The following is a 70,351-nucleotide window of genomic DNA, read 5'->3' on the forward strand; positions in this document are numbered from 1 at the left end:
AGTCTTTCTTCAAGCAGTTTTCTGATGAGTAACCAAGTCACATCAGTGGCTGAGTCATAAGAAGCAAACCTTTGTGCAGTGAGAGCAAGCTATGGAAACTCCCTGTCACATCAGCTTTGTGACTGCCGTCTTCAGATATTTCCAAAAAGGCAGCTTCTCTGTACCACAGTTAACTCAAAAGCTGTCAGTGGCAGGGGATAAATGTTTTGAAAATGTTAGCAAATGATTAAATGCTACCTTAATTGCAAAGAACAAAAGCAGAACTGCACAGAGGGAGGCAGGCTGGTTTGCCTTGTCCCGTGGTACGTAATCCCGTGGGGACAGAGGTCTGAGTGCTCTTGCAGACCCTGTTGCCATCGTCCTCTGTCACCTTGGAAGAGTCAGTGTCAAGGTCTAGCACCAATCTGAAGGTCAGTCTTTAAAAGAAGTCTGACGCTTGGTTACTGAGCTCTTTACAGCTCAGGGGGAAAAGGCAAGAACACTTACGGGGGGACCACGTATGCCCCACGTGTGGTATGGGACCATAATCCTGCCTTTGACAGCAGTGAACACTTAGGCAATAAGGACATGGCATGCTAATCCTAATACTTTTCTAATCCATGTGCAGTTTATGGGCTTTCTGGTCCACAGTTTGTGTTGGATCTTTATGATTAATAGCCTGAATGGACCTTTCTGCCCTGAATTTCTCTAACCACTTTTTAAAGCCCTTTATTCTTCAGCATCTACACCAGAACAGTGAGATCTACATTTTAATGTCAGGCTGTGTAAAGCAGGACTTTCTTTTCTTTGCTTAAAAACTGCAACACTGAAAAAAAAATGAGTCCATTTTATGAGCCCAGGTTCTCATTTTGCAGAAAAAAGTGAATAATTTTGTTCTCCATTCACCTTCATTGCACTTAACGACATTGCAGCCTCAACCACAGACCCTTTCAATCACCCCTCTTCCTTGTCAGCAAAAAGTCTTCTCATGAGAAGTGGTTCTACTCCCTTTACCATTCCCATTGCCCTTCTCCACATCCTTTCTGCTTCAGCTTGTTTTTATTTCTTTCAGCAAGGAAGTTAAGAACTGCATGCACTGCTCTGGGTGTGCAGCATCCTAGCCGTGAGTGCAAAACATTTCTAGAGTAGCTTATTATGTTTTCTCTTTTGTGCTCTTTTCCTGTTTGAACAATACCTAACAACTGATTTGCTGTTTTCTTTCTGCTGAGCATTGAGTTGACATTTTCATAGGGTTATACATGATGAGTCTAAGCTCTTCTTTCCGAGTGGCAATAGCTAATTTTAGACCTCACCACTGCGCGTGGTTAGGGTTGGTTTGTTTTCCTTAAGTACATGAATTGCATCTGCTGTTCTACCATTCAGCCAATAACCATTATGAGATCCTTCTGTTAATCTTTACTGTCAGTTTTCTCAGTAAACTCTGTATCATCAGGAACTGCTGTCAATTTCTTATTCACTTCTCTTCCAGATCACTTCTGAATACACAGAAAAGCAACCCAAGATAAATCACTGTAGCGGTCTATTAGTCCCTTCCTTCCCAGCTGTGAAAACTTTTTCCTTCATACGTTTTAACCAGCCATCAGCCCATGGAAATGGCTTCCTTTTATAGGTTGATTGATTGTTCCTTTTATATTTACCCCTTTGACCACTGATTTAATCCTCTGTTATTTTTTTCCACCAATTTTCCAAGGACAGCCTGAAGTTTCCCGTATATTTTTTGTAGACTTTTCTAGATCCCCATCCTAAGGGACTTTGCTGTTGAGCTCTTCAGAAAATCTGCCCGTTCATCGCCATGTGTCTTCACAATGTTTGAGGAATGTAAAGAGTAAATACTAAAACCAAAAAAGTAAATTTACAGGAATGTCACAAAGCCTCAGAGTAAATGCTGATGGTAGTCAAATGTTTATGTATTTAGAGGCAAAGCCATGTATTGAGTCATACACGTCACCAGCTCCTTTGCTGGAACAGATCTCTGTGCTCTCGGACTGAACACTGAAACGTACACAAAGATTTTGATGTTAATAGAAAATGTTTATGTGTTATTATGCCATGTGACATGGTGCCATAGGAGACAAGTCATTCATGCCAAGCTCTGACAACTGCCACTGCAAAAACTCTTGCCTAATGCTAATCAATGAACTGAAGGTGATCAAAATGCCCAAATAAAAATTGCTTCACCCAATAAAACAAATGATGATTTAGCAAGAGTCTCACTCTGGTTGCTTTGCTCTCCAGGTACAGTCAATTATGCTAACAAAGGTTGAAAAGTTTGCGTTGTACACACACACTGCATCTTAAGCAGATGATCTCCAGTACAGCAACCCAAACATTCTTTGCATTATGAGCATAACACAAAATGAACTGCACAAACATGTTACATCCCCACAGAACTTTGGGGGCAACTTACAAAAACTATCGCTAATCTGCATACTACCACTGCTTTACATGCTTGAGCAAGTGCCGTTATTCTATTGTTGGAGTATCTCGGGCATCTAAGGATAGGCTTTAGAAGTTGTACCTTCCTCCTTTCTACACAAGGAACAGAAGTGCAGGGAGTTAGTCTGTATAATTACCATAGCATGGGCCTCAAGCTACCTGTAAGGCCCAAGTTCTTCTTGGGCTGCTTGTTTGTTGGCCCTGACTTCAGCCAAGAAAAGGTATTTAAGAGAAACAGAGCTTACAGGGATAGGAGAGAGAAGCGATGAACCAGTTTGGCATCAATAAAGCATTTTTCTCTAAAATGGTGGCAAAAATGTTTTCTGGCTTTGTTACTGGGCTTGAAATTGAGACCCTTTGGCCTCATAGCAAGATGTACTTAGCTTGGCCAGGAGAAGACAGAGACACAAAATAAGCATTTCCTTACAACCAGAACGGTAATGGGAAACAGGCTGACTATTTCCTCACAGTGGATCCAACCATGGCCCTATTATTTGCGGTCAAGCATGATGTATGCATGTACAACCGCCAAATTATCAAATATTCCAAGCTATTGTTGAGCAGAGATTATGGGGTCAGCCTTTGTTCTGCTGCATGCCCCAGCTGTGAAAGAGAGCCTTTGTAAAGGCAAATGGCCTGCTGTTTGTGTCACTTTCCCTCCCCAAAATGAATTCTGCATTTCTCCCAAAGACACACACTAGGTCTAAGTCTTGCTCTCACAAAGGGACTCTGTCTGGGTGCCTTTGCTCAGAACACAGGTTTTGTTTATCAAAACTGCTCATGAAATTTGGTGCCATGTTGATAATTAACATGCAGAACATGCTGCCTCTCAGCAAGCTAGGACAGTGGAAATGGTGATCCTAAAGGAGAAGGAACCATGCCTTTCCCCACCATGGTACTTCCATCCTCCCACCAGCTCAGGCAACCTGGCTAGGTCAGTGCTGGTTTAGCACCAAGCTGTCTTTAGAAACAAAACCCCCCATGCTTTGCTCAAAACAAAGACCTTCTGGGGAAGCAGTGAGACAGCCTTTTGCAGATATCATACCTTTTTAATCAGTCTTTTGATAAGTCGCTTAGCTAGGACTGTTGCAGACATGGTTTCAAAGAATGGATAGTGAACCAGGCTTTGCAGATGTGAAGGGCTACCTCCACCTATGAGGAGCAGGCTGGAAAAAAGCTCAAAAACATAAGACCAGCTGTATGGGGCCACACCAGTCTCCATCCAGCTAGCCTTCAAAGCACTTACATTCAATCTCTGTAAGTGGTCGAACCAGATGCCTCGCAGTTGCTAGTGCAAAGAAGAGCAGATAACGATACCCACCCCTAACACATCCTCAGCCTCTAGCATTTTGCAGCTTAGGGACTTCCAGAGACAGAAGTGTCATCTTAATAGCCCTCAGTCTATTTTTCTTCCATGATTTGGTCTTCAATGATTTTTAATAGCCACAAAATCCTGCAGCAGGGAGTTTCACAACTTATGTCACGTTATGTGAGGAATCATCTCTTGTTATATGCCTTGAACATTTCTTCTACTAGTTTTTTTCTGAGGTTCTAATTCTTTTGCTGGAGAAGACACTAAATAGCTGGACTGTGTTTGCTGGATCCAGCCACAGTGCCCTACAACTTGTAGGGCCCAAGCTTTTGCAAAAATCCTTTCCCAGAGATGTAACATTATTTTTGCTGTATCTGCATCTCTAGTATTCTGGTGAGGGCAAAGAGATAGGAGTTGTGTCATCAATGTAGTAAATTGGCTACACTTAGTCCCTGTAACACACATCTTAAGCTGGTTGGTCCTTCTTCTTGTGGCTGTGGATTGGTCATCCGAAGGGTGATGGAGGGATTTTCCATTACAAGAGACAGACAAACCTACATAGCCTGTGAACTTTCACCTCCTATCTCAAAGTGTATGAAACACATCAGGCATACAGGATGCAGGGGAGAAAGGAAGCCACCAGTGAACCAAAATCAATGCGTGAGATGTAGGCTGAGCCTAAGGTATCTGAGGAACAAGGAGGGAACCAAAGGAGGGGTGACCTATCCAAAAGCACCCCACCCCACATTGTGAGAGCAGCTGTCCTTGGTCACCACCCAAAATGGGAGGGCATAACTATATTTCACAGCCTTTCTTTACTCCTTCAGGCCACAGAAAGATGTTTGAATAAAAGGAAATGAGAATTTAGGACCAAACCCCTTTGTGGTCACTGAAACTGGTGTCTGCTGTTGCAGGCAAACCCCTATTCAATCACTTTTCATGAAGCAATGAAGCTCCCTTTTAACTTAGCCTAGGATTCTTGGCCTTTTATCTCCTGACAGAGATATCATTTTTCTGACCATTAAAAAACCTGTTCTCTTCTCCAGTGTAAATGTGTTCATTTCTCATTAACACCCATTTGTACTTGGGCCAGTACAGTTCACAGGCTTGAATACCTGGGGGGATCTTGCTCCTGCATAGCACTGACATCATTCCTGAAATACTCAGAGATGATCACATCCCCTCTCAACCCTCATTTTGTTATGCTATATCAGCCAAAGTGTTTTAATCTCATGCTGTAAACCACCACTAGCATTCCTTTTCTCAGCATCTGTTCCCCTTTAAATTCACCATTCTGGGAATTATCGAGAATTACACACAGCATTTCAAAGGATGCTCCTGGTTGAATTATTGGCAATGGGGACCTGAACTCCAGCAAGATGGACTTAAAAGCGGGCAGCTTTCCCACCAGAGCTAGAAACATTTCCAAGCTCTGGCAGACATAGAAATCTCTACCCCATCTGGATAAGAGACAGAGGCAGGGAGCCACGCATTACCTGCACCCCCAGTTTGGCTGAGAGACGTATATCCCACCACCAAATGGGACACCTGGATGAATATTCTCTTGAGTTCATAGCTGGTTCCCTCATTCATGGCAAGTGACAACAAGCATGGCTTTGCCGTGTACCTGGAAGAGTACCAGGCAGGCTGAGGAACAGAGATTTACAGCAAAGCCAGAGCACTGAATCAGTACAAAATTATGTCCCGTTAGTCCATGCTTTGAATGTGCCTGAATAATCAGCGCCAGAACTACAGTGCTTTAAAAATCCATTACACAGGAAACACAGCCATTAATCCTAAACTGCAATTAGGAAGAAATCTGGGGGTGAGAGGAAGGAGACTTTAGCCTCTTCTTTAACTGCAATGGATGCTTGTTCTGGAAGCTTTTAACTTCTTTGAAATCATGTTTGCGATGCAATTGCTGTTGCTGGGGAAATAAACGTGATGGCACAGGAACAAAAAAATGCTCTCAAGTGGGGAGTAGGCAAGAGGAGCAGATGAGTCCTTATGAAACAAAGGACTCCCTTGCTCTCCAAGTGTTGTCTCTAACAAAACAAAATATGAGGCAGAGTGACTGAAAACATCTTAGAAAAAATGACTGTGCTTAGCTACATTATATAATAGGACATCAGTGAGTCTTTATCTAAACTACACAATCTGAGGCATTTCACCCATTCTATGTGTCTAGGCTTCATAAATGTTGGTTGGGTTTTTTTTATTTTCCTCCCGTTGCAACTACTGAAAATGTGTGTCTAAATCCTCATGTATGTATGCACCATCATTGCCTTACAAATACTAGATTGCTTCCCAGTGTTCTTAATCTTCTGTGGTGCAGGGAACACTAAAACACAAAGATTATTATGTTCTTGGTATTACAGATAATATCTTCGTCTTTGAGGCTCTTATCTCTCCCGGGGGGGCCCCTCCCTCAGGAAAATTCAACCACCGCCACTGCTTTGCAACTCAAAACCAAAAGCATTTTTCTTCTGTGTTCTGACCTTTGCTGTAAGCATTGCAAAGGGCTGAAGTGAAGAAACAAAAGACCAGGAATACTTCTGTGCAGTACATGCTCTTAAACCTCTAGCACTGCTGGAAATGAGTCCCACTTTAATCTGAGCAGGGACAAACACAAAACCAGCTCTCGTCATCAGACCTTGGGACAACAATTCCTGCAGCTGTGCAGTAATGACATTCTCAGCTTGGCAGATCTCTTATCTAAAACTCAGCTGCTTGGTAGGAAGAGGAATCTCTGCACAAACGTTCACGTCTCTCAGACATTCACAAGCTCTGCTGCAGCCCTGCTCTCATGTCATAAGCCCCAAGTAAAGGTTCCAGTCCACCTGAGAGGCAGGGCACAACTGTAGGTAAAAGTCTCAGAAACCTCATGTGGATCCCAGAACAGCAAGAAAAAAGAGACCAGAATTAAAAAACTTTGATCCAAATATTTGGCATTTAAACTAGATGATCGTTGTAGGTCCCTTTCAACTGAATTATTCTATGCTATGCTATGCTGTGCTATGCTACTCTGTATTAGTGTAGGCAATGAGAAGCATACAAGCTAGGAGTGGTTTGGCAGTAGCTTGTTCCACTGAAAAAATTGCTTTTTAAGAGCTCAATTCAGCCAGGGCAACAATCTCCCCAAGCTTCAAGGCTGCATCTTCTAGCTGCAGTAGTGTTTCTTTCCACCCCTTTTACTGTGGGACCAAGCAACCAAGGACCAGCATCAGCGTGCTGTTGAACAAAGAGGCTTGCCATCAGATCTTTTGCCTGAACCAAGGCAAAAAAAAGTGGCTAGCTGTGGATTAGAAGAGAAAAAGTGGCTCATGATGTAACCAAAGAAGAATTTGGTCCATGGGGTGGATTTCTATTTACACATTTCTGATCTAATTGGTAGTGATAGCACCAAACAGAAATGGCAATTCAGGCAGACACTGAACAGCACCTCCAGTGATCACAGCCACTCCAGGCAGGCAGATGAAGAGCCCAGGGAGGGTTCAGCCTGCTTTTTGAGGATGCAAGGTTTCAAGGTGCAAAGCACACTGCAGATACAGGTCCAGGGAAGCAAATCAGCTCCTGTATCCCCTCGGCCACATCACATGCACATCCAGCTCTGGACACACATGCACAATGTGGCTTTATCCCAACAAAGGAGCATTTGTGTGTTCACTGTTCGCCCCCGCACTCATATCTGCTTCAGTCAAAAGGGATTTGGGTGAAAATGAGGGGTATTTACATAGAATTTCATTTTCTTTCCTTGCCTTGTCTTTGTTGAGCTTTGTTCCTCATTCCTACATGTTGATGAGAGCCTTTATAGCCCAGCAGTTATAATTTATCTTCCATAAGCAATTTTTAGGGCCATATGTACTGTCACCCTCATGTCCAGGTCAGAAAGCATGACTGACAAGTGTCAAGCATTGGGGTAAGGATGAGTAAAGCAGTGACACGCAGAAGGGGAAGAACTCCCTTGCTGTCTTTTATCGGCCCCAAGTACAAGGTCACAGTGAGCTGCAGGTCTCCTGCATGTAACACAGCTCCCGAGCCTCCCTGCTACCCCACAGTCCTATGGGTATGGCTGATAAAGGGATTTAAGGGTCCACTGGCCAGCTGCCCCAGCACACACAGCCACCACGGGGAAGAGGCCACAAACCTGATACTGAAAATGCCTGAAATGGGTTTATACGTGAGGCAGCATGAGGGGAAGCCTCAGGGGTTGCATCACGGCCAGAAGCAAGGTGTCCTGCCTGCCTTCTGCACGGCCAGCCCTGCTCACATGCCAGGGCTGCCCCAGCGTGGAAGGGGAACAGACCAAGGCAAAGAAGAAGAAAAATGCACTCGGGTAGGAAAGATTGGGGTTCCCTGTTCCCCATCACACACCCAAGTAAGAAAAACTTCCAGAGGAGGGGAAAAAGGCTAAAGCAAAAACAGCAGCAAAAAACAATTACTATCTCCTAAATAACAAATAGCCCTTTCAAGATCAGGCTTATATTCTCAGAGAAAGATTCCAGGGGACACATCCATTTTTCCTGCTATGTAGATTTGTAAAGCAAATTATGTACCCACCTAAGCACTGCACAAGATGCCACTTAGAAACATTTATTTTGGATAAAAGAACTGAGCCACGGTGGTTAACTGCCATCCCTGAGAGATGCAGTCCTCTTCCATTTCTCTCCTCTTCCACTAAAAACAGAGGAGCGTTTTATGAGCAAACGGTAAAACCTCAGGTCTCATTTTCCAATTTGAAGTCTCGGAGATGATCCGCACCATGTTCTTACCCTATAACTATCCTCCTGTCTCCCGCAATCACACTCAGTGGTCTAAGCTCGGCTCTTCCCGGCTTGCAGCAGCCCTTTGCAAAACACTTTATCGTGATTCTGAGGTCAGCTGTCCCCCTCTCCCCTACCCATGGTTTTCCCTGTCGGGTTTTCTCGCTGGATGAGGAAGCCGAGTGGCTCTGCCTGAAAGCAGAGACGCCTGTTGGAGACAGCACTCCTGACCCACAAAGGGAAAGAAACTTTCCCACCAAAGTCTCCCCGCTTGGCCGACAGCATTTAGCTTCACTCCAGTTTCACCGCGCACCCGTGGAGCCGAGGCTCCGTGCTCGGGGGGGAGGCGCCCCCCGCTCTTTCCCCAGCCGCTGAAGGCGAAGCGCGGCAGTGGCGGAGGCCGGGGCGCAGCGTCCCTGGGCTCTCTGCCCGCCCGGCCAGCCTGTCCCCAAGCTGTCGCGGTTCCCCGCTCGCCCCCAGCCCCCAACTGCAGCCCCAACTGCAGCCGGGGCGGGGGGCGGCGGGAGGCAGGGGGACCCGGGGGGGGGGACCCGGGCGGGGGACCCGGGGGGGGCGACGAGGGGGGCGCAGCCCGCTGGGAGGGCTGGAGGCCGGGAGGGCAGCACGCCCGGGAGGGCCCTTGCTCCGGGGAGGCTCTGCCCGGACCGCTGCCCCGGCGAGCCCGGGGGAGGCACCGGAGCTGCCGCCCGGGATATCCCGGCAGGGCCCTGGCGGGGGCGGCGCGGCGGGACCCCTCACCGGGGGGGGAGAAACTTCGCCGGAGGGGCCGGTCTGGACCCCCCGCCCCGCCGCACCGCCCGCGCTCCGCCCCGAAACCGGGCGCGGCTCCGCGGTCGGGCAGAGCCCGGCGGCTGCGGGCTCCGGCGGAGGGTCCCTGCCCGCCGCACCGCGCCGCGCCGCCCCCCCCGCCCGTCCGCCCGCCCGCAGGAGGCCGCCGCGGTAAGGCCGAGCGCCGCGGGGACGGGGGCGGGAGCGGGGTCCTGGCGGCCGGGAGAAGTTGGGCTGAATCGCCCCCCCTCCCGGGGGGCAGCCCGGCGGGGCATCCCCCCCCCCGGCCCTGCCCCGCTCCCAGCCGGGCTCAGGGAGGAAGGACCCCCGCCGGAGCCCGGGCGAGCGGCTCGGGGGCGCTGCTGGGCGCCGGCTGGACGGCGGGGGGCCGCAGGTCCCCGGCGGGGAGGGATGGTGGTGGTTGGGGACCCGGTCTGGGCTGCAGGTGTGACGGTAGATCGCACGGCTGGGACGTGGTCCCGGCGCCGGTTTGGCGGCACATGGACCGGTGGGGGTCGGTCCGGGCTGCAGATGCAACAGCGCAGCACGTAGGTGGGACGAGGTCCGGATCGCAGGCGCGGCGATGGAAGGTACAGGTGGGAGCTGGGCTGGGCTGCAGTTGCAAGGATGCCGTGTGCGGGCTGGATGTGGTTTGGATCGCAGGTGCAATACACAATGTATAGGTGCGACATGGTCCCCACGGCCAGCGCAGCGGTGCGACGTGTAGGTCCAGCGTGGTCCAGATTGCAGGTGTGACAGCGGGATGTGCGGGCGGCATATGGTCCTGCGGTGCCTGCGTGTGCCAGTGCACCCACTAACACATAGCGTAGGCTGCTGGGTCTGCTGCTAGCGCTGGGCCGCTTGCAGGCTTTTATTTTGAAAAATTCTGTTATCCAGTGGTTTTCAGACAAGGTTTCCCAAGTCCTGCCAGGGTTTACTTGCATACTTCTCTCGTGCCTCATCCTCCCTTTTGCTCAATAGCTCAGCAATGATGAAGTGGCCTCTTGCAACATCAGCACCCAGAGCTGAATTCCAGAGCTTGGGGGTGGGTAAGGAGTGCTCCGATACACTGATCTTAGGAAATAATACCCCAAAACAGTGTTCACGATCCTCTCTCCCCATACCAGATCGGCATTGTGAACTGTACATCGTTTTTCTCTGATTCCTAAGACTGAGGAATTTCACTGAGTAAACATGCTGCAGGCTGTGAAACATGTTAAGCTCCCTGGTACACTGCGAGGACTTCTGGCCTAAGTCAGTTAAAAAGAAAACTTGGGAGTCAGCAGAGTAACAGTAAGGTTGCAATTGTCCTACTGAACTTGCTCAGAATTTGGGCTGTCTGGCCACTAATCTCATTTCTCTTCAAACCACTTAAGCTTGTCTTTCTACTACACAGAGGAGCAGTGGCTGCCAAAACTGGAGGGCAAGGGGGGATTGCAGGAACCTAAGAGGATATGTGATTTTTTTTTGGTCCTGTTATAAGTTAATAATCCCATTCTAGGCTGTCATCCAAGAATTTTGCTTCAAAAATGCGAGCAGTGTACAAGACCCATTGTGTAAAAGATAATCTAAATGTAGGACAGGAAGGGACCTGGCAGGTCAGCAGATCTAAGCACTGAATGATAGTATGCATGCGTTATTGCACACCGCTGTAGTTCATTTGTTCCCAGGCTCCCAGGAAGGGGACGTTTCAGAACTTTATTGAACTGATACTATAATTCCCACCCACCCCACCCTCACAATATATGGCTTTATCTTAATTTTTATTTGCACTATGATTGCTTAGTTCTCCCAGTCTGATGCTTTTCTCTCTTATCAGTCCAGAAATGAGAGTTACATGCTTTTCTGTTTGCTGTGCAATGCCAAACAAGCTAGAACTTGCTGTCTGCTTTCATGAAGCGGGCTCCAGCTTCTGCTGATCCCTGGCAGTCGTGCACTGGGCTTCTCGCTCTCTGACTTCCCCGTGGATGAGCGGGGCTGCAAGGTCCAGCTGGTGCCTCTTGTGCTTTGACACCCCACCCAAAAATAAATACCTCACCTGGTAGGTACTGCAATTAACCTCCTCCTCAGGCTCCTCCTGTCCTGTGATGGGGGTGGGAAACTGGGATTTTCATCTCCAGATGTCTGTCCGACTTTTGTGTTCTGCTGTCAGCTCTGATCTTATTCCAGCCTTCTTATTAATCCCATTTTTATTGTGTATCCCCATGTTCTGTGCTGGTGCGGTATTCTCCCAGTTTTCTCCCACTTGCTGTGTCATGAAAGGAGATGTTAAGTAGGATGGGGTCGCCTTCACTATCCGTAGTGACCCCTGCCAACCTCAGACTGACCCTTTCCACGGGACTGGCTGTCCAATCCTTTCAGGTCTGTACCCTATTTATTACAAATAATCATTTTTTCTGTCTTAACTCCTGGTTTCACTGAGCTGCGTAGCAAGTGGCTGTGCTTCAAATGTGTTGGAAGCTGAACTCTACCCCTTTTTTGCGTGCCAGGTATGCCGGATAGGTTTCCCAGAGCAAATGACTAGAAAATTATTCTTATCAAAGCAAACAAAGTTGCATTTTGTCCTTCTTTCTCCCTCACCATTTTCTTCCATGTCTTCAATTATTTTTTTCCTGCAACAATTATTCTGTTGATGAGGGATTTTTAATCTCTCCATTGTACTGTAACCAGCCGTGAGTAGAAGATGGGCATAATTCAGCAGTGGGTAGCAATAGAATGCCATAGATTAGGCAGCAAACAATAATCACAGAGCTGGAATAGTTGCAGGAACTTCAGACATACTCAATGTTCATATCTGAGCTCAGATTTAACTCCCAGTTGAATATCCTTGCTCTTAATATTTGCAATAAGGTCTATCAATAATGATTCAGAGGAAATACCACCTACAGATTCAACAAAGTCAACTCATAGGATCACACTGTGGCACTGAACAAACCCATCTCTGTTCAATGCAAAGTACTACAGTTTGTAGGTACAAACACATCACAAGAAGATATCCCTGTTCCAACAATTAACATTGTACATTGCTTTTTACCTAACTAGGTGAAAAACGGCTAAATATTTTGCAGAGCCTAGGCACAGCCCTGCTGCGTGATACCCCTGGTGTTCGGTGCAGGAGGGAGGCTCGAGAATAACTATGTGCTACTGGCCTAATATATTATAATCCCTTTGGTATTATCCACCGAACTCCAATTTATTCTGGTGTTTCTCAGCATTGCATGGGCAGCAGTTTACCATACAGTGCTTGTAAGCGTTGTGCTGCAGAGGCTGCCTTCATCTCCCAGTAGCCAGAAAAAGCACTGAGAGAGCACCAAGCAAACCATCTGTATCTTAATTATACAGAGAGCTCTTGTGTCCCGTGCTGTCAACCAAGATGCTAAGACCAAATTGGGAAAGGAAAAAAGTGACATCGAATTCTGAGCCTTGGCTTTCACCTTCTAATGGAGGGCAGTATCTTGGTAGGTCTGCTGTGAGGTTGTCACAGTATTCCAGTTGTTCCAGTTCTGCGGATGTGCTCTATGAACTGGAGCGAAACGCAAAACGGGTGCGCTTCAAAAAAGGATTCTCAACATTTGTGTGGCTTCTCAGGGCCACTCAGGTTCCTCATTAAGGGCAAGTATCATCTGGTTCCTTTTTCCTAGGAAAAAAGTAAGTAGTGAGCAACAGCCAGGCCTTATGATTGCTACCAGATATTGTTAGTGGTAGCTGAGGAGCCAATTTTATGGAACTGAATGTGGAAACAAATAGGAGGAGGGTGTGTGGGGTTCACGAGCCCCTGAGTCATAGCTTGGCATCTACAAGAGTGGCTGCAATTAAAAGTAAGTGGTTGTACGATGTGGCAGGTGAACATTTGTTGCCGTTTTGTCAACCTAGCCTTTCATATCTGTGGAAAACATCAGGAGAGAATCTAACAGCCTGATGTTTTTCTATTTGATGTGATGAACAGGTATCGTTCACAGATTCAGCTGTTTCTTCTAGACTGATACCCGAGCTGACATTTCAAAGTGCTGGGAATACTGAAGTCACAGATCAATGAAAATCTTAAGCAAGCAGTAGTGTTTGCAAAAGGCTTTGTAGCATTTGATGATGTATTTCAAGGTGCTCTGAGAAATCTACTGAGCTGATAAAGGAGACCCAGCAAAGCCAGAAGGAGGGCTGAGAGCCAGTCGATGAAGTCCTCATCCCTGCATCGGAGTCACTCAGCTGATTTCCAAATGTTTAAATATCCTAAAAGTAGTGGCTCACTTCAGAAGGGATATTGCTGCGGCACTATATCCAGTAAAAAAAAGTAAAGGCGAAGGAAGAGCTGCCAAATTTTAAACTTGGTGGGGCACAATGTTGAACTTGGCACAGCTATAGCAGGTATCACCAGGTGGTGCTACTTTGCATGGAGTTCCTGTGTGTGTCTCTTACCAGGACCATTATTTTGCCTCAGCTGAGGTGTATATGGTATTAATTTGGGGGAATGTTTAAGGGCAGAGGAGGAATTTCCTCTTTGTATTGCTGCTCCATCAGAGCCAGTTGGGCAGGTGTCCTCGATCGATCCATCCTTGGTGCTGGGAGGACTTTCCCAAAAGGGACATGAGTGGAACTCCGGTTGATAGCTTGTGTAGCTGCTCACAGAGCACCCACAGGTTCAGTAACACAGAATCTCCCCAGATCCAACTTGCAAAGCCTGCTGTTGCTTCTGCTCCTCCCAAGCTGATGGTTAATGCTGACGCAGGACAGCACTAATGGCAGCAGGCCACCTCGGCACTGTGTGGGTCTCCACTTTTCCAGCTGGAAAAGCTGAGTCACGTTTTAACAAGCGAGGACAGCAGAGGAATTTGGAGATCATTCCAGGAAAGTGTGGGAAAGGAGGCACACTGCAACTATAAAACCTCTAAATGTAGTTGTAGTTTAAAATGGAAAATGTTGGTGATACTGCCCAGGTGGAGGTCAGATGAAGTTGGAGACCCGCAGGTCTGCTCCACTTTCCACCTGCCCTGCAGCAAGCCTGGCCACAGGGAGTCATGGCTGCCTGCCCCTCCTCGTGTTCCCCCCCCAGGTGCCAGCCCTGTCCCTGTCCCAGGGGGTGCACAGTGAGCTCATCCCTTGCTGGAGACACAGCCCTCCCCAGCCTGCCCGGGTGGGTGGTGAGGATGAGGGGAGAGCCCCTTTCCTCTCTCCAAATCAATGAATGAGGATGGCGGGATCATTTCTATTTATTTATTTATAAATGGGGTGAGCAGCTATGTTTGTGTCAGTGTAGCTAAGGAATAACTTTGTTACCCTCCACTCTGTCAGTTAAATTGTATTATTTTTAATAAGGCAGCTATCTCCGTGCTGCTTCTGTTGTGCTGGTTTCCCCTATCTGGGAACTGTCTACTCCTCATCTGTCCTGCTTTTCTGTTAAGTCATTGCACAGCCTTTGCTGAAAGCAGTGAGCTAAGCCTTAGCATTGTTTTCCGACAGAGACCCCAGGTGGAAATAGAAGTTCCCATAGTACAAGGTAGCAGCTTTTTGTGAGCAAGGGTTTTCTTCCCACAGCCTCCCAAGCATCCACACCGTGGCACATCAGCTCTTTCCATTGCCTGGCCCAGATCAAGGTACTTCACCTAAATAAAAGGATGGTCCCTGCTGCCAAAGAGTTTACTCTGAGGAGCGGCTGCAGCCCCTCACGGGCTGGATGTGCAGCCCAGGGGGGGTGGGGAGGAGAGGTGAAGCTGCACAGCCCTCCCATACCATCGGTTCTGCACTGGCCCTCCTGCAGCTGCACTGCAGTGCTGCTGCCCAACACCAAGCGCGTTCCCAGCCCTGCAGCGGGTCCCTCGGGCACGTGGGGTGGCATCGGGGGATTGCGGGGTCTAGCTTTGCAGTCTTGCCCCCTTTGCTGTCCACAGCTGTGGACCTTGGGGGGCTGCCTCCTCTGTGTTAGTTGTGTGAGTAAGCCTCCTCCTGCCCCAGAAGCAGCCACAATCTCCTTTGTGTGTTTCTAGCTCAGAAAAGGCTGATTCATTCTCTGAAGCAGATTAATTACTGCTGCTATTTAAAAAAAAAGAAAAAAAGAAATCCTTTATAGAGTTGGTCAGCTTAACTTTCAGCTGTGTGTACAATGCAGGAAAGCAAATGTGCTCTGAGCAAAAAAGTTTGCAAGGAAAAAGAAACTGTAGCTTGAGATATTTACCTGGCGCTTCAGCAGCGGGCTCTGCAGTTCAGGAAGTATTCATGACTGTGTCTTCTTGACTTATATGACAAGTGGTGCAAATTTGAGCCCACCATGAAGGTGAACTGGGGAACAAATATTTTTATTGCATTATATGTTTTATAACTTGTTTCCCTTCTGGTTTTCATCATGCTGATGTGGCACCTGGCTCCCCAAGTAGCTTGCATCCAAAGCCTGGCTGAGCTGCTCCACTTCTTCCTTGGAAGGCTGCTTTCCAGCCTGCTTGGCTCTGCTTACTTGTTTATGCACTGATGGGCTGTAGTTCCAGATTTCAGAACAAGCTGTCCAATATTCATGAGTTATTCTGTATTTACCCAGTCCTGAGGCTTCTTTTATAAGCCCGGGGATAAATTCCGGGGTTTGTTATTTCCATTTCTGGAAATGGACTGAACCTCCACAACCATTGTCAAGCCCTAAATATGGCCTCTATCTAGAAGAAAGGTAAGAGAAAGGACAACCACAAAACTAAATTGATTTACAAACCTGTAATTCACAAACCTCTGTTCTGATAACAGTTGTAAGCAAGTGTTGGAGCAAGCCATATATGTAGAGATTAATCAGTTATAAAACTATATCCTAATACCAGTTGTAAACTTATTTATCAGATAAATAGAGTGATTTTCCTCTTAAAGATTGCTGACAGCCACATGCTCAGCTGGCGTAAAGCACTGCAGCTCTTTGGACTATGCAAACATGAGGGTATGGCTGAACAAGTGATTTCTTTGTAAATTAAAACCCAATATCAACTACTTGTTTCTAAAGAGATTTTAATTATTATGTAGGAAAAACTAAAAGAAATCAAGGTGTTGGTAAAATATCCTGCGTGTAAGTTAGACTTACGCATATGTAGGGTCATTTTGCCCCAGCATGAGAATTTCCCACCATAAACCTCTGGCAGGTTGTGACATATTAAAATTCGTGCACATTAATTCCAAGACTGAGTTAGAACTGGAAGGATAGTATCTGGGAAGACAACTTCAGGTCACCTTGAAACAACTGGACTAAGTACTGTAGCAAGGTGAAGGTTAAGCCAGTCAAACGTTCTAGGATTACTGTGTTAGAAAATAGGGATTTCAAACTTTTTCATTCAGCAGTAGAGAAAATAGTCTGAAGGCATGTTTGGAGTGGATTAGTTTTGAAATCATGCTAAGCCACTCTTCCACAAGAATTTATTTTAAACGGCTCAAATGCTTAATTTCTTGAGTCAGCAGCTGAGCATGTTCTCTGGTTACTCTCAGTAACGTTCGTATTAATACAAGCTTGCAGGAGAGTACCTGGCAGTATCTGAGTCTGTCCTTCTTAAGGTGTGCAATCTGTACTTTGCCTGTGCCATTAGGAATCCTGCTATAGTCACCCTTATCTGAACAAAAACATTTGGGACGTTTGCTTTCCGGGCTGTTCCACGAGGTGAGATACCAGCCACCATGATTCATCATCAGTGGTTGAATGGAAAAGCTGATCTGGATAGGAAGGAGTCATGTTTGCAGCCTGTTTGGAGAACAGCTGGAGGAAAACTGCTTCCTAATCTACCATTCTGGTGCCCTGGTAGCTTTTTTCAGCAGGGACATCTGTAAATGTTAATACGGATCCAGGGAGCTCTTTTTAGTGGTGCCTAGAACCCTTTCCCCTGTGGGCATCCTACATCAGACTGGTTTTTAGGGAAGAGCTATTCCCTGCCTGAAGATCTTCATCCTTGTGCAAGTGAGGAGGGTTTGTGTCTGTGACGGAGAAGCAAAAGGCTAAAACCTGCACAGGATCTGCTGCCTCTCTCCCTCTGGGAAAGGGCTCAAAAGGTCTTCTTTCTGTAATTACATCTCACTGCTGCAGCACCAGCGTGTGTGCAAGGGAGCAGAGTTCAGCCACCTCGACAGGCTTCATCCTGGCAATTCCCAAGCGGTTCCCCTGCAGCCTTAGCACGGGTGTAATGTAGTTATGCAGGATAAATAAACTGGATAAATATCAGGCTCCTTACTCAGCCTGTGCTTAAGAGCACATGCATCCTTTAGAAATCCATGCATGGGTCTGTGCCCTTTGCTCTGGGTAGAACTGCTGGTGCAGTTTGGAGGTTTGGCAGAAAAAAGCATCGTTGTCTGTCCAAAGAAGGCACCAAGTTCCCCACGGTTAATGGTTTAATCTCCCCAGCTGGAAGCACCCTCCCCAAAACAGGATGTTTGTTTTGTTGCAGAAGCTTCCTACCAAAAGAGCTGTGGAGCGAATGTTTTGGATGTTTCCAGATCGACCCCAGGGAGGGAGCAAACCGGCTGCTTTCACAGTGCTCTCCCAGTGCCTGGGAAAGTCATCACTGGCCCACCCCACCTGCTCCTCAGCTCTTCTGGCATCTCCTGCTGTCCCCGTGGCAAAGGGTGATGCTTGCAAAGGCCAGGCACCTTCCCTTCCTTGTGGGCAGGGCGGGGATTGGGCTCTGCCTCTAAATTTGTATGTCTTCACCTGGCCAAACCTCGTTTCAGTGCCCCTTCGGTACTTTGACACTGGTCCTTCTGGTTGTTTAACGCAGAGTTCAGTTCTCATATGAACGAAGGAGTGTTGTTGAATTGTCTAGACTTCTTCCCAGTACCCTAATTTTTCCCTTATATACACGTGGTTGTCTTCACTGGCTCCATGGGAGCCATAGTACCCAACAAACTGGTCACAGAGATGCAGAGGCAAATATTACACCTCTAATTCTTGAATAATGGCTGTGCTGATGTTTAGTAATTTAGTAGCGGATGCTACTAGGCATTTTAGGCAGTATCACCTAAAAAGAGCCATCGCAGCAGACCTCTGGCTGGCATCTCTCCCTGGGAGCCAGAAATGAGCTGAGTGTCTCCTTTCCAAAATCCTTGACACAACTTCCAAGAGAAGCCACTGGCACAGGAGCTGATTTGTCATGTAAATGTAGAGCAGTGAGAAGACACTGATGGCTGTAATTAGGAATAATCTAATTCCTAAGGGCAAACAGGGTGTATTTATTTATCTTTAATTGGATTCCTGCATTTTGTGGACCCACCATGTGGACAGGGGAGCCGCCACGCTGTGATCTGGAGACAGCAGAGCAATACTGGAGCTGTAGACTGTAGATGGTCTCGGCTCTTTACATAATGTGGGACTGAACGACTAGTTCTTGAATTAATCTGCCTGATTTTGATGTAATTCCTATCCAGAGTACCACCAAATCATCTGCCAGAAAATCGGGGTAAAAATGGGCTGATTTGCTGGGGGGGAACCACTAGCCCTCTCTGAGCAACCTGAAAGCTGCTGGGACAGAAGCTCAGACAGGAGGGGATGGATCCATAAAAGGATTTATGCCTTTAACACGCTACATCCCTGTGGTTGGGGGGCAAAGTTTTGCTCCCCAGGACATCACTCAGCTCTCCTGGAAGGCAAACGTTCAGACCCCACCCCCACACCCCTCTCCAGGCATGTGGGGCTGCTGCTGCTTCCTCCAGAGGAAGAGGAGGCGAGGGGTGCTGAGCATCCCCCACTCCCCAGGCAGTGCCCAAAGCGTTCGGTCAGAGACGCAGCCCCATGGTGGACTCTTCCTGGTGGTGCCATCAGAAGCAAACACCCTTGCTGGGGCTGAGCTGGGACCACCAGGCCGGTGGCGGTGGCAGGGTGCTGAGCGCGGCGGGGGGCAGAAGCATCAGTACATGCATCAGCTGCTCCCGCAGCGGCTGGCTCACTGCGGTGGGGTGTGGGCAGCTGCCTGCAGCAGCGGGCAGGGCTCTCAACACAGCGATGGGGGAGCTGGGATCCAACCCCCCTCATTTTTCTCAGCTGCTGCCCATTGCTGCTGCTGTTCATGTGCCGTGGGGCTTGCAGGAGGGGGGCTGCAGCCCTAGAACCGTTTTTTCTGCTTTTTAGCCCATTTTCTCTGCTGCTTCTGCTTATTCTTCATGTGTACATCGCTTAGGTGATGCAGCCTCTCTAAGAACGTATTTCTGGCCTATCTCACAGGTCCAGACTACAGATGAGACCTGATGGTCGCTGATAGCCCTTTAAATTTCTTCCGTGGTTGCAAGGACAGGAATTTGCCATGTCAACAATCCTTTCTCTGCAGGATTTTTTTTTTCTCTTAACTTTTTATTTTTTCCTAAAACCCGCTGTGAGCCCATCCTGCTCCCAAGAACCAGATTAGCAACTAAACTTTACAGGACTCAGGGATTACACTTCAGGAGTGCATGTAATGTAAAGTGACATTCATTTGCTGTTGTAAAACCCGTTATGAATTAAAGTTTGTCTTGGATTGTATAAACACTCCCTCAGAGTGCTTCCTACAGCAGGATGGGGAGATGTGCAGAGTCATTTCCTTGGATATTGAATTGTTATGGTGAAATTGCCTTAATTAGAAAACACATGGGCAAGTTCATCGCTTTAAAGGCGAGCTGAATTTGGACCGAAGGGCAGACAGATCAGTGCATTTCTAACATCGGTGGAGCTGTGTTCGTGTCCACGAGGGTTGAGTTTCCCCACTAAGGCAGGAAAACTTGCTGTGGGCTCCAGCTTTTCATCTAGGAGGTTCAGTTCAGGGTAGAGACCTCACAGAGTAAGAAAAAACCAGCATTTAAAGGCTGACCACCACTCTGAGCCAGTCAGGAGGTATCTGCTAAAATGGGCCGTGTTGAAATATTCATAATTTAATAATAACTAGCTTGCAGTTAACACCTCCCAAAAGGCTGAATGGATGCGTTTTACAGCTGTGGCTTGCAAACTAGTTTCCACGTGACATCTCGACCAGAGAGGCATAGAGGTTTTCTGTTGAAAAGAGCTTTTCAAGTCTTCGAAGCCTGCTTAGCTCATAAAAGCTGGGCTGGACTGAAGCTCAGCAGGACCTTAGGGTGCCCCAGTGAGAGCAGGATTCCCATCATCGAGCCCCTGCCCAGAGGAACACTGCCTGAGCCTCCAACCTTTGCTGTGCCACCCCTCTCCTAGCTGCCAGTCCAGGGCTCGGCAGCCTTGGGTTGGACATCCTTATTATTTAAGCTGTCCTGGCTCTTGCAGCATTTCAAAGATCTCTGAGATCTTGCAGTGTTTAAAGCCCCAGTGCCACAAAGCCAGGAGACAATCAACAAATGGTTACAGGACTGGTGCCACAGCCAGGAGTTTGGCTGCTTAGACCATGGGACTCGTGGAGAAACCTGGTCTACTGGGGGCTGATGGGGTCCATCTGTCAGAGAAGGGGAAGAGCATCTTCAGTTGTAGGCTTGCCAAGCTGGTGAGGAGCACTTTAAAGTTGCGGTGGGAGGGGAACCTCAATCCATCCCACTCCTACCAGTTTGATGCTGGTGCCAGCAATAGATGCCCAGAGCCTGGAGAGGGATCGCAGGTCAGCAGGAGAGCACCTGAAGAACAGCACAGAGGAATTACAGCTGCTCTGGCTAGTAAGTCAGCTTCCTCGGGGGCCCAACTTAAATGCAGGTGCACACAACGTAGGGAATGAACCAGAGGAGTTAGAGACGTGCGCACCCCTGCAGGGCTACAATCTTATTGGCACCACAGAGATGTGGTGGGATGGCTCCCATGGCTGGAGTGTTGGCATGGGAGGATACAGGCTCGTTAGGAAGGAGAGGCAGGGGACTTCAGGAGAGCAGACTTTGGCCTCTTCAGGAATCTGCTTGGTAGAGTAGCCTGGGACAAAGCCCTGGAGGGAAGAGGGGCCCAAGAAAGCTGGTTAATATTCAAGGATCACCTCCAAGCTCAGGAGCGATGCATCCCAACAAAGAGGGAGTCAGGCAAAACCACCAGGAAGCCTCCATAGCTGAACAAGTCACTCCTGGGCAAACTCAAACACCAAAAGGAAGCCTACAGAGGGTGGAAGCAAGGACAGGCAGCCTGGGAGGAATACAGAGAAATTGTCCGAGCAGCCAGGGATCAGGTTAGAAAAGCTGAAGCCCTGATAGAATTAAATCTGGCCAGGGACGTCAAGGGCAACAAGAAAATCTTCTATAGGTACATCAGTGATAAAAGGAGGACTAAGGACCCTCTCTGTGGGCCCCTAGTGGGGCCAGTGGACCCTCTCCAGAAGTAAACGAGAGACCTGGTTACCGGGGATGTGGAGAAGGCTAAAGTAATTAATTACTTTTTTGCCTCAGTGTTCATTGGCAAGTTCTCCAGCCGCACCGCCCCGGTCACAGAAGGCAAAGGCAGGGACATGGGAGAAATAAGAACTGCCCACTGTAGGAGAAGATCAGGTTCAAAACCATCTAAGGAACCTGGAGGTGCACAACTCCACGGGACCTGATGAGATGCATCCACAGGTCCTGAGGGAACTGGCAGATGAAATGGCTAAGCCTCTGTCCATCATATATGAGAAGCTGTGGCAGTCTGGTGAAGTTCTCACTGACTGGATATTGGGAAACATAACCCCCATTTTTAACAAGGAAAAAAAAGGAAGACCTGGGGAACTACAGACCAGTCAGCCTCACCTCTGTGCCTGGCAAGATCATGGGGCAGACCTTCCTGGAAACTATGCTAAGGCACATGGAAAATAGGGAGGCGATTGGTGACAGCCAGGGTGGGTTCACTAAGGGCAAATCATGCCTGACAAATTCAGTGGCCTTCTACGATGGCATTCTACACAGCAGTGGTGGATAAGGGAAGAGTGACTGACATCATCTACCTGGACTTGTGCAAAGCATTTGACACTGTCCCACATAACATCCTTGTCTCTAAACTGGTGAGACATGGATTTGATGGATGGACCACTTGGTGGATAAGGCATTGGCTGGATGGTCACACTCAAAGAGTTGTGGTCAACAGCTCAATGTCCAAGTGGAGACCAGTGACAAGTGGCGTTCCTCAGGGATTGTGCTGGTATTGGAACCAGCACAGTTTAATGTCAGCCACATGGACAGTGGGATCGAGTGCATCCTCAGTGAGTTTGCTGGCAACAGCAAGCTGTGTGGTGTGATCAACACACTGGAGGGAAGGGATGCCATCCAGAGGGACCTTAGCAGGCTTGAGAGGTGGGCCTGTGCAAACCTCATGAAGTTCAACAAGACCAAGTTCAAGGTCCTGCACATGAGTCAGGGCAATGCCAAGCTGGGCCGAGAATGGATTTAGAGCAGCCCTGAGGAGAAAGACTTGGGGGTGTTCGTTGACAAGAAACTCAACGTGACTCTGCAATGTGCGCTTGCAGCCCAGAAAGCCAACCACATCCTGGGCTGCATCAAGTGTGACCAGCAGCTCAAGGGAGCTGATGCTCCCCCTCTACTCCACCCTCCACCCCAGACCCTACCTGGAGCACCACGTTCAGCTCTGGGGCCCACAACGTAAGAAGGACATGGACCTGTTGGAATGAGTCCAGAGGAGGGTTGTGAAGATGATCAGAGGGCTGGAGCACCTCTCCTATGAAGATGGGCTGAGAGAGTTGGAGTTGTTCAGGCTGCAGAAGAGAAGGCTCCATGAAGACCTCACAGCAGCCTGCCAGTACCTAAAGGTGCCGACAAGAAAGCTGGAGGGGGACTTCTTACAAGGGCCTGTAGGGATAGGACAAGGGATAATGGTTTTAAACTTGAAAAGGGTAGATTTAGAGTGGATATTAGGAAGAAATTCTTTACTGTGAAGGTGGTGAGGCACAGGCTGCCCAGAGAAGCTGTGGGTGCCCCCTCCCTGGAAGTGCTCAGGGCCAGGTTGGATGGGGCTTGGAGCAACCTGGTCAAGTGGAAGGTGTCCCTGCCCATGGCAGAGGGGTTGGAACTAGATGATCTTTAAGGTCCCTTCCAACCCAAACGTTCTGTGATTCTATGAAAACCCTGCACAGCTGATGTAAGGTACAAGGGACTGTCCCCACCACCTGCCACCCCCACGCTCTCTATCCCACCCACCCCAGCCATCCTTCTTCCTCTTTTTTTTTTTTTTTTTTTTTTCCCCTCCCCACCCCCCTTTTCTTTGCCAGATCATTTCCCTGCTTTGATCATTTCCCTGCTCTGCGTCACCCCAGGCCAGGACCACTTTCATGTGATGGCGCACAGATGTGCGGTGCGGTGCAAGCCTTCCTCCTTCCCAGCCCATGGGGAAGTGTTACCCTCCCAGCGGCCAGGGAATGAATGGGGTGACAAATGACATGCAAATACCTTCTCTGGAAGCTATATAAAAGTCACTTCCTTGCCTTTCTGAAGATTGACATTTACGTACTATTAGACGCTGATATCCTGTTGAACTTTCTTACAGCATGCGATTTGCAGAAACGCTCCTATGGGGATTTAGGCTTTATTGACTGAAGGTTCCTTGGCAGAGAAGGAGAAAATGAACTGGCTGGAGAAGTGAAGGCTCACACAGCCAGCTGAGAAGGATCCTTCTGTGCAAAAGAGACAAGGGAATAATTTGGCTTCATCTCCGAGGTAGGAATTTTTCCCTCTGCCTGTTTTTTCTGTCCTTTTGGCATCCTGTGGAGGTGTTGAAAAACAAAAGAAAAAAAAAGCAATAAAAGGTTTTTGGCTCTCATAATAAGTTGGTGTGACAGCTTCCCGCTGAGCAGGAGCCGGGAGAATCTTAGAAAGTTACCACTGCACTGCTCATGTTGCTGGGTAACAGTTTCTGTTTCTCACGTGACCCCCAAATCATAATAATAAATCGCATCCCAAAATGCCGAATGATGCTGGAATTGCTGGTAGGTGGAGGTGCTGCCTCGGCCAGCACGCGAGCACTGTAGCAGGGGCAGGGGGGGTCTCCAGACCCACCTTACACCCCATCGTGCTTTTCTTGGGATCAGTATTCCTTCCTGGCTGGGGTCAGGATGCCCCGCTGGCTCCTGTGGCTCTACTAAGGACAGCAGGGAGGAAGCCCCGGTGAGCCCAGGGTGCAGCGGGTGCAGCCCCATTTGCTGCAGCGAAGCTGAGAGCCAGCGTTGCTCTGCAGGGGGCAAGTGCTGGCTACCACTTGGCATCCCTCTGGCATCTGCCGTGCCCCCAGAGGCCTGTGGTGGCATGTGAGGATGCCGCAGGGCTCGTATCTACGGTGGAAAGCTTTTTAAATTGGTTTGGGTGACTTGGCACTCAGATAGGGAAGGCTGGCACCTTGCTTCTAGCCGCCGCGGTGGCAGTGGCCATTTCCAAAGCTAAGGTCTGACAGCTGCACCAGTCTGATTCAAACCTGACTTACTGGGATAAGGTAAACTGCTTGTTGAGTGTCTTCAGACAGTGTTATTAAACCCATTTGAAGGTAAATTAGTGCAATCTGTAAATATAAATAAGGGTTTAGATGCCACTGAAGATCCTAACATCAACATCCTTCAGCTTCCCAGTTCAGCTTGATTTGTATGTGGTACCTGTAGCAGCCTGATGATTTATTTACTTGTTTATTTACTGGTGGGGAAGAAGTCACCGGTGATTATTTTTATTGGTACAGTTAATCCTGGTGTAATCTCACCACTACCAATACATATTGAATGGACACATTTACCCCATGTGCAAGACATCACGCCACATCATAGCTTACAGTTGCCCAGGAGAGAGAAGCTGTGCCGGCACACAGTATCCTAATAGCGGTGGATGGGACTGAATCAGGACAATCTGTTTTTCCTTTCTTTGTGAAAGAATAAGCTATAATGGAAAAATGTGTGTACATTTATACTGCTATGGCCGTGGTCCTTTATGTCTATGCACTGAAGTCCTTTTCTGGGGGTTTGCTGCCAGTCCCAGCCAGCAAATGGATGGCACAACTCCCGCCCACCGGCTGCAGCAGGCTGTGTCCATGCTCCCTCATCTGCTAAAGGCAAAACGCTCCCTGCCATGGTGCGGTGCCTCTGAGGACACTGCCAGCCTGAGATGCTCCATGAAAGCTCTGATTTGAGCTGTACTGAAGTGAAGCATAGTGCATCAGAGACTTCTTGAACTTCTTCAGTAACGCAGAGCAAGACTGGGCACTCATTCCAAGACCTTTTAATTTTTAAAGCAGAAATCACTCATTCTGGCCTCTGATACAGGTGAGGATCAAGAATGCGTAGATCGCAAGTCTACTGAGGCTACTGGTTATGGCAGGAAAAGGATGGAGCAGCAGCTGCTTTAGGTGCTGAGGCAGGATCTGTTGAGCAAACCATGCCTTTTGTTTGCACACCTCGATTTCCCACTGTACCCTCACCATCAGCTCCCCTGGGAGCCTGAGTGCACTGCCAGTTCCTACCGATGCTAATGGGCCCACACCAAGGGGTCAGATTTGTTTCTACAATAGAGATTTGTGGTGTCCCCCACACTTCTTTTGGTGTGTGGGAGGATGATTTCATTAGCCTGTACGTACACAAGCTGTTCAGAAGCTGCACAGGAAAACACAATAGTACAAATGAAAGCAAAAGGAGAGCAGGAAGAAGCTATCACGCTTCTGGAAGTGGCTTCGGAAAGCACAAAGCCAGGATATTGTTTCTTTTTAGTGACTGAGTAGTCTGACATGTTGCAAAATACAAAAGCTTGGCGTATTCCCAGCAGCAGAGTGAAAATTGGAACTGCCCAGAAGCAAAACCTACCATTAGCAGCCAGCCAGGCAGAACGGGCTCCTGAGTGCCAGGAAATGGCACAGAACAGAGGAGGGGCTGAGCAGCAAGAAAGCTTTTCTTCAGGGGCAGCGCTGTGCCCCAGCAGCCTTGGGGAGGGAAGTAGAGGGCTGCGAGGGTCAGGATGTGGGGTCACATGCTCTCAGACTTCTTCAAATTTGTGTGTGTGGGGTCAGGATGCTCTCAGACTTCTTCAAAGGGCCACAAGGAGCTGCCATTCCCCCCATGCCCCCCCCCCCCCACCCCATCTTGCAGCATGGGCAGCAGGTCTGCTCCCAAAAAATCAGAACGGTTTTGACTAATTTTTCTCCCTGTTGTTTTCCCTCAATTATACTTAGCTGCCCTGAGAAAACTCTTTTTAGATGTCCTCCCAGGTCCTTGCTGTGATCCATGTCATCCTGGAGGCATGTAATAATTTAGACTGAAAGCTGTGCTGTGCAGCTCTGTTCTCCACAGCTTCAAATGATAGAGAAAGTATTGATGTACCCTGATTTATCTCCCACAGATGTCATCTCCCTAGGAGCTGACTTGAAGGACAGAGGGGCACAGAAAACTGAATTTGGGAAGCACCTGACTCAAAAAGAAAAAAGGACGAAATTTTATGAACTGTGTTGGATGCATGCTGGGAACATCACAGCTTTGCAAACCCAATGATCCAAAAAGCTAGCACCATGAACCACAATGTTGCTCTGGCTGGGAGCAAGAGGAGAAGTCTTTATGGTGCCTTTATGTTTCCCGAAGGAATCTCTTCAAACGAAGAGTATTTTTACATTGATGCTTTTTTAGCCGTCATTCCCCATCAGGCTTAACCAAGCTCGGAGGGTGAGAAGCAAGATGAGGAGAGGGTTGCATTTATCATGGTGAATGCTGTGAGCCGTGTCCCCATGGCAGCAAGCACAGATGCACCATCAGGATGTGTGCAGGGAGCAGCACCCAGCACCGGTGCCTCCTTCCGCTGGGGAGGGCAGACCATGGGTGCTGCAGGCATGGTTGAGTGAAGAGGCTGGGGACGTTGTTTCCACCATCACATCCTCCTCTATAGCCTAGGCAGCAAAAAGCAAAGCTCCCCATGTCTGTCTACTGGCAGGAGGAGAGATGTTTTCAGTCTAGCGTCTTGCCTCTGCTGGCCAGGGGACTTTCCATCCCTCAGCCAGCTCAGTCTGAATGGCCCCTGTGAGACAGCCAGATAGATGCATTCCATTTTAAGCCCTTATCTGTCTCACTCTGCTGAGATCATTTACTTGCTAATAAGCTCCTGTGGTCAGAGATAAAAGGCTTTTTTACCAGCCCTGTGAGGATGTACCTGAGTGGCTTTGCAACACTGTGGTTCATGGAAAATATGGAAAGATGTTGCATTCATAATATATCACTCATATCTGTGTTTGTAAACAGATTTATCACACCATCTGCAGAATCATACTGCAGTCTCCTCCATATTTATTTCATTTCAATTTATATATACAGCTCCTGTTTATTTTATTCCCTTTTTATGATTAGAGACATTAGCTGCTTTTTTTTTCCTTCCCTACAAAAAGAGTGCACTCTCTGTGGGAAAGAATATGTAATCAATCCAATTTGTTCATCTTAGTGCATAAAACCAGAAGCTGGTACTGTTTGGAGAGGTACCTGCCTGGACTTGTGTCTCATCACTTCACATCTGTGTGGAGCAGGTGGGGAGGAAAGGATAATTCTGAACAAATCTGTGGGTAAACAGGATGTTCTGTCAGTGTTTCCCGTCTCCTGTTGCACTGGGTGGGCTTCATTTCCAGAAACCAGCTAAGCCTGAAGTCAATAATACCACTATGCCTCCGATTTTCTGTAGCTTCTTCATATATAACGAAGTATTTGTACAACTGTTGAGCAAAAAAGCCAGCCAGCTTTGTAATCTGGTTTGGTAAGACGCATTTAGTCAGATGCAAATTTTAGAAAGTGGTTTTCTGAAGTATAAAAAGAGAGAGAGGGGAAGCTTGCGGTCAGCAGCCACTTCTGCAGCCCCTTGGCTGAACAGCACGAGCCCTGGCACAGCTCCAGGCAGAGCAGAGCCAGGAGGACCATCCTCCTCCAGTGGTTGCTCCTGCAGGCTTCCTCACCCGGCGGGAGCACGAGGCTCTTCTGTGCACACCCAGGGACCAAATCCAGGTTCTCTGCTCGCTGCACGCTTTCACTTTGGGGAGAGGAAAGAGCCTGGGCACCAGCAGAGGCAAGAGGAGGGATGGGTCCTACCCAGTGAGCTAGGCCATGGCCCCCGCTGCCAGCACTTCAGTTTGTGCCCATCCCCTGTGCAGAAGTTAAAAACCCAGGACAGTCAGTTCCTCCTCCCAGGCAGGAGGCTGAGGGATGTCAGGTCCTTGCGGAAGCCACCAAAGAATGGGGCTGGGTGGAACGAGCTGTGCTGCACCCTGGTCCGATGGTCCTCGGCACTGCCCCACACTGGAGGCCTGGCCTGGACCCCAGGCACTGGAAGAGTACTCGATGTGCAGCACAGGGCAGGATTTGTCCACAGCTCCTTGGGAATGCCTCTCCAGTCCAAGACTAAATTCGCCGTGGTGAGAGGGGTACGGTGCTGCCTCATCAGCAGGGCTGTGACTCGGGCAGGACATTTTCGCTTCTCGCCCTCCAGGAAGGGAGGATTTCACTTCTTTGCATCGAGCCTAACCCAGATTCCTGGGCTTGGGAACAGAGGAACGATTCAGGGTGACTAACTCCAACAAGAATTTTACCGAGAGTGAGCAAGGGCTCCGGGCTGCAGACAGTGATGACAAATCTTAGAAACTCAAGCCTGTACTTTGGCAGGAGGGTTTATTGTTTGGGTTTGTTTTTTTTTATATGATCCTTTTTATTACTTGTCAGCTGTACAGTGTGTTCTCAGATGGTATATTCACAACTTCATGTTTTTTGATCATGACCATCATTTTTTCAGATAACAGAACAGTGAACAACTGGGCGCTTGGCCAGGTCTTTCCCCATTGAAGCAAAGTGAAACTCGGTGAGAGGGTTTCTCCGGAGCTCTCTAAAAGGATTTTCTGTGACTGTATCCCACAACCTCCACCACCTCTCTGGCCCTTACCGAACACAGCTTTTGATGCTGTGAGCTGAATGCCCCTGCCAATCTCCCATCATCACCTTTTCCCAGGGGAATTGTTCAGGCTTTCTCAAATATCCCATCCTATCACACTTCACATCTTTCCAGGAGGCACGTTTAGGCCTACCAAAAATTAGTGAGCAAACTTTCTGGCAGCGCATTTGCCGAGGGGTAACTGCCAAGATGAGATTTAGGGTGAACCAGCCGCCGTGTGGCTCTGCCGTGGAGAAGCCGCCAGGACCTCTCTCAGCAGTGCAGTCCCCAGGAAAAATCACAAGGCAGGCTTTAAAGTAACGGGATTATTTCCAACCGTTGTAAATGGTCTGTGCTTCATCTTGGTTTTCTGGCAAATAAAACCTTTGAAAGATTTCTCGAGTTAGATTTTCCAAGCCTTTTCCCTATGTGCTGCAGGGCTAGAAACCCTTGTGCTGGAGCTGGTAAGGGAAAGTGAGAGTCTCCTAGAATCCCTTCAATCCCACAGGTGCTGGGCTTTGGGGGCCAGGTGGTCCCCAGGTTATTTTGAGCCCTGTGGGGCTCACCAGGCCAGGGAAGCAGAGGTCTCAGTGCTGTGGCAGGGAGCATCAGTGGCTGGCTTTGGGTCCAGCAGGTTTATCTCCCTTTTGTGGGACAAACTGTCCTGTCTGAGAGCAATTCAGCTTTCAAACATTTGCATTCAGGTTTGAAAAGGACTTGCACTGTGTAGCTTAATCACTGTGGGTCTGAAAATTAACAGTTCTGCCTAAAACCATAAAATTTGGCCCCAAGAGTTAACTAGACTTGGCTTTGCTATTTCTCTGTGCTGAATCAGCTCCTCACGCTGCTAACAGCGTGGCTGAGACTGGCCCGTCCTCCAGGCAGATGGGCCTCGAAGAGATGCTCCCTGTCTCTGAAAAGACATGCTGCTGTTTTCATAGCCTCCCACCGCCGCCCCTTCGCTTGCAAGCTGGTGGGCTCTCACCTAATCATGTGCAGGCACCACGTTTTGCAAACGTATTTGCTATTACAGCAGGCGAGAAGAGATTTAAGTGAGTGCTGTAAAACTAACCTCCACATCAGTCAAAAGAAACAAAAGCAAAAAATAACAAGGATCTGCTCAAAATTACTTCTCCATCCCATTACAAATGCTTAGAAACTGCGTAGCCTCTCCAGCACAGTGCGATTTTAAAGCGGTTTAATGGGCGTTAAGTTGTTTAGAGCTGATAATGCCGCTTCCAACTTCATCCTTTTCCTGCATGGAAATAGGTAGTGGCTATCGACTGGTGTAAATCGGCTACTTTAAAGCCGTATGTGCTGGCTTAGATGTGCTAAGAGTCTCTCTACAGAGTTTTCAAGGCCTGAATAGAATGTGTGTGGTTAGGAAAGGGATATATTGAGTTTCTTCAGCAGAGGACTGGTTCCAGCGTGTGTGCCCTATGTGCTGGAGAGCTGGGGACCTGCTGTAGTTGAGCTTTACATCGTGATCGCTACGAGAAAAACCCGGGCTGCCAGAGGGCTGTTTGCCAGTCCAGACAAACTTCTCACTTTCTCTTTTCTTTTTCTTTCAGGACAAACTGTTCATAATGTCAGTCAAAAAGGAAGGTGCCCACAAGAAGTGGGCTGCCCTGAAGGAGAAACTCGGACCCCAGGAGACTGACCAGTCGGAGGCTAACCTGGAGAATGCTGAGCCAGAGCTGTGCATCCGTCTCCTGCAAATGCCGTCAGTGGTGAACTACTCCGGGCTGAAGAAGCGGCTGGAGAACAGCGATGACACCTGGATGGTTCAGTTCCTGGAGCTGTGTGGGCTGGACCTCCTCCTGGAGGCCCTAGACAGGCTGTCTGGGCGAGGAGTGGCCAGGATTTCTGATGCCTTGCTCCAGCTCACTTGCATTAACTGTGTGCGAGCAGTCATGAACTCCCACAAAGGCATCGAATACATTGTGAACAATGAGGGCTACGTCAGAAAGCTCTTCCAAGGTGAGAAGACATCTTCCTGCTTCATCCATCGCATGCAGCATAGGGAGGGACTTTTCTGTTGCTTATCCTCCTGCCCTGCACCAGGCTTCTTGCAAATTGTTGGTTGCAAGTGATTAATGAGATTGTTTTCTTCTTTAAGATAATGCTGCTTTGAAATCACATGGGCTTCCTTTGCCACCCAATGCTATTTCCACACAGATATCTTCATAGTTTGCTGAGAAGCCATGGATAAACCCAGCCTTAGCTGTATGCAGGCTTGAGAAGTCTTCAGCCCTTTGGTTGTCAGCAGACATTTGCTTTTTAGTCTCTGTGAGCCCCAAGGGAAGAGTGAGAGGAATTAAAAGGGCTTGGAGACTTGTTCTCTGTAAAGAGGAGGGAAGGTGGCATGGTTTAGACTCCAGACAGCCTGTTCTCTGCACTGCTCGGTCCATTCCTTTTAGAAGATGGTAGGTAATACCACTTGCTTTCCTTTACCATTCACTTGGCTTGTCGTTAGGTATGAAACTCATCAGGGCATCTCCTAGAACTTACTGTACAGCAATTAATGACGGTGGTGCTGGGAAAATAACTTCTGTGCTGCTCCACAGAGCTGAGATCACAGCTGTGCCCAGAAAACCTTATTAACAGCTCTTTAAAATGCATTTAGTCTGAAAGCTAGCTTGCTCCCCTCTTCGGTTTTGAAGTCCTCTTCCTTCCTCTCCTCCCTGTGTTTTCTTAACCAGTGTGAAATATAAAACTGGCATTTTTCTGCTGCGAAAACAGGGGGGCACCCTGGGCTTTTCAGCAGTTGAGCTTCTTTGTGCGCTAAAAAATGAAAAATCAGATGGTCAAATCCACTTCCTCCCAGCTGCCGGGGTTCACAGAGAAAGAGTAGTGGAAAAAAGGGAAAACATGGGGACTGGTTAGAACAATTGGCCTACTTGATATGCATATTGGGTATTTCTGCACTAAAAATAAGACTCATTAATGGAGGAAGATGGTTCATCTGCTGTTCTAGAAAGGACCCATATGTGAAAATGGGAAAAAAAATGCGTGACTGAGTGCTGAGGCCTTGGCTGCTGTTGCAGCATGCCGCTGGTAGGTGGAAGAGATGAACAGCTACAAGCAGCAACAAAATCCCAATAGGATACCTGTAGCATTTACTGTTTCCACTAAAAGTTATTTACACGTCACGTAATGCTATTGGGATGGGATGTCTATACATTGAGAGATTTGTATTCCTATCTTCCATGCAGTGGCTCCACTCCGTCTTTTTTCTACCACTGATCATAACCCATGTAGCAGAAGACACTGAGATTCAGAACATTAATGTAATTGTAAAATCTTTTCTGTTTTGTTTTGTTCTTTCTCCAGCACTTGATACAACTAATGTCATGGTCAAAAAGCAAATATTTGAACTCTTGGCTGCATTGTGCATTTACTCATCAGATGGCCACGCTTTGGCTTTGGATGCCTTGGACCATTACAAGGCAAGTGTTGGGCTGCAGCAGGAGGTATGGCTCTGCTCTGATCCATGCAGGTAGATCCATGTACCACAGAAAAGGTCTGGGAACTAAGGTCATTTTGCATCGTTTTTGGTAAGAGAGGCAGGGATTTATAAGGTAAAAACTGTAGGAATTTGGCCTGGTCAGCATAAGTCCATGGTGCTGCTCTGTGACTTGTCTGGACAGATGACTGCCAACCACAAAGTCCTTTCTGGCAGGAAAAGCATTACCAGATTAGCAAAATAGATGGTGCCACATCCACGGGTTTCACTGGCCACAAGCTGAGGTAGGTGCATCAGTTATCAGAAAGCATAAAAGCATCCAAGAGGAGTTTCACTGCCTTTCTGTGCCAAGCAGACCCTGTTTCGTAATGGAGGAGTGCTGCTCTTACCTGTATTTCCCCATCTTGTGCACAGTGGGATAAACTGAGAGATCTTAAGATCCTAATTCCAGCTGAGAGCCTGCACCAAAGCGGTAGACATTTCTGAACAGAAATATCACGTGTGTTATTAACAGAGTGTGAAGAACCAGCAGTATCGATTCAGCGTCATAATGAACGAGCTCTCCAACACAGACAACGTGCCATACATGGTGACACTGCTGAGTGCTATCAATGCCATCATACTGGGGAAAGAAGAGCTAAGAACAAGGACACAAATCAGAAACGAGTTCATAGGTAAGGATGTTTGTTGAGTCTAACTTTCTCTGGAGGAAATCACTCGCCAAGCAGTTTTATTTTCAGATGTATCCATAAGGTGACTAAAGAGGGCTGGGAAGCAAAACTGCAAATATTAAAGGCAGACTTTTTTTAAATTATTTTTTGGTTCTCTTCAACAACCTTTCTGTAACCACTTTTTTTTTAACTGTGCTGCTTTCCCGTAGCTTTGATCTTTTCTGGAATCCCAGTAGTGCTGGATCACTTGAGCTTCTTCAATAAATTTCTATAACCAACCATCCTATGTAGCCGTATTTCTGTATATTGCAACTCCTATTAACAGTAAATCAGGTTTCTCCACCCTGTGTCTGCTCAGCTGAGCCACAGAAACTGCCCTGTGATTCAGAAATACTTTCCAGCTGCTTGAATACCAGGATCCTAGGTACCATTGTTAGGACCTGCCTCGCATAATACACACATCTGAGCTGGTAAGCCTGGGAACCGTTTCTCTCTGGAGTTCATCTGACTGATTTTAGATGTCTGCTTTGTGACTCATGCCCCAGAAGTGCCTGTGTCCCTCAGTCACTCCAGGGGGATGCTCCAGTGGTTCACGCAGCTGCAGGCATGTGTCCATGGGCCTCTTCATTTGCCAGATGACCCTACCCACTTTGACAGATCCATCTGAAGACATTTTCACTTTTTCTCTCTGCAAAAAGTGTTCATGAGCATAACATTATATAAAAATCATAATAGATCAGAACCAAGTAGGTCATAATGCCAATATATCTAATTTTTTTCTCTCCCAGGGCTTCAGCTGTTGGATATTTTAGACAAGCTAAGGTAAGGATCACTGTTTAAATTTTCTTTTATAAATAAGATTCACAGTAATGTAGCTGTGGAAATGTAATACTTATCAGCCTTTGGTTTTGTGAAGTGTACCTGAGTAGGGTGGGCCATGCCTGTGTGTACCCATTATATGGGAACCAGAGGCATTAGGCCGGTGTTAAGATGCTTTTGCCAAACACAGTGTCACGGGACAAGCTGTTGGTGCAGATGGCATTGACAGAGGCTCTGGGCACAGATGGAGCAAGGCTTAACAACGTCCTCATTGAGGCTGCATTTCACACTGAACCTGAAGAGGTGCTGTGGGCTCGCTGAGCAGCTTGCTGTATCCGACACACCTTCACTGCTAGTGTTGGTCCCAGAAGCATCCAGCTAAAACAATTTGCTAATTCATATCTGGACAGATCTGTCTTCACAGGTTCTTAATTTAAAAATTATATTCTGTCAGAATTCCCATGATAAATCCTAGGATGCATTCTAGCATGAGTTGCAGTTATTCATGTAACCGGAATGGCTCCATCCAATCCCATAAAAATTAGGGAAAAGAAGATCTTTCAATAGTGCCAACCAGCAAGGGTAGTGTTCCTGCACTGAGTGGTCTCAAAAGTGCTGAGAAAGTTGACTTTAGAGTATTTGGGAATTTTTTAATCCAATTTTGAGTAACAGAAAAGGAAGGTTTTCAAACAGAAATATGACTGGAATATTTTCAATTTGTCTTGACTTTAAGAAGAAGGTGGCCCGGTTTCAAAAAGGTGGAAATGCCACTCATTACAGCTCCAAGGAGAAACCCATACAAAGCACACACTGGGCCATGTCTATGGGTGAAAAGTCCCATTCATGTCTATGTGCTGGCTGTAGAAAGAGGTACATTCTGTTCAAGAAAGGGTGCACGCACTGATGGCATCTGATCCTTTATAAATAAGGTAGTTGGGCACTTTCAACACCAGCTAGCTGAGTCTGAGAGGCAAAGAGATAAAAGCCATTTAAATAAAAGCAATCATCTGAAAATCAGTGGAGGGCTCTCCAGTGAACATGAATGCTGTAATATTGTAGAGACATAGAGGAAGACGATCTGCTTATCCAGTGTGATACCTTTGAGGAGTTCAAGATAGAAGATGATGAGGAATTATTAAAGATATGTGACGGGATAAACATGAATGATCATCATGAGGTCTTTTCATCTCTCTTCAATAAAGTAAGTAGACCCCCATGTGGGGCGCAAGGTCATGCAATGGCAAAGTTAACACACTTTGCCTGGAACCAACCTTGCTATGATGGAAAGTTGCCGTGTCTTCCAGGTGAGCCGCTCTCCGGTCTCCATCCAACTGCTGTCCATTCTCCAGAGCCTGCTGCACTTGGAACCATCTCACCACTCCAGCCTCCTGCTGTGGGAGTCCTTGGACGCAGTAGTGAACAGAGCCCTTTTGCTCGCAAATGACAGTAAGAATGACATATCCAGCCTTGCACTATCCTCTTATTTTCCCGTGTCCCACCCACTGCCCACAAAAGACCTTCCAAAATGTGCAGTAAATAATCCATGGGACTTGCTAAAAGCTGAACAGAAGCTGTGACAAAGCTACACCTCCCGCACAGGGTCAAGTCTTGATGTGAAGCCCCAGCCATGCGGATGCTCATGAGAGCTTTAGGCCACGTTCAGCGGTGGGCTCGGGGTTCATGGCCATGCTTTGACGGTTAAGCCCTGAGCTTTGGGTTGTGGGAGTCAATGGGAATCTGTCCTTGTTGGCATCCTGCCACTGGTGCTGGCTAGTCTTGCTGACAGGCGTGTTCAAAACAGGGTTTGTGGGCCAGGACCATGGGAAGGAAATTGCCTGGAAGCTAAAAGTGCAGTTGTGCAAAGTGGCACCAGGGAGTGGGCCCTGTGGCTTTAGAACTGCTGCTTGGTGAGGGCTGGACAGCATGAGCCAGTGCTTGGGGCTCATCTCCTGCTCTGACCCCGACTTGTTCTCTAGTTCAAGGGAACACAGTTGAAGAAGTCATCGAGAGGCTGCTATCTATCAAGAAACATTCAAACAAGCAAAAGCGAGCTGAAAACCGGCTGTGTGGGGGTGCAAATGAAGGCATCCAGGCTGAGCTAGAGCCATGTGCACATGCAGCGCAGAGCCCAGCGGGATCATCAAACCCCTCCAAGGCACCAGCAACTCCCCCAGGGCCACCCACCAACGAAAAGATCTCGTCCTGCCAGCTCACAGCCTGCTGTGCTTCACCAGAGACTTCTAACCCCCCACCCAATACTGCTCCCACCCTGTCACCTCCACCTCCACCTCCACCCCCACCACCTCCACCCCCACCCCCCGGCATGGCAGCTGTGACCCCCACATCCCTCACGACGAATGCACCTCCAGCCCCTCCACTCCCTGGCGCCCCTCCACCCCCACCCCCGTTGCCCTCCATGGGTGGCATCCCTCCACCCCCACCCCCACCCCCATTGCCTGGCATGGGTGGCATCCCTCCACCCCCACCCCCACCCCCATTGCCTGGCATGGGTGGCATCCCTCCACCCCCACCCCCACCCCCATTGCCTGGCATGGGTGGCATCCCTCCACCCCCACCCCCATTGCCTGGCATGGGTGGCATCCCTCCACCCCCACCCCCATTGCCCTCCATGGGTGGCATCCCTCCCCCTCCCCCACTCCTGCCCGGCATGGCAGGAGATCATATAGAAGCCGTGGTGGCTTCCCAGTTCAGCTGCCCTCTTGGCTTGGGCAGGCCTCCCCACAAGACGATGAAGACACCAACGCTGAGAATGAAGAAACTGAACTGGCAGAAGCTGCCCTCCAACGTGGTGAGAGGTGGGTGCTTCTGGCATAGAGTCACTGCTGCTTCAGGGGTGACCCAGTGGGAGAGACACTGTCTTTGAACCTGACAAGTGGGGTTGAGTCATTTAGACACAGAACTCACCTGATTTCCATTACATCTGACCTGCAGGGTTTCAATAAATAAAAGTAACATGAAACGACTAATATAATATAATAACCATTCCAACTAAATCAGTAGTTTGGAATAGCTTGTTTATAACTGAAATACTTTGAAATTAAAAGAAGGGGGAGGGATGGGAATATTTCCCTAATCCACCATGACATGGCTTAGGCTTGAGTTCTCAACAGGCTCAGATCTGGGTGCCCCAGACTTTTGTTCCCCTGTTCATCTATACTTGTAGCTGAGTATATCAAATTAATGAGTAAGAGTGCAGGTAAGGGTCATAACACAGTTCAAGAAGGACACTGAAAGAATTGGAGAGCCGTGAGAATCATTGACTTGCCTCTTGATTTTGGGGTTACATTTCCCTCTCCTGGTGGTTCCAAAGAGGAGCATGAAATGTGAGAAGCCAGGACACATTGTCAGCTTTGACCTAGACAAGCAAGGCAGGGAATTTGGCATAGGTGAAGCTTAAATAAGGCATGTTTTCAATCACAAGAGCAGTTCATGGTTGGGATTATTTCAGTAGAGACTTCTAGAGGCACATGTAGGTGACTTTTTTTTTTTTAAAAAAAAAGATGTTTAAGGAAGTGCAGTGGGAATTAATTCAAGCAGTCCTATAGCCAGCATTATACAATGAGGCTCGATTATAAAATGAAAAATGGAGAAAAGCCACAGTCAGAAAATGTCTAGGTTGTGGCCAATCCTTCAGCTAGCATGTGAGGAAGCAAAAATAACACCAGCCAGGGGACTAGAAAAGAAATGTCTGAGGTCCTTCTCGTGCTGACCCAGTTTGCCTACCATGGAGAAAGCAGTTGTATGGGGGGAGGTGGGGCTGTATGGCCTCTGTGTGCCCAGCACTGCATCCCCTTACCAGCACATCTTGGGGTAAAGCACCAGGTTTAATTACCTTCAGGCCCTTTGGACCCTGCCTGTGGAACTTGCCCTCCTCAAAAATTAGCATTTGTCCAGGACCGATGTCTCTTATTTCATTTGTCTTCTGAGAAGTATCCCTTCTAGCAACTTTGCCCAAAAGCCAGGAATTTGCAGCTGTCCCTCTAGCCAGTCTGAACACCTTGTCTTTTTTGCAGAAAGTCATTCAATGTGGGCTTCAGTGAGCAGCAGCAGTGAGGAAACTATAGAGCCCAATTACGCAAGCATAGAGCAGCTCTTTTGCTTTCCACAAGCAACCCCGAAGGAGAAAACAGCAGCACCAGTGAAGGCAGAACCAAAGGAGGTGAGGAGGTCCCTCTCGTTCTTTCGAAAAAAGATCACTGCAGACAGCTCATCTAATACGAGATATCTTCTTTTTCTTTAATGAAGATCACATTTTTGGACTCCAAGAAAAGTCTCAATTTGAACATATTTTTGAAGCAATTTAAATGGTAAGACATGACCAATTTTCATGACAGTTGACAAAACTTTGAGCAGGTTTTGCATAGTATTTGGAAGGTCCTCATGAAACCTATTCTAGCCAATGCACTTTGGTGGTCTGTGTTACTGAAACATCTGAACATTTCCCAGTTTATCCTACACTGTCTTAAAATACTGAATTCAAGGGTTAATATGTTTCTACATACAAAATTCCCATATGTTGGCAAAGGCGTTACATCTCCATGTTACAGATAAGGTTATGGCACAGACTCTTTGGGTGACTCAGGCTGTGAAAAATCTCTGGAGATCAAATCCCTCCTCAAAACAGGGCCAATGCAAAAGTTAAGAATTAAGTTTTCTTTTAAGGTAATCAAATGCCCAGAGACAGAGATCTGGGTTGCAGGATTCATCTCTGGCCTCAAGTCATTTGACCAGGGCAAGAAACAAAATTTGGGGCATAGCAGGTATCCACGTCCCATTTCAAAGTTGATCATGGAGACATGTCTTTCCTTTTGGATGATTGTGGCTCTCACTAGGGAAAGCATGGAGCACTTGCACAGATGCACGTCTCGGTAGCATGTTATTGTGGAAGAGGGGTCTTTGGGTGATGGCTGACTCTGCCTCTCCTCCCTGCAGCTCCAACGAAGAGGTGGCTGCCATGGTCCAGAATGGGGACCGGACGAAGTTTGATGTTGAGGTTCTGAAGCAGTTACTGAAGCTGCTGCCTGAAAAGCATGAGGTCAGGAGAAAAAATGCTACCCTTAGTTTACAGACCTGAACATGCAGTGCAGTCCTGCAGTCTTGACTCTTTATTTCCCATTAGATAGAAAACCTGAAGGCCTTCAAAGAAGAGAAATCAAAACTAGCAAACGCAGATCAGTTTTATCTTCTCCTCCTTCAGATTGCCAGGTAAGGATGTTGGTCATGAACTTCAGCCCAATCTTTTTCTTGGTTTACCTCTGGGAAGTTTAAGTTTCTTTCTAGAAGCCTCACAGACCAACACTGGGTTATAGCTGGTGGAGCCCCCCTTCCAGCTTAGAACTATCCCTTTCCCTGTTACACTTAGAGGAAAGGCTGTTGCTGCTCCAGCACCTCCTCTCCCTCTGAAGTAGCAGAAGGTGGCCCAGACCCAGGGTCAGACCTGCCCGGGGAGGTCCCATATCTTACTGAAAGGTGGTGCAAAATGCAATGCCAAGACGAGGGAATCCATATCTCACACGGTGGTCAGTCTTCTCTTTGCTGATCGCAGTGCATCAGCAGAAACTACATGCCCACTGGTCCCTAAGGCAAGCAGCAGCCCTTCACCTCCCTCCACAAGCCACAGACACTGGTTCAATGTGGATGTGGTTGACAGCGTTGTTGTGGGATGGCCAGACTTACCTGTGATGTGGGAAGAGGACCGCCGTGCCAGCCAAGATCACAGTGCCTTTAAGGCTTGAATCGATCTCTGTCCTTAGCTACCAGCTGCGCATCGAATGCATGCTGATCTGTGAAGAGACCACTGTTGTGCTGGACATGATTCAGCCAAAAGCTGAAGCCATCCGGAGAGCCTGTGAAGGTAAATGACTTGATTTTATTTCTAGATGTTATTTATGACAGGAAACTTTAAACGCCCCAAAACTCCCCTGAAGCTTTGCAGGGATACTACCCAGCCCCTCCGAAACTCCCCCATGGTCTATTCACTGGTTCACTGCAGAATACAGGAGGCAGCTATAGGTACCTCCACTGATGGTCAAAGCACTTAATAAGACCAGAGATCGTTTTCCCTCACCCTCAGCCCTCTTAATCTGCAGCAGATGTGTTCCCCTGAAACACTTTCAATGGTGAAGCATGGGGAGCTTGTCAGCCCTTTCAAAGGAGCTGAATTTAGACAGCAGAGCTAGCCTTTTTACAGCTAATTCATTTGGCGTTTTTTGCCCCATGAAGACCTTCACACAGCAATTTTCTCTGCTGCCAGAAAAGCACATCGCAAACTTCCCCCAGAAAGTAGTGATGCTTCAGTTTTTTCCTTGCCTACAAATGGAAACAGAAGAAAAATTTTGTTATTTTGGCCTGTAAGTGGCTGATGCTCCAGTTTTGTGTGTGGAGAGATTGTTCAATAGGTTTTGGCCTCCTGTGGCAGAAACCTCAGGTCCCACTCCACTAAGAGCAGGGTGCTTTCCTTGGCACTATCAAGTGCCGCCTGTCCTACAGAGCCAGTTCACCCAACTCCTGCTGGGGGTTTCTCCAGCTGGCCTTACAGCTGCCTGCTGGGATAAATTGAAGCTTCCCCCTAAAAGTGTCTTCCCAGCAGCCCAGTTGTCCTTTTTGGAGCTGTTCCTGGCTCAAAGCTGAGCGCTTCAGAAAGTACACCACTGCAGCACCCCGTCATAAAAGCAAGGACAGGGACTGTACCCTTCATGCCCTGATAATCATCTCCACCATGCAAGACCAAGAACAGGGTGACCGTGTCTGGTTTTAGCAGCTGGCAGATAATCACAAGGCTGTCAGAACTGGCCTCACTGCACAGCTGAATGGAGTCTGCAAGATTAAAATTGCAGCCCAGTTACCCTCACCCACACCAGGGTAAACTGGAGTACTTGCAGGGAAGGCAGCAAGTTGATGGCTGTTAGTGAGGAGGGTCCAACTCCAGGTTATTTTCAATTGGGAATGAAAGACCAGATGGAAAGAAAGAAAGAAACATAAATCAACAAAACCTTATACAACTCCTGGAATTGCATTTATGTAGAATCAGTTTCTCTGCAGGTTGGGCCTTTGGGCCACAAAGCTGAAATACCAGATTTGGTTTGGTTGGAATTCAGAATCCCAAGTTCAGTGCAGTTTAGGAAACATTCTGGTGTAACAGAAGCTTTTGTTTAAAATTCCTTTATGTTTTTCAGATCTTCTGAACAGTCATCGCCTCCCACTCTTTTGTCAACTGATTCTCAAAGTTGGAAACTTTCTGAACTACGTAAGGACTTCCCTTGTCATGTCCTCTCCCCATTAAAGTATGTGGATGATCTCCTTTAAGGTTGTAAATTGGATGGGCACGGGAGTTACATCTGCTTTCTTTCTCTTTTGCAGGGAAGTCACACAGGTGATGCCGATGGGTTTAAAATCAGCACTTTACTCAAACTAACAGAAACCAAAGCAAACCAAACCCGCATTACGCTGCTCCACCATATTCTGGAGGTACCACTATCAAGTCTTGGGTGACAGGGAAGGGGGAGGATTTTATCACAGATGAACCATTTCTCCTACACTACTTTCAGTTAATGCCACAAGCTCATGTTTGTATCCTCCCTGGCTAGCTGCAGTGTCACAAGTTGGGAGTGTTCAGATCACTTAGGCTGGTGGAGGCTGCTCATGGCCACTACTCAGGAAGCTCCTTATTTTAAGACTTGCTGCTTGTGGGCGCTACTCAGGAACCTCCTTACTGTAAGACTTGTTCTGCTTTCCTCCAGCATCATTCCCCACAATGGCTGGAACTTCCTTTTTCATGTTTGTGCAATCTGCATATCATCAACTGCAAACCGCAGAGCACATGGCTGCCAAAGCTGTCCCGTCTGGTCTGTACCTGTTTAGCCCTTCTGCCTTTCCATGACCTCTTCCTTTTCCAGCAGGCTATGCTCGAGCTTTTCATGCTCCTCTCCAAGCCTCCCTGGATTTCTTATTCCCTGTTTTTTCCTTTTTTATCCATGCTCTGTTCTGCTGCCTTCATTCATCAAGGTCCCTCCATTCCAGTTATGCAAATTCAAGCCCTGCTTTAGCTGGCAGTAGCTTCAGCAAGCACAGCCATGAAAATAAATAATGTAAATAAGATTCAAGCCCTTTTGATACCCCCCTGGGACCTAAGGAGGTGTCAGACTGCATCAAACCACAGTCCTACCTCTTTCACGGTCAAGAGTAGGTGTCTCAGAAGAGAGCAGAAGAACAGTTCAGGAGCAGGTCAGGTTTGCTTTGAATTACTATTTCTCAACATTCAACCCTCTTATGTGTGTCTATAGTCCAGGAGCAATGCCTTTCCTCTCCGAACATGCCATTCCATGTTGGATGTGGCTCAGCTCTGCTAGGCAATCAAACTGCAGAGGGGGGCAGCGGCAGGACGTGGCACAGCCATCCATCCTTCCCAGGCACTTCTGCCCATGTCTCTTCCCCCCCAGCTTCCTCTCTCAGCTCCTGCCACACAGCAAATAACAATTCTTTCTCTGTTTTGCTTCAGGAAGTAGAAAACAGCCACACGGACCTACTGGAACTGCCAAAGGATCTTGAATATGTTTCAAAAGCAGCAGGGTAAAATTGTGTGTCACTTCCTTTGAATTAAAAGCAAAAATAAATCTCATACACATCAACAATGTACCAGAAATTAGGACATACGCAGCTGGAATAGCACATTAACAAGATGGCATCTTAGTTTTAACCAAAAGATTTGCCTGATGAATGTTGAAACCCCTTTAATATATAATAGTTCTGGGCTGAAATTTGCAGAGTATTCAGTTAATGCTGCCTCCTGGGCCCTTTCAAAACCTGCATTGCCTTTGTGGTAGCAGGAGCTTGTGGAGGCTGGCTACCCAGAAGCATTTATGCCTTCAACCAGGGAAAGTGAGCTAATGCCAAGCCCTGCGTGTGGAGAACAGCCCTTTGAATGGGTGGACTTTTTTTGGCATTCATCATCTCAGTACACAAAGTTGTAGGTAGACCTGGCAGCCTTTTCATAAGTGCTGCAGAGAGAAGCTGTTTTCTGTGAGTTTGGACTGTGCAGAGAGCTCAGAGCTCAGGTTTCAGTTCAGTGAAGTGGTGGGAAGCAGAAGGACAATCAACCCCCCAGCTCAGACTTGTCCATTCTTTGGTCCTCGCAAGATGCTGGAGTGTCAACTAATGGGGGGTATCTGTGTGATTTCAGAATTAATCTTGATATTATACGCACGGAGTCTAGTACCAATTTAAAGAAGTTGCTGGAGCTTCAGCGAAAGGTCCTATCTTCAAACGACGATGTGAAACAACAGTATGAGAAACCTATCCAGGTCAGAAGTGGAGCTCCCTTATATCTCCCGTTACACACACAGAGGCAGCATGCAGTACATAGGCAGCTGAGGAGGCTAATGAGAGGGTGGAAAATATTGGTGCAAGACATGCTGTCAGATGTGGAAGTAGGCTGTGATGCCACACAACCCATTGGTGTCTGCCAGCTCCACCCCAAACCTGGATACATTGGTGAGGCCGTTTCTTAAGGCCTCTGCCCCAACTGCTCTCTCCATTCTGTTCTATGACTCCTCACTTTGAGTGAAGATGTCCACCCTCTCCCTCTGTGTGGATCACTTCTCCTGGGATCAAGCTTGACATTGAGATTTCCATGTCTTGCTCAAGCCACCCCTGTAAACTAGCACAGCACAGCCAAGAGCAAAGATCATCTGCAAATCTTCGTTTCTTCCCACCTTATAAGCTCTGATGCAGTTACAAGCCAGGGCTCAGAGTCCTGCTCCAAGCTCTTAGGTTGACATCTTTTTTCTCTTTACGTGCACTTCACTCATTGTCTTCTGGATAGTATTTTACTGTGTATATTAAATTCATTTCAGGATAGCATTGATGCCTCCAGAAAGCTCGAAGAAGAATTTGAAACCATTGAAAGGAAGAGAGAAGAACTTGCAAATTATCTCTGTGAAGACCCAAGCAAGTTGTCTTTAGAGGACATATTTAGCACCATGAAGACCTTCAGAGATCTCTTCATCCGAGCCCTGAAGGTTGGTGTCTGCACACGTGATGCTGAGCATCCCTAGCACTGGGGCATGCCTCTGTGCTGACAGACGGGGTGGGATGGGCACCTGAGTCTGGGCAGGGGAAGATGCTGGTTATAGCCTCCTCCTTTGGGCGCTTGGCATGACATCACCCGGTGAAGAGGTGCCTGATCCCTACTCCACTGTAGAGTCATGCCGTGCTGGTGCTCCTGGCCTGGCACAGACCCTGGTGGTTTGCAATTTTGGTGCAACTTTAGCTTCAGAGGTACAAAGATGCTTTGGAGTCAAGTATGTAAATTTTAGAGGACAGGGCTTATAAAACTTAACTCTTTGCTGCAACCTGAGCAACCAGACTCAGAAAGAGTATGTGTAGTAAAAAACCCACCAGTTTGGGGGAAATTGTGGCTTCAGTACCTTCCACTTTTGCCTCAGCTAAAGGTCAGGCAGAAGAGCTCCACACTGGTAGGTAGCTGTGTCACCACTGCCACCTCCTCCAGGGATGTGGCAGCTCTGGCCAAGCCAGCGGTCTCCCTCCCACCCTCTTGGCAGGACAGGCTTTATTTCCCATGCCCATTTTATTTGTTGTACAGGTTAAGGCCAGAATTTCTCTTCTTCCTTTGCAACCATCTGTAGATCTTTCTCTTCGTCGGCTTTTCTAGCAGACATTTAGCCAAACTTCTCATGCCCCTGTTACATTACCGCAGGAAAACAAGGACAGAAAGGAGCAAGCTGCCAAGGCAGAGAAGAGGAAGAAACAGCTGGAAGAGGAAGAGGGCAAGAGACAGAAGGGAGAAAATGGAAAAGTCAGTGAGTACCTGAAAAGGCTTCAAAAAAAGAGAGATGAGGCCAGTAGGAGCTCTTTGCTGGTCCTGCTTTAATGGACCAGTAGTGGTAATTTATTTTGTGGATTTCCAGGTGCTGGCTGACTAAAGGCTTTTTTAGGTGTCTTACAGCCGTAACTAAGGATTGACTTTTCGCAGCTGCAGCTGGGCAGAGAAGTTAATTTTAGGTTTGCTGACTGAACAGCAGAGAAAAAAAAATACCAAATCGAAACATTTCAGTTAACTTTTCCAGTTTCTAAACATATCTTTTGAATCCCAAATCTAACAAGAAACATTTGACTTCTCCCCTCTCTAAAATCCCCATATACACTTGAATGGTCTCTCTTTACCAACTACTGACATCCCAAAAACCTTGCAGATTTTAACTTAAATCTGCATTTCTCCAGATGGAAATGAAAGGCACAGCTGGAAAGTACAATTGGAAGTAGCTGAGAGGAAAGAAAAATCAAGATGCTTTTCCCTCCAAAACAAAAGGCCCCTACCGACACGGGGAGAAAACAGGAGGTGTTTCAAGGTCATGGTACAACCAGGCACAGGTCCGGGCAGAGCAGGTGCCACCGGTGCCAGCCTGTAGCACCCAGACTTTGGGGGAAACCCTTTGATTTCAGCCAGGACACGCTGCTGTGGGGGCATGGAGCATGGGTTTCTCCCAGGCCTGGGGCATCAGTGCCTTGCTTCTACCCAGTGGTTGCTCGTACCGGAACAGCAGTACCCACCCCAAGCAAGAGCATCGCTGCAAAGTCTCCTTCTGCCCCATCTGACAGATGCAGTTTTAACACCTCTCTCTCTCTCTCTCTCTTTATCCCAGTTAAGAAGGGGCTGGTGAAGCAGGAGGAGGTGTGCGTCATCGACGCGCTGCTAGCCGACATAAGGAAAGGTTTCACGCTGAGAAAGACAAAGAACAGACAGGAGTCGGATGCAATTCCTAAAACCTTGCCTGCAGAGAGCTCAGAGGAGACCCAGCCTGGTAAGGACACAGACCCGACTGTACCTGCAGCTATTCATTCCCATCTGCCTCTGAGCCTGAGCCAAGGACACAAGCAAGAAACCTTCACATTTGCATTTGGGGCATTTTACTTAAGGAGGCTTTGCAGCCATTGCTGCAGAGAAGAGGAGCAGAGAGCCCTGAGCTGTTGCCAGCCGGGTCTGTCCCAGAATTAGCAGCAATTTAGAGCAGCGTGGCCTTGTACCTGTGCTGATAAACCCTCCGAGAGGCACAGCCCATGGGTCAGCCACAGAGCCATGCTGGTGGGGCACACGAGTGCCTTCCATGCTATCAAGTCTCAGTAGCACAGCTTGTCACTGCCTTGGGGACTGCTGCACCCTGTCTTAGTCTACATTTGGGAGTCTAAAAAAAGTCCTTAAAAAAGATGAGAAAACTCTATTTGCAGAAGGACCAAAATCCTTTAGATGCTTGTTAGGAGGCAGCCCATGGGTTTAGCTTTTATTTGATGGCTTGGCTTTGGTGTCAGTCATGTTAGAGAAGTCCAAGGACATTGGCCTACCACAGAGCCTGACTTGTGCCCTGTGGTTCTCCTTAACCTGCTCTGCAAGGGCAGTATTAGGCTGGATGATGAGCAGTTTTGAAGTCCTCATGCAGCCAAGCCAGCAGTCCCACCTAGTTTAGAACCTCACAGGTGGGTTCCCTCTTCCTGCTGTAGGCTTTCAGGTGCCCTTGCAAGTCTGGGGGCTTCCACGGAAATCAGCTGGTTGGCAGCAAAGACACAAAAACAGCTGCTGAAAACAGAGGAGGGGCTTTGCTGAGCTGGAACCTTGGAGTCCAACATGGTGTATAAGGAGGGGAGGTGCAGGGAAGATAAAATATTGCTGCTTCTGCGTAGCTGCTTTAGGGTCAGCGCACCCTCCATAGGCAGCTGGCTAGCTTCTAACATCTCCCAGTGGCAGAAACACCTTGGTTGATCCTAGATACAACTCTGCAGCTGTGGCTGATGGCATGTTTTTGTTTAAAGGAAAGAGCATTAAGGATCCGCAAGCAGCAGGAAAGCAGATCAATGATAAGACCAAGCAAAACAATGATGACGATCGTCCCTCAGAAAGCACTCGGCCCTCAACCACTGCCCTGATGGAGATGAGTGGTGATGTTACAAATGCCTCAGATTCAAACCAGGCATCATCTAAAAACAATGCTGGAGGAGGTTTGCCACCAGAGTCCCGGACTCAAAGGCCCTCAGTAAGCTTGGTGGAAGTTGATGGGACCAGTCAGCCCATGCCAGACACCATGATGGAGCAGGCAGGCAGCTGGGCAAGCCTCCAGCAGAGCACAAAGAGCGGCTCCATTGCCTTCTCTGCTGCTAACGTGGGCACGGGGATAAGGTTTGCAAGCAGCAGTTCGGGCACTGCTCTGAGAGACCAACTCAGATGGACCAATGGGTCCATCTCAGAGAGCCAGGACAAGGAACACCCAGCTGATGGCTCCAAGAGCTACAGTCTGGTGCAGGAACCAGAAACTCAGTTGGGCAAGACCGGGGTCGACCCTGGCAGCACTCAGCCTGCTCCCTGTGATGAGGCTGAGTCAAAAGAGATGGCAAAGGAAAATGAAGACCCTGGTACAGACTCACTGTTGGATACCTCTCAAGAGAAGTCCTTCTCGGAGGAGCCAGCCACCGACTCCTCCTGTTCAGCAACACTCCCCCCAGGGCAAACTCACACCGACAGGGAAAAGCAGAGGCCATCTGGGAAACGAAGGAAGAAGAAGAGGCACAGCAAAAGCTACTCAGGTAGTGTATTTCATGTGTAGCCCTCGGGGATTGAGTTTTAACTGGGGAGGCTTCCTGATGTGTTTATATATAGATATGTTCCTCCCCACTTTGAGGTCCAGTGCCCCCTGCCCCTAGAGCTACACTGTTCCATGGAGCTGTTACGGTTTTTAAATCTGAATGAGATTTAAAAAGAAAAACATAAACACAGTTCATTCTTTTGACATTTCTAAGTAGTTTATAAAGAGGTGATGATGAATCAATAATTAAAAAGCCCATTAGACATACACAGTAAAGATGGCAATAAGCACATCTGTCAAGTGTGCTGAAGACAGCTACAAGGCACAGTTATGTGCAAACAAGAGCCCCATTAGACTCCAGAGCAGTGATTCAGAGCAGTTAATACTGGGTACTTAATCAGTGATCACCCCCTCTCATCTACGTATAAACACAAAGGCAGCAACATCAGTGCTGCTGTGAGGTTGCAAAAGCAGTTTGTCAGCAGTGACCTGACAACCTGCCCCAGGGGAACTTTAGGTGGCTCCTGAACATCAGGCCCTCAAGCCATCACTGCAGGGTGAGGGGCAAAAAGTCAACAATTCAAACCCAGCATCTTGCTGATGCTTCTGTGAAGGACAGTGTTTGGCCAGCTGAGTCCATCCCTGGTGCTGGGCTGCCCTGCCACTGCTGGGAGAGAGCTCAGCGCAGGAGGCATGGAGCCACCCAGGCCTCCGCCTCACAGCAAATACCCACAGCTGGTCCCAAACCTGGGAAGTTCGTCCAAGTCCCTCAGACTCTACCGAGCTGAAGCTGCCCTTGGGTGGGTACTTTAATCCCACATTAGAAGTGCTTTATAGGGAAGACACATGGGTCTGTCAGCCTTTAGAAAGGTACAGTATACTGTCCAAAGCCTGTTTTCTGCAAGATCCTGGGGTCAAACAAATAGGCAGAAAAGTGGTGGAAATATCTATTTATTAATGTTTAATGTTTTCCCTTCCAAGGAAAGGAAAGGAGGGTTTGAATACCTGCTGCTGAGAAAGACAGCATGGAATGAGCATCTAGCACAGAGGGACTCACCCTTATACTGCCAGCATGCCCCGGGGCTGCAGTTATTTATGTTTCTAAACACGCCACTTTTCCCTAGTGAAAAACAAGCCACAAACCAGAAGTGGTTTCCCAGAGCAGTGGTTCCTAAACTTGCTTCCCAGAAGGCAGCAGGAGGAGCTGCAGCAATGGGAGCACACCAGGCTCCCAGCCCTGGTGATGTTTCCCCGACATCTGAAATCAGTATTTCTGGCTTAAGGAACTGAGCTTTGCAAAAGCCGTGGGGCTCCCTGGGCATCCAGGGATAGCGTGTTAGGAACCTCTCTGCTACTAGACAATATTTTCATCATGGAAAATCTCCTGTTGTTACATTTGCCTTGCCATGATCAGATATATTTAGTGTCTCTCTTTTGTTTAAAAGCAGAGATTGAGACTGATACTGGAGATAATAAAACAAAAAAAGGTTGTGTGGTACAATGAGGTATGTAAACTTGCAAAGGTGTTTTTGTGTGAACTAACCACAGCATTGGGACTTTACAGACCTAATCAGTATTCAGTGTATTAGCTAAGCTTTTTGTCTTTGTGTCTAATCACAAATACATGTAAAATAAATTTGTTACTCTGATTTTTACCCTCCAGTGTGTTGATCTTGCGTTGAGTGGAGTCAGTGCTGATATCCCCTCAACACAGGGTCACACCCCACGTCTGTCCTCTTTGTCAGCTGCAGCCAAACTGCCTTTCCCTGCAGATAATTAAAAATCATTACTCTAACCAAGTGAATCCAGCTTCCCGTGATAAACAAAGTCCTTGCTTTGATCCCATTATTTTATCAAGAAAATGCAAAAATGCAATTTCAGTACCTACCTCCTGCAAAGAACAATGTTTGGTTTGCTTGTGGGTAGCCACTTCCTATACCACTGTTTAAATGCAGGTATCTAGAAAAGGGAATAATAAACAGGACCCAGGGAGAAGTATTAGTTGGGGCAAAATACCAGCTCCATCTCAAAGCCAAATTCAATTCCAGGGTGCACACAGACTAGTCCATTGGAGCAAACAGACCATGCATACTTCTTCTGTGCACTCATGCAGCTTTATGGGGTGGTGGGGGTATGTCATTTGACTTCTGTCACCAGAAAAAGTAATATCGGTAAACCAAATTTCTAGTCAAAGTGTGTACCAAGTTTCCTGCATCCTTCACTGATGCTGACAACATACCCCTCAAAATGATGCCCCTCAAAAGAAAACTCCAGACAAGGAGTTTCAGGATGAGACCTTCCTTGGCAAAACTTTGCCTGTTTTTACAGCAAGTGGAAAGAAAAGCAAGAAAAACAATTGAAACACCCACTGTACTGAAATTGCATAGTTACGCCTTGTCCTTTCCATGCTGATGAGCATCTCTTATGAACCGAATCAATAACGTCAAATCTCTGTCTCGTTTTCTGAAAGGAATGTAGTTACTCTCCAGCATCCCCAGTGCCTGGGGCTGGGACCCCAGCCGGGACCCCTGCTCCTGCACCGCCTGGCAGCCCCAGCCCCTGGCGTGATAAAACAGAGGAATCTCTAGGATTTCCACACAGGATTGGTTTTGCTCCTGTACCTGGAGCATCATTGCTAGCAAGAGAAAATGAGGTATTGAGTAGTTACAGTCCCGACTACTCCCACCTTCCTCTTGGCCCTTTCCATGTTGTGTCACAGGATTACATCAAGTGGAAAAGGGAAGTAATTCTGTTTGTTTAAAAATCCTGGGGAAGATTTACTGCAAGAGCAGAAACTAGTAGCAGTGAAGCATAGGTAAGAAGTATGTCAGGAGCAGGGGTCATGCTGCACAGGGAGGGAAGCTGAAACCATGAGTTAAGCATAACTGAGATTATGTATTTTTTAAACACAAGGACTCAGGCCTGCAGACTTAAAAGAAGTTATATTTGAAAAGAAACACAGACAGCTTTGCATTCTCCTTAGAAGACATAGGAAAGCAACACAAAGGAATGCACGGACAAACAGTACCTTTACGAAGTGACAGAGTCAGGCAGGAGTTTCAGCACATCCCTGAAATGCAGTGCCTGGCACAGGTCCATTGCACTGGCAGCTCCCACCTGTGCTTCAGTGGCAGGAAGGCAGAGATGAGTTGCACCTTAAAACCTGAAATTCCCTTTTTCCTCCTCTGCCATCTCTATGTCACTTGGAAAGGTTAGCAGAAACAAACCCCATATGCTTCTTTTAGTCTCCAGCCACAGTGCTTCCTCACCCAAACGCAGCTCAGGTCCATCCCTCTTGATGTGACAGACTCAGCCAGCCTAGAGTGCTCCCCATCAATATTTCTTCCTAGGATATTCCACCTGATCTTTTTTTATTTTATTTTTTGTCCCAAGCACACATGGTCTGTTCAGGTCAAAGCACCAGTTCTCTTTTGGTACAGGATATTTCTCTCTCTGGTGGAATTTGCTGGATGTGGAAGTTGCGGGTTCTCAATGAAGCTGCAGTGACCTTCTTGTGCAGCTCCAGCTGCACAGCTCAAGACTTGATCCCCTTATCAGTTTTTAGAGCTTCTATAACAGCAGAAGAGTAAGGGTAGGAACAGCCTGTGACTCTATGAAATAATATTTCAGAACAATAACAGACAAGATCAGTTGTAAACAGCAACTGACCTCTTGCTTCACCTTGACTATTTCTTGTTACGCAGCAATTTCTGTATTAATGTTAATGTGTTAATGTTCTCTGGATGTCAGCTTCCACACCCAAAGAGTGGTATTCCACATTACCTCCATATTCTCAAAATAAATGGTTTAGCTGGTTTTCCTGTGGAATCAAGGCACTGGTGGCCACACTGTGTTTGTGTGCACCCTGGTAACATCTGAACTCATTTCCAACCAAATCTCAAAAGAGCTTGAAGAAGGCCCATTTAACAAAAGCTGACAGTCAAACAGAGGAGGGACTGTACAAATGCCTGAACTCGGGGGTGCTCTGAGTTCCCTTGCCTTAGACACTGGAGAATTTCTACAGAGAAAAGTTCATATCTATTTGTGCAGCTCCCTTTTTCCTCTCCTCCCATCTTTATGTCACTTGGAAAGGTTAGGGGAAACAAAAGTCTTGAAAGCACAAATCCATAAGCAACCAAGCTTTGGCAATTTCCTTGCTCACAAATCTGCTTGATTTATTACCTAGAAAATAAAAGAACAAACCAAACCAGGAGCATAGGCCAGTGTCAAAGACTGCAGCCTGGTGAGGAGGAAGGGAAGGGGCAGGAGGGGGGACACAGTGCTGGGTGCCAGCAGATGTGACCTCAGTGTCCCCCTGCAAAGACAGCAGCATTTAAGAGTCAAGGTTTTCCTTTTTTTTTTTTTTTTTTTTTTTTGTAATTGTTTTCCTTTAATTCTAGAGGAACAGATGCTTCACCTCCCCTTCTGCAGCCTCAGTCTGTTTTCTAACAGACCCCAGGAATGCGATCAGGCTAATGCTCATCTTCCTCTCAGGCCTTTTCCTTCATGTTTGTCATTAGAAAAGGTATTAGCTTTGGTTATGGTGTGAGATAGGCTCTTAAAAACAACAGTGTGCAGCCCCATCCTTCGGACAGTCCTGCTAAATTCGCTAGATCTAGTAAGTTCAGCAACTTATTATCTAGAAGCATATTCCAATATTCTGCTTGGAAAATATCAGACTAATGTTGGACTGAACTAGCACTCCATTTGAAAGCAAAGTTGCCCAAACTCTTGAACATCAGGAAACATGTCCTGGAAACATGAGGTTTTTATTAAGTACATAAAGATTTAGCTCCACCTGGTTTTAGGTTATCTGAGGAACATGAAACTGGTTTCCCTAGTAGCAACCCAACCATTACATACACACACATGCAAAAACACATCATTTTCACTTTCTAGTTGCAAATAGTTTGTATTTCCTCCTCCTCCTGCAGGTGTCACGGCAAGGCAGAAGAAATAACAGAGGCCCAGTGAACCGCTCGTGTCCCCGGAGCACTGCCAGCTTCTCAGAAGCCAGGTTCTGCATCACCAAAACACCACGGTGGTCACCTCTGCCCCACCAGGACACACTGCTTCACCTCGCACAGCCTTTCACTCCTCTCCCCAAGACCCAAAGAGCCTCCGCAGAGACTTCAGATCCCTCAGCCTGTGCCTTACGCTGGGCGCTCGCGGGAACGGGGGCCGGTTCTGGGCATGGCCAGTGTGGAAGAGTCAGACCTCTCATCTGCTGGCCTGGAAGCCAAGTCTTTCAATTTGCTCTTAGGCCAAACTCCTCTTGAAATGACAGCTGAGTGTGGCCCAAGAAAGGACGGCAGTGTTTAGCCCTCAGAGAAATTTTAAAAATAGCAGTGCATCAAGTAAATTAAAGGTATAGATTAAGCAGTCTGTACCATCACAGGTGGAAGCATACTAACTCCCTCTTCTCACTGCCCACTCACGATTAATATTGGACCAGGTCCAAGGCCCAGATCAGACAAATGTATTTTTACTCTCAACCATTCAAAGCAAGGGAGATCAGTTGCATGGGAAAAAAAGGTTAAAAAAAAAAAGGTATATATTTTAGTAAGCATATGGCCATATAAACAGTGTCTGGTTCCTGTATGACGCTTATGTGCAATTAAGTTGAAGCACGCCAGTAGTCTTGCAGTAGTCTTCTTACATGCACAGATGCGTCCATCAGCTTTTGGAGAACTGGGGACCCAGTTCCTCTTATTAGAGCAACAGAAACAGGTTTTCCAGAGTACTCTATCAGATACATTTTCAGCTCATCCTTTAGTAAATCTCTGGGTTTGAATTCCATTGTCAGCTGCTTGCACTCAAAAGTCTTTGTGTTCAAGCTGCAGAACGCATGGGTTCATGTTACTTTTGCTTTAGAACTGAGAATGTGCAGTATTGTGTTTTCAAAATTCAGAACTTTATTTCTCAAGTTTTATAATACTATTGTATCATAGTTTTGTACATAGCTGTCCATTTAAAATGATCTATATTTGTTGAATCTTTGGTGTGATACTGTGCTGAAACATGAATCAGGTGGAAGAGCTGGGTGCATTTAAGAACTATGCCTTCATATGGTAACTCACTGTGGCTAGACTAATGTTCAGGCTAAAGCTTATTTTGCTTTGCTTAATAGGACTTGTCAATGTCCTTGTAATACTGAAAACTTTGCTGGATTTAGAAGTTAAACCAAGAATTAAATCACTGGTTTATTTTGACCAAAGCATTGCTATGAGCATATTGAAAATTGGTTAACAAAAGGAAAGATGAGTTGAGAGCAGAAGCATGGGCAGCTTCAGTTCAGGAGACCCCACAGGGCGGCACAGACCCGTTGCAGCTGCAAACCCGTTCCCGGCTGGCAGGAGCAGGCAGAGCCCCCCTGTTTCCTGCAGAACCACATAACCCACCCCAGGTTTGACTTGCAGAACTGTATCACATTCACAGGTTTCCCCTCTTTTCCCCCTCTTTTCCAGTCTCAGAGCACGTTGCCCAAGCATCCTCCTTTTGCTCTTTAATCTAGCTTCTCTGTTCTCGGGTTAGACCCTAGGCTACAGAAAGCTCAGCATCAAACACATTTTCCAAGCAGCTTTGCAACCTCCGTATTTCCAGCAAGAGCCTGCAGCTCAGGCTCGCAGCGAGCAGCCAGCCTCCTCCTCCCCACCCCGCTGTTTCATCAATAGGAACAACATCATTTGGAGATTCAGGAGTCAGGAACAAACAGGCTCTCCGAGTGTTACCTGGGGAACCTTACCTGCTGATGCCCAGCAGGTTGCTGTCTTCAGATGCTGCAGCGGGTGTCCACTTCTCTCCACCTGGGTCTTTCAGCTACCCTCATTTCCACCTAAAGAGCAGCTCTTTCCACACAGCCAGAGCTTCTATTGCTCTGCGTTCTTACCTTGGCCTTCTAAAAGAGGGTGTTTGGCATTATCTTGCCACTGCCCTGAAGAGTTTATGGAGAAACGGGTGATTTTGAGCCACTGCTGGTTCTTTGTTCCATATTCATCTGTGAAAACTATATTAAATAATCTATTCAATCACATCTCAATAAGCAGGCTGAAATAAGCTGCTCAATAAGCAGCTCTGCTTCCATTAAAGTGATTACTTAAGTACAGGGGAACAAAATCAGAGTGGGTCAAAGAAAGATGTTCAACTGGGATGTGCAGATTTGCTCCATTTGTGACCTTGAAATAAAGTTCATGATCCTGAAGATTTTTCAGTGGTTGCAAGACCAAATTAATTGCTGGTAAAAACAATGTAACTTGCAGCTATTTCAACAGGTCTGTGGTCATTTGAGCCGACAATGAGTTTGGATCTCAGAAAAAAATTCTTGTGGGGTATTGCAGCAGCTGCACATGGAGTCCAGTATATTCAACCAGGCTGTGAATGCCACAAGTTTCTAGCTGCAAAATAACTGCATATTCCTTAATTAAGCATTAGCTACATGATAAAATGATATGGAAGAAATTGGCAGAAGTCTTTTCCAAGTATTTCACATCAGAACTCAGATACGTTTAATAGTATGGGGTTTCAGGGTTAGGTTTTTGGGCTTTGTGGTTCTTTTTAAAATTCCAATACTGAAAATATTTCAAAGTTTAGAATAAAATAAGTACTTGGAAAGTTTTCTTCCTCTTGTGGGGATGGGGAAGACCTACAATTCACCAGGATTTGTCCATCAAAGTCCTATATTTTCTGCATAGTTTATAAAGCATTTAAGCATACGATTGTTGTATATGCTTAGTAATAATTACCCATTCTCTTCTCTCAAAGAAACAGAGATGTATAAATGGAGCTGCATCTAGTACATGAGTACCACCAGAGTGTTGCACTGTACTTAGAGCATGACTGAAATCTGTGTCCGAAGTTATGCTGGTATCTTTTGGTTTGAGTGTACCATTTGGTCATCTTCTACATTCAGTAGAGCAGAGGGGGCTGAGAAATACCTTCTGTTCTGGTTAGAAAGAGAGAGGATAATGGAAATAAAAGAAAAATTCATGAGTCTATTTCAGCAAAATTATCCAGTTTTCATTCTATCTAAACATAAAGCCTGGATCTACAGCTTTGTATTTCTGGTTTTCTCCGCACCATGGTCAATTGAGTACAACATACAAACACCAATACTAAAAGTCAGCACTACCAATCTTAGCTTGCTCCTTCTATGTGATAGAAGTCACAGCCATGAAATATGGGCAAAAATGTTAGTCATGGGGTTATGTTCACCTTTCAACTCAAAGCAAATACAGACATGAACCAATTCCATCCTAACACACATTTTGTTTGGTCACAATCAAGCTGTGGGCAGCATATGAGAAACAGCTTTTCCATGTCTAGAAGCATGACTACAGAGGGTTAAAAATGGGGCAGTGATAATGACAGACAGCTCGGGGTGTTTGCAATTACTACACAGTGACAATCTTGCAGAATAACCACATTGTTTGCAGGATTTGCAATGGAAATGAGGTCCCTAGTACAGGAAAAGCTTTCCAACTCCTTAGTATAGAGCAGGTACCAGACCTTAAATACTAGCGGAGAATTCGATCACTGCAGGTTAATCAGCATATTCAGCACTGTAAGTATAACTCCTTCATCCATGCTAGTACTGAATTCATTATTACAGATTCTCTAATGCTGTCTTTGCTGCAGCATGAACAACTCTTGCAAGAATGGTGTGTGACAATTCATACAGAGCCAGGTGTCAGCAGGAATTAGCAGGAGCTCTGCCCTCCCCTAATGGAGACTTTAAGCAGACTCAGCTCACATTACTCCAGACCAGAAGATAAGAATCACTCTGCGACAGTCAGCTCCTATCAAGTCAGTTTAGATTCCCTCCCAGCCTGCCAAAGTAGGTTTCTTCTATGATCAGCAGTCTTTGCTGATGATACCTACACTACGGTTACGGTCGGTTTGCCCTGCTCTGGGCATACAGAACCTAATGTCTTTGTTTAGTACTTATACAGCTTCATACAACATAATCTGCAATGAGTTTAGTCATTAATGAGTGACAATTAAATACCAAATCCATCAGAATAGATGAAAGTCACAGCTACTACAGAGAGATAGGGTTTGCATACGCAAAAAGGGTAACAGATCTAAGATGTCTACTGCTGTGATCCTTTGAATCGGATGAAACAGAAGACTCGATTTTGTAATCTAAAAGAAACCCCCAATAACACACAATTTACAGAAGTGATCCTTTGAGGCCAACAGGCTTTTTCTGTATACTGCCATAGCTTGTAACCTCTATTCTTTAAGGTTTTCACAGCTCAACTGGACAAAACCAGCTGATCTGACCTACAGTGATGGTGACAGTCCTCTGAACGGGAGCTTGGACAAGACCGTTTCTAGGGTCTCTCCCAATCAACATTTCTATGATTCTCTGTTAAGCAAGAACCAGACACAAAAGAAGTGGAGTAGTTCAGAAAAGATAGGAGGAGGAGATCAGAAACTCTTTCAGGTCTGTACATTAGTCCTCTTTGGTGAACTGGTATCATAAACTCAGAATATGCCCCAGGAGTAGTGACTACATTCACCATAGTAGCAGTCTACAAACCCATCCTGAATCACAGGACAAATGATTTGTTTTTCTAAAATATCTCCTGGATATCTCCTGGAGAAACCCCAGGGAGAACCCAAGCGTTTTTCTCTCTACAGGTACTTTCAACCGTTCTGCTTCACTCGTAGAGGTCTAGAGAACTGAGGAGAGACCCTGACCTCCCACGGGGCATGTCCGTGACACACACGGCAGCCTGCAGGGGTCTGGGTGCCGACCACAGCAGAACTGCCTGTAGATCAATGACAGCCAACAAGGTAATCTCTTCAAAAACCATGACCTATTGCAAAACTAGCAAATGTCCAAGGATTATCGCTATTCTATCCCATCTCTAATCCCTTCAGCTATACGAGCCCCAATTAAAGTAGCTAAAAATCCTTTCCGTTTTGAAGAGTTCATTCCTACTCTCTACAAAGCCTTCTACAAAGTTAATGCTACAATCCACCTTCTCCCAGCCTCCTACTTGTCACAGCCCATCCCTGTACTCTACATACACCTTTGCATGGTTCCTTGACTGAACTGCCTCACTGCTCTGTCCCAGGGCACAAAAATCAGCCAAGGGGTCTTAGCAGCAGTCTCCCCCAATGCCTGCCACCCACAGCTGCTACTGCTGATCCAGCCTTCAGCTGCAGCAGATCCCAAGGCTGCAGATCCCAGCAGCTGCCAAAAAGTACAGCCAGTTCCCTTAAAGGGCTTTTTCATTAACTATCACTAGGACTGAGCCCATAGACATTGAGAACACAGACTTCACAAACCACCCTCCTCCAGGCAGCAGCAGAGGTAGTTACAATGTGAAAAGTGAGCACTTTTACTTTGTTTCTGGCTGTAACCAGCATTTTGAAAGGAGAAAATGGAGGCCCAGCAGTAGCTGGATCTTAACAAGGGAGAGGCAGGTAACTTGCTAGATTGCAAAGACTAAAAAAGGGTTTTGCATGCCAGAGCACTGAAATGAAATACTGGGAACTTGGGCTATCAGGATCACTGATTTTCTGTCACTGGCTTCCTGTAGCAAGTCATTTCTCTGTGCCTCAGTTTCCACATCTGTAAATTCCTTTTGACAACTGTTGATGAAAAATACCACAAAGGAAATACTGTTAGTAATAAGAAATAAAAAAACCCACACCAAAAACAAACAACAACCAAAACATTCCTCTCTTTTCTGACATCATAACATTTGTGACAATATTAGAGTTAAAAAAAAAAAAGAAAAGGGTAGCTTTCAAAGAACTACTGTTCCCCTAAGACCTCTCTGAATCCAGATTGCAGAAAACCCTTGGAAGCCACTAGGAATGTTTCCGAAAGGAAGAGGGTGACCCTTACAGCAACAAGATTCCTTGTGCAAGAAAAGATTAAGATCTCTAGTTTCTTCTACCTCTGATTTTTATCCTTGTAAGAATCATAAACTTCAAGAATAAATTATACCCGTTGTAAAGTCAACAGTGAAGACTATCACGCTGGGATGCTCTTAATGCAAGCAGGTCCCTGAATCCACACCATCGCAAGTGTAGCCCTTTGGATGGTAACAAACAATAGCTTTGTACTTGTTAGGGACAATTTATCTCCATAACTGAGTGACTAACCTTCTCCCTGGTTGGGTTATACAGCCTGTAGCTTGCTCCCAGCCATTTGGTAGGCAATACATCTTCTTACACTCAAAAATATCTTGCATTGCAGATACTGACTCTTGTACTTACACTTTTGATGGTTACCTTGAAAGTGCATGGGGCACAGTTTTTAAACAATAATCTCCCGCCTCCAAAAAACCCTTTAGGAATAGCACAGAGGGGAAATAGCAAGTTTTTTGAAGCATTCACTGAAATCCCTGTTTCCAGCATGATAATCACCAATAAATCAACTATCAACTACAAGGAAAAGAAAGTTTGACAAACATAGCCCCATATCAGCCCATTGGTATCACTAGAAATTAAAAAATGAGAGTGCTTACACAACCCAAGACACAGAGGTATGATTTTTTTGGATCTAACTTAAAAATCTAAACCCTATACCATCAGAATACAAGTTATTTCTAGGCTAGTGAGAAGTGTGCCTTTTTTGATGTGTCAGTAAGCAGATGGAAATGAAAGCCTGTATTGTGGCAGTCCTCAAACATCAGCAGCTTTCCCAATAAAACAAAAGGTAGAGTAACACAGCAATGAAAACAGCTTCCCAGTTTATCGCAAATTAATTAATTTCAACTGGATCATCAGAACTGGGCTGGGGTATTGAGTCAGTCTCTGCTCCCTGCCCTGCCTAAACGGTGCCAGCCAATTACCAAGCTGTTGGAGCTTTCTGCAGCATGTTACTCCTTGTCTGGTTGCATTGAGATGTGTCTGTATATATGTATATATTTACCAGAGGTGGATTTTTGCACTTTCTAACGAGAAACTTCACACTGAAACATTTTATTTTTTTTTTAATATAACCACAAGCTCATTTGAAGTATCAGCAATGTAAGTTACAACTCACTTGAAGTTACACCAAAGCTTTAATCTTCCTAAGAGCATGGATTTCTCTACACAGTCTCAAAAGTGTCATCTTTGGAGTTACATTATCATAAGGCTATTTACCATTCAAAGTATGTTAGCTGTTTCTTGTGTGATATTACTTATTTATTAGGATTTTTAAAAACAAGACTTTGCTTTACACAAACCCTGTAGCAATTTAGATGAGCACTGATTAAAAAAAAAGGGCTTTCTAATTAGTAGTCTTTTACTGATTCCTCCTATAGCTTAATTAAAATAAATAAGCAGCAGAATTTTAACATGATTATTTCTAATAAGATTTTTTTTTTAATCAGCTCATTTTACTCCTAATATTTTTAGTAGAAAGTGGCTTATTTTTCATTAGGCTTTTTCATAGTGCTGAATCCCTCAGTTGTCCTGCTAGGGTAATTACAGACGCCTGTACAAGTTTAGCACAAAGATTGTGAAGTCCTAAAGGGATATATTAAGTTGTTTACATAAATTAAATGTAAGCTTGCTTTACCTTTGGGAAAGAGTTAGTGCTTATTTGTGCAAAAAAACATTTATGGAAACCAATAAATTAATTCAAGCAAACAACAAATACAGTTAATACTAATTTTCTATTGTAGGCCTTTGGCTTAGTTATTTTAACTGTTTCCATTTTTTATGTAAATCAAGTGTTATTTTCTGGTTGATTTAACATTTAGTAATTTTAATCTAAGTAATTCTTACAAAACTAAAATTAAAAACACAAATCAAAAGTTTTATTGTTTTCTTTTGCCTTGGATCCACTGGTTCACAATTTTACTGAGGCTGTTGTAAGAGCTGGACACTATTATCAGTAGGAACTGCTAGATTTCAAAGAGAAACTCTTAAATTATAGGAGATGCTTTAGAGGTGTGCTATGAACTAGAGATGCATCATTGTAGGTTTTAAAGCAGCTCCCTTAAAGAGTTTTGCCCGTGTAAGTCGTTACTTAAAATTGCTGTGTCAAGAGGAAAATGGTCATTCATAAGTATTAATCTATTCCTTTGGGAACATAACAGGGTGTATATATTAAATAAGTCTTTGATCCTGCACTAAACATAAACATGAAAGTGCCCATCCAGTTAACTCCATTAAAGTTGCCAACACTAGTAATGCATGTTCTGTTAAAAACTTGTGTAAGGGTTGGGATGATAGTGGTTTTATTTCTGTCTACATAGAGTCCCTAAAAAGGCTGCACCTACTGTGTCGTTTCTGGAGCCTTAATAGTTTGTCATTGCTCCCTCTTTAATGTGTGTTGTTGATGAGCATTGCTATAGAAGTTAGCTAAAGAGAGAAATCACAAAGCAGCTACAGCTGCTGAGATTGTGTCCCAGGATGCTGTTCCTCCGCAAGAGATGCAAGTGTTTGCAAAAGAACGTGTTCCTCCACAAGAGATGTGTTTGCAAAAGAATGGTTCACTCAGTCAAGCAAACAAAACCAAGCCCTGAGCCAGCAAGTACTCTACCAATTTCGGTAGGTCACTTCCATGTTTATAACTGGGCATACATACAAGATGGGAACATCTGCATAGTCTTTTGCAAGAAGCTCTGAGAGAAACCCTATAGTCTCAGGACAAATGTAAAGATTTGTGCTAGATAAAAATTTTGTTGAAGGGCAAAGACCACCTTACTCATGTTAATACTTCCCAGTCATTTCCCTGTGTGCTCACAGGTCCCTAAGCAGCTCAGCCTGAGTCCTCCTCAGCTGTAGCTTGTTTAATTTATTAGGCCATTTGGAGAGTTTTTACCAAAATCCCCACCCTTCTGCACTCAAGGTAGGTTGTGGTAACATGGTTTCTCAGGAACAACTGACTGTGTCCCTGCTGCTTAAGGAGTCCCCTCTGCAGAGTACCTGTAGCAACTTCCATAGGAAGCATCCATTTACCCCTGCAAAAGAAAAATCCCACTGAATGGCTGAGCAACACGGGGAAAAAAGCAACCAGGTAGGTTTACTATGCTGATAGCATTTGTTCTTCTTTTCTTTATGTGTCACAACAGGAAAATAGAAGGATGAAGAGAAGTCAAAAAGAAGCCTTATGGCCAGCAGTACTGCTTCGCTCCTGACTCACACAGCTGAAACCATGATGTGTAACTTGTGAATCAGAAAGAAATATTTCTGCCATTTACCTCAATGGGAAGGTCACTGTTATTTCTGTTTGTCTGTGGGATTAGCAGTAGCCAGCAGCTGCGAGGAACTTTGCTAATTCATGCACCTCCTCATTGTCTTACAGAGCATGACAATGGGACAGGAGCAAGCCACAGAGAACCTGCTATTGAGCATGCAGTGCCTAAACAACCACAAAACGCCGTCCAGAAGATCTGTTCAAAAGGTGAACAAATGCATTCAAGCTGATATGGACTTGGAAGAGAAGAACTCCAGTGTAGACCTGAGCTTTTCTCCAACTGGCCTTTTCAGGAAGCCACAGCAATGTCCAGGGAACATGTTACCTTCCCAGCACAGTGTTCCCTCATCCTCCCAAGGACAGTCTGGCATGCTGGCTATACTGCCACCCCCTCCACCCTTACCCCCTGGGCAGAAGGTGCTTCTTCCACCCCTTCCCGTGCCTGGCACAAATGATCCGTTGCTCCCACCTCCCCAGCCATGCAGTAATCCTGAATGCAAACATCTTCCTTGTGGATATGGGGGGCAGCCCCACCCTAAGAAGATGCCGACAGTGAGGATGAAGACATTTCACTGGCAGAAGCTCCCCTCTGATGTGGTGAGACGTATGTGCTTCTTTGTTACGCTGGGCTGATCAGGTCATTTAGTTGACAACCAAATAAAAACGCTAATGCTGTGGGCTAGGCCTTGACTCAGTAAGTCAGGTCACACAGCTGGTCCCATTACTGACAAAAAAATAGTAATCACAAATAATTATGGAAAGCCAGGCCTTTGCCAATAAATGGAGGAAATGGTAGTTTGGCAAAAGTGCTGAACTGAGGCTCTGTGGCTGCTAAAATTATCTTCTCTTAACCTTTCAGTCTCAGTTTGTTACTTGTTAAAGTGATATTGTGAGGCTGCACTAATTAGTTTGCAAAACCTCTGAGTGCGTTGAGTAGAAAGGTCTGTTCAACAATCGTGCTCTGTGGTTCTTGCTAATGAACTCCTGGTGCATCACTGATGTCTTCCCAGCTGAAGCTTTTACTTCTTAATTTTTTTTTCTTGCACAGCCAGAAGATGCATCAGCCAGGATCTGAGACTGAAAGTTCTTTGTCAATAGGGCTGGGGGATATGTACCCTCAGGGTAGGATGCAGCTTCCAACTTCATTTCATACCAGCCATGTAATTTGTGTGGATTTCTTCCCCCCACTCAATATAAGGTTTATGGTTAACACACAGTCTGCCAAAGAGGTTTGTAAGTTCTGCTCAACCTTCAGGGAGACAGCAAACATGTTTCTATTTTGCTGCAGCTTTTAATATTCATTCCACACAACACAGGTCTCATGGCTGTTCTCCATTGTGCTTATCACCAAGAAAGGGGGACATCAGAGGGTAAGAACTTGCTGCTATGATAAAGTGCATAAATACACATGTAAAAAAAAAAAATGGTTTGAGCCACAGTCTGATTTCTTGGGCAGAGATACAAAGTCAGATTCATTCCCACTTTCTTCAGTGCCGCTGTTGCAATCTCTGCTAAAGAAAGAGGAGGTGAGATCCTTTGTGAAAGATTCAAGTGATGTAGACAAACTCATGTTTTGAAATGCCATGGGTTCTGGTATGGTTCCTGATGATTCTGGTAATAATGCTGGACTTGGGAGTCCTTATCTCTTGCAAACAGCAACATTTACCTAATTGGATGCAACATCCCCTGCTTGGGTACCACAATTCTGCAACGTGTAGCCGGTCAGGAATAACAAGAAGGATTTGGAGCAGCCCATTAAGTTCATCTGCTGTCTTCAGTTCAGTGAGTTGAATGTGGTGGTAGCTTTCCAGGTTTAATTAGCCTGCAGACCTTTGGGATGCTATCTGTAGGAGCTGCCACTCTTCTATAATTAACGTCCAGATTAATGAGTGTTATATTTCATTCATTCTCTGAAGTGTTTTCCCTTCCACAAATCACACTGCCTCGAAAGTATTCCTCTCTATCTGTGGTCCACCTTGAAGTGTTACTCTCTCCCAGAAAGCCGCTCCATGTGGACTATGATGCCAAGCAGCAGCAAGGGTGTTGTGGAGCCTGACTATGCAAGCCTGGAGCGACTTTTCTCTGTCCCACCAACAGCACCTAAGGAGAAAACTGGGCTAAAACCAGAGAAAACAAAAGAGGTACTCTAGACTGCTCGCTTTTGGTAGAGACTGGCAAAATTCTTCGAAGTGAAAAGCTTATTCATTCTTTATTGTTGTCAATTGTTTATAATAAGAAAGTTTGAAATATTTTTATATCCATTGCCTAAGTTTACCTTAAAGAAGCACAGGAGAAGTTTAGAATTAAACATGTTGAAGTAACTCTGCCGAGGGAAAGGTCTTCATCTGAGAGAGGGAGGACATGGGAATTTCAGTATTAATTCTTGTAAATTGGAATATTCTAGACAACTCAATTCCCTTCTCTATGCTTTTGCCTCTCTCTCTTTCTAAAATAGATCTAATGACCTGTACTGTTGTAAATAGCTATGAGTTTGATCAGTGACGATTATTACCAGAGAAGAAGGAATGTTGCCCAACAAACAAACAAAAGCTCTAAAATGTCTGTTAAAAATCAAGGTAAATGTATTTCTAGCTGACAGGGTTTTTTTCTTTTCACAGATCACATTCATAGGTCCAAAGAAAAGCCTCCTTCTGAGCATATTTCTGAAGCAATTTAAGTGGTAAGATTTGGAGCCTATCATCTGAACTACTTATTTTATGTGTCTATGTGTTTATTTAGACATTAAATGAAAAAAATTTACCAGAAATACTTAACAACCACTATCTTTCTTTAGCAAGGAGTGAACATTTTTCCTTTTTTTTTTCTTTTTTTTTTAACTAATGAAATGTGTCAGTCTCTTCCCAGACATTTAATATCATGTCTCAAACTGGTATTAAACCTAAAATGAACTACTAATTCCTAAAGAGACGGTATCAATAAATAACAGCAAAATCATGCGGAAACATATTTTTCTTTGTTATTATTGACATAAGTATCAACTGCCAGCAGCAACTATTAGTGAAGATTCCTGATTGGAAGTTTCAAGTTAGTGAACTGATTTTTAAGAAACCTCTCCAAGAGTTCAGATCCAAAATTGTATATGGGTTTTATTTGCAGTTTTTCTATAAATAGGAAATAGTTTCTACAATTAAACAAATGGAAATTTACCAAGTCATAGTCCTCATAGGAAGGGGGGGAGGAAACACAAGAAAGGAATCCGTACTAGTTCTTGGCAAAATACCTCTACTCTTCGATTCCCTGAAACTACTGCAGGATGAAGATAGATGTTCTGCTCTCTCTCTGCCCTTTGTGTAACAGCCTGTGTTACCAGGGCTTCAGAAAGAAACTCAGCCTAGAAGCTCTTTTGTGTTAAGAATAACTCAGAATCGGTCAGAGGGACTTTTTCTAACTTATTTTATTGTTTTTTCCATTGCAAACCACTTCTTCGTGGGGAAGAGCTGTGCATAGCCTAATCCAGTTGCTATTTCCTCTCTCTGCATGACTCCCTGGGCAGCACTTACGCCCTCCTGGGAGCAGCTGGTGACCGTGGGATCAGAGTTGAGCCCTGCTTGCACCCCCGAGGGATGAGGCTGTTCTGAGCCAGGTGCTGCCTCTGTCAGCGCTGGTGGCTGCAGGAAGCCAAGCTCTCCAGAGCCCAAACCAGAGCAGTCTGGACTCATTTCAAAGATATGTTGTCTGCCTAAGTTTCAGGCAAGGATTTTGGGTAAAACCTTCGGGGATCTTTATAAATGCTTCTCAGCAGGAGGAGAGCCGTTGTTTTTAGCCTTGGCTTTGCTGCAAGCAGTGGAGAATTTCAAAAGTAAATCTCTTCTCAGTGACGCTGGACACTCACAGGAAAATGAAAGCCTTCAGGGTTTGTTGTGTAAAGATGAACAAAGCCCGGAAAGCACAACTAAATTATGAGGAATATTGCTTTAGGCTTAAAAAAAATCCTTTGCTTTTTCATACCTCTACTGTACTTCTGAGGACTGAGATCCAAAAAGCAATGGGAGGCAAGTACATAAGAATGACTTCGTTTACTCTCACAGTGCTAGCTGAGAGATTGTTATGTTCTGTTTGTCAAGCTACTCCTCCCTACGCTGTTGCTCCATAGTACTTCTTTCTTTCCTACAGCTCCAATGAAGAGATTGTTGCCATGATTCAGAAAGGGGATAAATCAAAGTTCAATGCTGATCTGCTGAAGCAGCTACTTAAACTGCTACCTGAAGACCACGAGGTATCTATCAAATGCTTTATTCTGATTGAGTTTAGTGTGTTTTGTGCTCAGCTTGAAACACTTGCACTGCTAAAACAAGAAGTTATGACTGGATCCCACATCTTCCTGCACCATTTTGGACAATGACCTTCCCAGGCAGAGCGGTAGGAAGGTTGCCCCAGCAAGAGTCTGCCCTCTTTGCACAGAGGTTGGGCAACCCAACACAGTTGGAAGACCCAGCACAGATGAAGGCCAAGTACTGCTCGCTGTTCCCGTTATTATAATTAGGTGGATGAAGTACATGAGCATTTGTGGGTTTAGGTGATTAAAAAGCCTTTCAGAGCAGGTTTCAGTGAGGAGGAAGGACCCATCTTTTTAAAGGGATTGCTGGACTTCTATGGACTATAGCTTGCTGAATCTCTGCCTATAGATCAGGGATTCATCCTGCAAGATGCTGTACAGATGCAGATGACCTCCCAGTCAACCCAAAACCTACATGTTTGCCCTTGCAGACCAGTTATTAAATGGAATTTATTGTTCATCTGCCTCACTCCCATTGCCTGTGCACATAGCAAGTTCAGAAAATCCAGTTTCATGCCTGTGAAAAGCAATGAGCATCAGAAATATTTGTGTGGTTATTTTACTGTTTTATTCCCCATTAGATAAATAGCCTGAAATCTTTCAAAGAAGAAAAATCAAAACTAGCAAACACAGATCAGTTTTATCTCCATCTCTTAGAAGTTCCTAGGTAAGCCAAATTTTCCTTGTCTTCAACCCGCGAGTGTGGTTCTTGTAAGATTATTCCATAAGAATTAAGATCTGTTTCCTGTGAAGAGGGATGTTCCTGATATTCAGTCTTCAGAATAAATCATCTGACTGCTGTTTGTAGAGCTAGTTTGAGAAACTTTTCCTTTCAAAAGGCCAAAGAGGTTTTCAGACACCTTTTGCAAACTGCAGTTAAATTAATCTTGGTATTAAAAAAAAAATCTTGACTGTTGTACAGTTGTATGGCATGAAGTTGCAGACTGAATCCTGCCATCAGGCTGCTGATTCACTCCACCACTGGCTTAGATTCCAGTCTACCAAAGAGAGCCCACAAACCTGTGAGTGAATCACAGCAGCGCCTGTGCTTTCACCACCTCCCTCGTTTTTACCAAGTCAGATGAGGTGCACGCAGATAAATTTTCATGCTGTTCATAAAAACATGGTAATGTGTCATAATTCATAGCAATAGCCCTCCATAAATCTGATCAGTTGCCATGCCACAACCAGAGACATCTTTTTCAAAATGTCCTGGTGAAAATGTGGGTTTTCATCTTTTCAAACTTATAACTAGCTTGAAAAGTACTTTAGAAAATGTTTTCATGGTTCTTCCACAATATTAATCCATGATGAGGCATAAATATCATTAAAGGATACCACTGCAAAAATATTTTGAATTTCTTTTTTGGAATTTAAAAGGAGGAACAAAACTGCTGGCTAAGGCTGCCCAGGAACTGTAAAAAATTATGGCCTCATTATGCAAGGAAGTCACTGCCAGATGTCAGTGCAACACAGCTTTCTGAAAGAGGAGATAATTGTTTCTAGGACGCTTTTGGAAATATCTGAGTATTTGATTTATTTATAATTGAGTTCTCATGTCAGAGCATTAGAGAGGACATAACAATGCTGGTACTGCGCTTTGCCTAAAATAGGTGATTCTTTTGCTGAATACAAGGCAATTAATCAGGCCTGTGTGGAGGGTTTTGTGGTATTTGTTCAGGTTTTTTCCACTGATCTCTTTTAGCTACCAGTTACAGATTGAATGCATGCTGATTTGTGAGGAAACAAAAATTCTGCTGGAGTGTCTGTGGCCAAAAGCACAAGCCATCAGGACAGCCTGTGAAAGTAAGTACCTCGGTGCTGTGCCTATGCCCATGTTCAGTCATAGGAAGCCTCTCTTCTACTTCAATAGCATCAGTGGTAGTATATGCTATAATCTAATCAAAATTAAACTTCTAACTGCTGAATATGTACCAAACTTCAAAATGATTCTGCAGATTCCTGCTTCTAGAATTCATTCTGCAGAATTGCAATTCGTGCTGTCCTGCTCTGAAGGGGAGCTTCAGTTGACATGAATGACACAAACCTCTTTCCTCTCCATGGGTCTGCAGAGAAGAAAATTTCCTTTATGTCAATGCCAGATTCTGTTTGCCTATAGGTTAAACTTTTGTGTGAAGTGGAGGCTTTTGTCCATAACAATGAGTCGGTTCCAGTTTTTCCTCTAGTGCACACAGTTCACAGTCCAGTGTAGCTCTGTGTTGGAGTAGACCACAGTGATGTTCCAGAATCTGGTTTGGCTTCCAAAATGAACATCCCAGATGATGTTCACCAGTGTTTCAGGAACGCCCTCCACACAAAATTAACCTTGGTGTTAGTTTTAAATCAACTCTTTCTTGAAGTTACTCTTGGATTCTAGTTTCAGTTCAATGGTTTGAGGGAGTCATTAACCTGTTGAACATTTAAACTGCAAAACTTCTAAGTTTGCACATAAAACTTGGCTATACCTGGCTGTCTTGATGTCCATGCTATAGTTACTCTTTATTGTGTTGCAATCAACAGCGCTCTGCAGTCCCACCCTGTCATCCCCATCTCCCCTCCATCCTGTTGCATGGCACAGCATTTCTATTCTAGTTCTGCCAAAAACTTTATTTTACTCCAGATTTTCCTGTAAAATGCATTGCTTCTGGTTATCACTCTCACTAACAATGACACAGAGGCAAAATGCTCTTTGCTTTTCTTAACCTAGAATAATATGTGCTGGAAATGGGGGCTATAGACTTTTGCAAGCTTATACACTTTATCATATGTGGTTCTCCCTCACCAGGAGCTGCACAGATGACACATCTACCCCAAACTTGATGGGAAAACTAGTTTTCCATCTATTTGTAGAGAAGAGATCACAGTAGAAACATTCTGCTTCCATTCAGCAGATTTATTTCTGTACTGGTATATTTCTAAATCCATAACAAGGGCTTGACATAATACTGGATAAGAATTTTGTTACTCCCACTGTCAAACCTAAGGAAAATCCTATTTCAGACCATGTAATTTAATTTTTTGAAAATGTCTCTCTTTTTATTCTTCAGCACTTCTTACCAGTCACCGACTGCCAGTTTTCTGCCAATTGATTCTTAAAGTTGGAAACTTTATGAACTATGTAAGTAAATGATTTCTGTAATTGCTGTATTTCTAAAGATAATAGAAAACACAACTGGAAACTGAAGGAAGGACTTTTTTCTCTATTTTCTAGGGGCATCATACTGGAGATGCTGGAGGTTTTAAAATTAGTGCATTGCTCAGACTAACAGAAACAAAAGCAAACCAAAGCCATGTTAATTTGCTTCACCATATTTTGGAGGTACAAGAAAATTGTGAAATTATTCCTCTGTGTGTTGTCCTCAGATATTCATTCCCCAGAAACTAAGGGCCTTTGACCTCAGTAGCACCCTGCTGTAGGTATCTGGAGGGTGAGCCTCTGTGTGTGAAATATGATGAAAATTTTTCCACCACTCTCTATACAGATGGTATCAAATCCGTATGTAGTAATGTTTAGAGAGTTACACTGTTTCCTTTCTTAAGTTCACTTAACATGTCTGCTTGTGGTTTCCTTTTTCTTTTCCAATTGTGTTGGCATGTCTCCCAAACACATCTGTCAAGTTAAATTAATTTTAGTGGTATGAAGACAAAATCTCAGGTCAGCTTGCACACTGTGGCAGCACATGGGATGTAAGCCTGAGAAGTTAAAAGAGCCTTTTGCTTTCTTTTTAAATCCCTGTGGGTACCAACCTGAGAAAAAGAATGAATGAAACTAAATTTACCTCTATGTTTATAAGACTGAAAACTAAAGTGTTGATTTTTTAGTCCTGATGTTGTCCAGCTTAAAAACTTCCATACTCTTTGACTGAACTCTGCAAGGTAACCATTTTTCACTTTAATTTTAGGAGGCTGAAAAAAACCACACAGATCTGCTGCAGCTTCCCAGAGATCTTGATTTTGTTTCCACGGCAGCAGGGTAAGACATTGTTTGTTTTTGTCATGTATGAATTGCCAACCTCTTTAATGCCAACAAGGACCTGAGTCATTTTATGGTGGTGTAATAAGGTCACAGAAATTCTCTGCTGTAGGAGAGAGAGGTTCCCTTCTAACACCAAACAGTGCTGAGATTTATAAATCAACCTGTTTAAGACCTTTTTATGTGGAGCTCAGTGTGACTTGTCTTTTGGAGGAGTAAAACTGTATAAATAGTGAACTCTCACATTTTCAAGGATTGAGTTCTTCTTCCACATATTTCAATAGAAACCTATCTTTCTGGAAATCTCTCAGTCATATTCA

General features: G+C 45.8%; 3 protein-coding genes across 3 annotated transcripts in view; all 3 read left to right on the top strand.

The window, feature by feature from the left end:
* The first annotated feature begins 9,211 nt into the window (after window positions 1-9,211).
* Window positions 9,212-34,006, top strand: LOC119151180 (inverted formin-2-like). Its single transcript, XM_037394763.1, has 6 exons — window positions 9,212-9,471; window positions 23,675-23,844; window positions 30,615-31,023; window positions 32,377-32,492; window positions 33,024-33,183; window positions 33,969-34,006. The coding sequence occupies exons 3-6, from the start codon at window positions 30,630-30,632 to the stop codon at window positions 34,004-34,006; spliced, it is 708 nt and encodes a 235-aa protein (XP_037250660.1). The 5' UTR covers window positions 9,212-9,471; window positions 23,675-23,844; window positions 30,615-30,629.
* Window positions 34,007-34,170: 164 nt separating this feature from the next.
* LOC119150851 (inverted formin-2-like) lies at window positions 34,171-47,630 on the top strand. Its single transcript, XM_037393882.1, has 16 exons — window positions 34,171-34,307; window positions 35,059-35,200; window positions 35,304-35,445; window positions 35,976-36,815; window positions 38,034-38,179; window positions 38,266-38,327; window positions 38,953-39,055; window positions 39,140-39,225; window positions 39,774-39,874; window positions 41,196-41,266; window positions 41,380-41,487; window positions 42,518-42,588; window positions 43,199-43,319; window positions 43,872-44,052; window positions 45,681-45,839; window positions 46,843-47,630. Exons 1-16 carry the CDS (start codon window positions 34,171-34,173, stop codon window positions 47,628-47,630), a joined length of 3,258 nt encoding a protein of 1,085 aa, XP_037249779.1.
* Window positions 47,631-66,562: 18,932 nt separating this feature from the next.
* LOC119150658 (inverted formin-2-like) overlaps window positions 66,563-70,351 on the top strand; it is an 11,549-nt gene continuing 7,760 nt past the window's right edge. The window contains exons 1-5 of the mRNA XM_037393273.1: window positions 66,563-66,725; window positions 67,764-67,864; window positions 69,106-69,176; window positions 69,270-69,377; window positions 69,961-70,031. Of these exons, the coding sequence (XP_037249170.1) occupies window positions 67,786-67,864; window positions 69,106-69,176; window positions 69,270-69,377; window positions 69,961-70,031 (329 nt within the window). The 5' untranslated portion in view covers window positions 66,563-66,725; window positions 67,764-67,785. The remainder of the gene's footprint in view (window positions 66,726-67,763; window positions 67,865-69,105; window positions 69,177-69,269; window positions 69,378-69,960; window positions 70,032-70,351) is intronic.

This window comes from Falco rusticolus, chromosome 7 (genome assembly GCF_015220075.1).
Source record: "Falco rusticolus isolate bFalRus1 chromosome 7, bFalRus1.pri, whole genome shotgun sequence".
In the NCBI taxonomy this organism is placed as follows: domain Eukaryota; kingdom Metazoa; phylum Chordata; class Aves; order Falconiformes; family Falconidae; genus Falco; species Falco rusticolus.

Excerpts from the sequence above, each read along its gene's own strand:
- LOC119151180 (XM_037394763.1), top strand. The coding sequence starts at position 30,630 with ATGTCAGTCAAAAAGGAAGGTGCCCACAAGAAGTGGGCTGCCCTGAAG. Across the intron at positions 31,024-32,376 it reads CGTCAGAAAGCTCTTCCAAG|CACTTGATACAACTAATGTC; the intron begins GTGAGAAGACAT and ends TTCTTTCTCCAG. Across the intron at positions 32,493-33,023 it reads ATGCCTTGGACCATTACAAG|AGTGTGAAGAACCAGCAGTA; the intron begins GCAAGTGTTGGG and ends TGTTATTAACAG.
- LOC119150851 (XM_037393882.1), top strand. The coding sequence starts at position 34,171 with ATGCTTTTGCCAAACACAGTGTCACGGGACAAGCTGTTGGTGCAGATG. Across the intron at positions 35,201-35,303 it reads TTTCATCTCTCTTCAATAAA|GTGAGCCGCTCTCCGGTCTC; the intron begins GTAAGTAGACCC and ends CGTGTCTTCCAG. Across the intron at positions 38,328-38,952 it reads TTTTTGAAGCAATTTAAATG|CTCCAACGAAGAGGTGGCTG; the intron begins GTAAGACATGAC and ends TCCTCCCTGCAG.